Source organism: Rutidosis leptorrhynchoides, chromosome 4 (genome assembly GCF_046630445.1).
Source record: "Rutidosis leptorrhynchoides isolate AG116_Rl617_1_P2 chromosome 4, CSIRO_AGI_Rlap_v1, whole genome shotgun sequence".
Lineage (NCBI taxonomy): Eukaryota > Viridiplantae > Streptophyta > Magnoliopsida > Asterales > Asteraceae > Rutidosis > Rutidosis leptorrhynchoides.
This window is the reverse complement of record NC_092336.1, coordinates 2,215,919-2,288,007: the sequence shown is the minus strand read 5'-3', so window position 1 is coordinate 2,288,007 and position 72,089 is coordinate 2,215,919.

Below are 72,089 nucleotides of genomic sequence, written 5' to 3'. Positions count from 1 at the left end.
GTCTATGAATCATCATCTTTCATTAAAAATTTAGCATGACTTACTGTAATATAATCACGTTGGCCTGACATCATTATATTATAGTAACTCATGCTTCAATTCCCAACACTACCTCAAATCATTCAAAATTTAAACTTGTATGTTATAGAAATATAGAAACTAAAACAGTTTCCTTTATTATGTAACACATAAAGTGCGAAGTGATAAATAATTTCGGACAAGAGTAGTTATGAATGTATCTTCAGAAATATGGAGGATATTTATAACGAAAGATACGATGATATCTTAGAATTTTCTAAGATCAAATGATAACGAGAAAAATTCTTCTGTAAGGATTTAGAATGCGTAAGGAGATCTTTTGTGATTTTCATCAGAAATCGAATCATCTAGATTCTTTGATTACAGGTTTAATCCTTGTGATTTATCCACGGTCTCCTTCATGGTTTGCTCAATCCGTTTTTCAGCACCAAATTTTCTATCGAGCGTTCCCAATACCCCATTCTTTATCATCAAACTCCTGGCCATTTAGGCCATCTACAATTTTGCTGTTTCCTCTGCATTTAATGTAGCCATATTTGAATCGTCGGTTATCAATCTGAGATAGTTTCAAGAAATTTTGTTTTTAGATGATTGAACGCTGATTGTGATCGTCAAGATTCAAAGGATGTTTTAAAAAATTTTGAATTTGAAGTGTTTAAGCGTAAGATGCATTCATCAATGGATCTAACAGTTGACGAAGAAATGTTTGTGATTTTCAAAAGTAAGGAATGGTAAGTTCGGTGGTTTGATGTGATAATTCATCATAGAATACGAATGAATATAATTCATGAATGTAGTGATCTTTAAGAAGATAACACTTGCTAAAGTTTTACTTAAATTCCGATATGTCAAAATCAGAATATGTATTTGAATTTGTATGAAAATGGTTGTTCTTTAGTGAACGGATACATATGTGGATGTAAGTAGTATAGTTAATGACTGTTGAATCAGAATTGAAGAATGTACGGTGTAACATATTAATGTGAGATATAAATATTTCTCGGGTATTACCTACCCGTTAAAATATTTTCACCGTCAACAGTTTATACAACAGAATATTTAATTACAATCTTTATGAAAATATACGTACATATATATTTTCTTTCAGATGTAATCATGGATTTAATGAGTTAATATAATATTAAACTCATTTGATTTACGGTTGAAATGAGAATTAATAATCTCCAAAACCTTAGAGATTTAATAATTGTCGCGAAATATTTCGCTAATGAAGTTATGAATCAATACTTCATCGTTCATTGTTATTGATATATCTCGGTATATGATGTTGGTGCTCGTGGATTTCTTGTGAAATTCACAAGGCACGAATAATGTTTTCTAGAAAGTTTTGAGTACATCGAAAATGGAAGTGTAAAATCAAACATGTATTTGAATAATACACTTGATTTATTATGAAAATGGAGTTTAGTGTGCTGAAGCAGTGATTAACGATTGTTAAGTCATTAACGAAGGATGTACATCATAGCATATTAGTGATATGAATTAACCGAGTAGTATTTACTAGTTAAGATTCACACGTAATAGCTTAGTACGAAAATATTTATTATTGTTCCAAACCATATATATATAAAGTATACATATATAATTCTTCAGGAAGAATGAGTCAATACATCTTAACTCATTATTACTAATATTCCTTGGTATCTATGGGGCGTATGATGTTAATGTTTGAGGTACTGAGTGTGATGTTGAGGCGTGGAATGCAGATGTTGTTGGTGGTGAAGCTGATGCTGTTGGCGGTGATGCTGATGGTACTGGTGGTGCTGGTTATGCTGCTGGTGCTGCTGCTGGTGCTCGTAGGTTTTGCACCATATTTTCCAAAGCCACTACTCGAGCGCGAAGCTCGTTGACTTCTTCTATTATTATGGGATGATTGGCAGTTCGGACAAGGGGATGAATAAGATCTGAAATTCTAGATATTATATATTCGTGACGGGATATCCTGGAAATGAGGGTGAAAATAGTGTTCCGAACGGGTTCGCCGGTAAGTGCTTCAGGTTCTTCGCCAATAGGGAAATGTGGTGGGTGAAAAGGATCACCTTCTTCACTTCTCCATTGATTAAGTAGACTACGAACCCACCCCCAATTCATCCAGAAAAGGTGATGACTAATTGGTTGGTTCATTCCGGTTACACTGCCATTAGAGCTTGAGGAGTTCAAGGAATCAAGTGAGAAATCCATATTATCTGATCGGAATAAGGGTTTTTGTTATAAGATGAGTGTTGAATATTGAATGATATATTTGTCTTCTTGATATACGTATATATAGCAAAAAGATTTCCGTAATTTACGGAGGAAATTTAGAAAAAGTGTTAGACAAAGTTTATTAAGATAGATATGATAAGATATAATAAGATATGATGTGTCTATACTCCAATAATAGCAGTATGACGTGTCGAGATCATAAAATGATAAGTAGATAATCTTTCAATTAAAGACTTTCAATTCGTAATGGCCTATTCAGGTCTACGGCTTGAGCTATATGATCCTTTAAATCGATAATCCAAACCCTTCTATTCTAGAGTTTCGTAGACGCCATCCGTCAAGAAAATTCAATGATAAAAAAATAACGAGAAATCAAAGATTTAAAAGTAATGAATATGAGTAGTGATGACATTATAATGTCTTTGAGATAACTCAATGACATTTTCCGGTTCACAAACCGATGCATAAAGGCATAAAGCATATAGGTACGTGATATAACAAGGAGGTTATATACGTTTGAGTATGAATAGTAACAAATATAGGAGTTTTAAAAATCATGGATAACATTTCATGTAATACATATGTAATACACAAAACTATGATAGATGACATAGGAATGTCGAGAACGGTGTCGCATTTAAATGTGGTGGCGGAATTGAATAGTACTTAGGAGAATGAGCAGAGTTCTTAGATTGGCTCAGCATTCTAAGATAAGTAAAGTTTCTAAAGAATAGTGTAGCATTTAACAGTTAAAGGCAACAATTAAAGGCACTATAGTCAAAGGAAGTTGTAGTCCTACATTGCTAAGGTAACTAATTGTATAAGGCACACATAAGATGCAATCCTGGTTCTCTACAACAACCTGCTCTGATACCAATCTGTCACACCCTCAAAATGGACCAGGGGTAATTGTGACCAATCATATCATAACACAGTTGTATAAGTGAGAACGACTCTAAATGAGACGTTTTATTTATTAAATAAACAGCGGAAGCATTATTCAAAGTTTTACATCATAAGAGTACAGTAAATGGAAAATGTCTTAAACAAAATGATAAATATGAATGATAGACTCCATGCAAGCAGCAAAGCATACATCAATCATCTAGTAGCAAGTAGCAGCTAGCTCAATCGTCACCTGAGACAAAACACGCTTAAAGTGTCAACCAAAAAGGTTGAGTGAAATTCATAGGTTTATAAATAATATCCAAAGTTTTAGACCACAAGATTTAGTTTAAAGTTGATTGATATAGAAATATCAATCTAAAAGTGTTGCTGCATTTTGTAATATCGCTACTAAACAAGTTTACCCTATGACACCTTGTACTGTCAGTGTCGTGGAATCATTATTATGTAACCAAAGACCAACGGTCGAATGGTTAGAGACGTTACTCTCAATAAGCCTACTCACAATAATTAAGTTTGCATTTAAACGTAGCAATTGACAATATTACGGTAGGGATTTAGCATGAATTAAAGCATGACAGCATAGTTAACAATTTAGTACTTGTGTCTAAGCGTAAAACAGTTATAAAGCAAGCATGTGTCTCACCCCAAAAGTTATAAAACAGTTATGAAACAGTAAAAAGTGGGGCAATGAAGTTCATCTTAGTAGCACACGAAAGAATTGAACGGAAGGACGTGACCGAGATCTCAACCTAGAGATAGAACGTATGATCAGACATTGCCTAACAGACAATAGTATATAGTACTATATTGATAGTAATGGTTCACTAAAGAATTTCCATTTTCGGAAGGTTACTATTTATGGAAAGTTTCCACTTATAGTAATTTTCCAATTTTAGAAAGTTCGGGTTAATCTTTAGCAAGACGTTGTATAACTTTACTCAAACTTCGTTGCTATCAAATAAGTCTGGAATGACCAGATGTAACCGGGGGCCCAGGACTGTTGACTAGAATCTAAGTCATGACATTCGAGATCCACAAGCTTACCAATAAATGGCAACCTAGACATCATTCACTTACGACCGTGAGTAGCGATGAAGTTCACATGAATTACACATTATCTTTGATTAACCTTCACTTTAGGTGTATACACACAGCGAATTATTAATGTACTTAATAATTATATATGTGATAATATAACCTAAGTTTTATTTAATATTTAGTTATTATACCTTAGTATGTCTTATATATATTAAATATAATTATCTTTAAATAAATACCTAAATTACTTCAAAAATAATAGTGTTTTATTAATCGAACATTATTCAAAAATGTCTAAATAATAAATTAAATATCTAAAAATTACATACATAATTTTTATAGTCTTAGTTAATCATATAGATTAGTAGAAAAATTTAAGAAAATGTTTTTATTATATTTTTGTATTTATTTTTGTTTTTACCCTTAATGTATTCACAAAACAATTTTAATTCTACATAATTACTAAATAAACCCAAATAATTATTTTTATAATTTTTATAAGTTTCTATCAGTCTAATAACCTGTAGAAAAATATTTAAAAAAAATATTTTTATTATTTTATATTTATTCTTAATTTACCTTCGAATTACATAATAATAGAGTTTAATTATATAATAAATACCAATTCGACCCAAGTAATTATTTTTATAATTTTTTTCAGATCTATATAAGTTTTAAAAACTCAGAAAAAATTATATATATTTTATTTTTGGTTAAAAGTATTTATTACGAATTTTACATTTTTTTTACGTTTAAACACTACATAATTCGTATTTAATTATAAATAATATTCCATAAATTATAAAAATTATTTTTATGCATCATAACACTTATAATACTAATTATAACATATAAACATAATTAATTTTGAATTTTACAAAGAATATACAATAAATATGAATATAAATGACAATATTGAAAAAAATTAATAAAAATAGAAAGTAACTCAAATTTTCTTCAAGGTTTTGAGAGAATAACTTAAGTTTTTGTGTTTGGCAAGAAAAAATGAATGAGGAGCCATGTATTTATAGGTAAAAAATGGTTGGTGAAAAGAAAAAAAAATAATAAAATAAAGGTGCCAATTTTGACAAAATAATAAAAACATGTTAGAAATGTTTTTAATAAGTTTTTGTTTTTGAAAATATTTAGTCAAAATTCATGGGCTCATTATTTAATTTATAAAAAAAATCTTATTTCTTTTTATTTTTATTTTTTTTATAAGCTAAAAATATATATAATGATTAAAATAATTTATCATTTAATTAATAATTATGTTACATATAGGTTTAAATATAATACGCATTAATATTAACTAAAGTTATTTTATATAATTAGTGTAAACTTTAGTTAACAGAACGTGTCGACTAAAAATAAATATTTGATCAACGTCGAATTTAATTATATATTACGTATGGATAACAACCCTATAGTCAAATTAGTCAATTCATGCATGGAAATATGAGGGTTGTTATAATTATAAACGATTCACAACAGTTGATTACATCGCGAGGTACTTGACCTTTATATGATACATTTTACAAACATTGCATTCGTTTTTGAAAAGACAATCTTTCATTACATTGAAAGTTGACGGCATGCATACCATTTTATAATATATCTAACTATAATTGACTTAATAATAATCTTGATGAACTCAACAACTCGAATGCAACGTCTTTTGAAATATGTCATGAATGACTCCAAGTAATATCTTTAAAATGAGCAATTTCACAGCGGAAGACTTCTTTCATGCCTGAGAATAAACATGCTTTAAAGTGTCAACCAAAAGGTTGGTGAGTTCATAGGTTTATCATAAAACAATAAAATTCATCATTTTGATAGACCACAAGATTTAAATGCTGCATGGTACAAATGGGCCCGAATCCTATACCCACCTGTAATGTACATGCGATATCTTTTAAATACAGTACACCTTTCTCGTGTACGAAATCAACTTTTAATAAATCTTAGTAACCGTACACATATCTCGTGCACAAAATATAATACACATAACCTTTGTATAAAAATGATTCTCGTGATACATAACATTCATATCAATTGGTGGCAATTATCATGTCCACATAATTCAATGGTGGCAATTATCTGAAGGTATTTTGTATGCCCGAGAGACATATTAAATTAATGTGGCTAATATGTTATGATCCAAGTCGGGTCATACCCAATAACAAGCTAACCGACACCTTATATGTATTTATCTTAACAATTGGATCGTTAAATAAATACGCGACACTTGAACTTTGGAAAATTGGTTTTCTAAAATATTATCACTTGAGTCAAGTTATTTGGTTAATTTATTTCTTAAGGAATTATTTATTTATGGGTTTAAATAAATACTTTTGTGTTATAACTTGTATATGATTTATAAAAGCACAAGTATCATATCAAATCAAGGTTTTATAACATGTTTTATAAAATGAACCAATTTTAAATAAAAGGAACATGGGGTGGCGGTTTTAATGGACCAAGAAAAGACCACCCATGCTCAATTTTGTGCTTTTCAATAGACACATTCCTTAAGGCATGCAAGTATTATCTTTAACCAAGTAAGTTTGACTCATTTTCTCTCAAGAACTAGTTTTAAACTCTCTTTCTCTCTTCCCTTTGGTGCTGGCCGAATTATTCAACAAAAGGAGAGGGGTTTTGAGCTTGTTAATTAGTTCATCTAGTGTCAAAAATCCTAACCAAGAAAGGGGTGGTGTTGGTAGTTAAAAGCTTGTGGGTATAGCTCTCTTGAGGCTTCAAGTTAGAAGCAATTTCTTCATCATCTTCAACATCATCTTGTTAGAAATCTAAACCCTCAATTAATTTGAGGAGGTACATTTCTTATCCTCTCTTGTTATTTGTAAGTATATATTCACAACTTGATCCTATTGGGATTTAGCTTTAATTGGCTTAAAGTTTAACAAGTAAAATTTGATAATTACACGCTTCCGTTTATTAAGATTCTTAAAAGGTTTTAAGACTTCTCAAACTTGTTAAATCCCAACAATGGTATCTAGAGCCGAAGTTGTTGAAATATGCTTCGAGATGGTTATTAAACCCACTATAATTTTGCATTCTATGAACATGCATGAAGTAGAATGTAAAATTTTCGGTTTTGGGTGGTTTGTCATTTTGGCCAAAATCACAAGTGATTTTGGCCAAAATGACAAACCACCCAAAACCGAAAATTTTACATTCTACTTCATGCATGTTCATAGAATGCAAAATTATAGTGGGTTTAATAACCATCTCGAAGCATATTTCAACAACTTCGGCTCTAGATACCATGTATAACCACTTGTGATTCTGCATTATGTTGTGACGATCGCTCCAAATCCATATGGACGAACACGTCATTCATTGATTTCATTGCGAGGCATTTGACCTCTATATGATACATTTTGTAAACATTGCAATCTTTTGAAAAGGCACACCATAAATGAATATTTAAATCAAAGGTTTTCGACATCTGATGATTTCTACATATAGACAATCACCATAAATAATAGTTTACAACAGTACTTTCGTTGACAATGCAGTCAAAATAAGATACATGGTGATGATTTGGTGAATGCAACTTTTCCTTGAAAAATATGTCATGTAAGACTCCATGCACATAGCTTGTCTAACATATAAGCAAACAGCGGAAGACTTCTATAAAACCTGAGAATAAACATGCTAACAAGTGTCAACACAAAGGTTGGTGAGTTCATAGTTTTAATATTTCGTATAATCTGTATATAAAGGTGGATCACAAGATTTCAGTTGTTTCATCCAGAAACGTTTATCAAAATATTCTACGAAATTGAGCACCCTGGTAACTAAACTTAACGTATATATAATTTATACCCTTTGTATAATCATCTTAATAATACACGCAAACCAACGTGTACGCTTCTCAAATAGCATACGTCCGTTAAAAGGCTAGTGCTCTAGCTCGGACGGGGATATCAAGCCCTATGGATCCATATACTACTACTCGCGCCCACCAGTTCTTATAACCGGCAGTTACTAGTTACCAAAGCTAAGGGATTTTCGGTTCAAACTCAATATAGAATTTAGTATGTACTTGTGTCCATTGTTTTTAAAATAAAGTGCATGTATTCTCAGCCCAAAAATATATATTGCAAAATCATTTAAAAAGGGAGCAAATGAAACTCACGCATATAAATATTGTATATCGGTTAATAAAGCATTTGCATGTATTCTCAGCCCAAAAATGTAGAGAGTAAAAGGGATCTTATGAAACTCACGCATATAAATATTGTAAATCAGTTAATAAAGCATTTGCATGTATTCTCAGCCCAAAATGTATAGAGAAAAAGGGATCATATGAAACTCACGCATATAAATATTGTAAATCAGTTAATAAAGCATTTGCATGTATTCTCAGCCCAAAATGTATAGAGAAAAAGGGATCATATGAAACTCACTGTTTAATATTGATATACAATATTGTAGAAAAGCACGTAGACGCATCGGAGATGATAAACACGAGGTTTGATTCACAAAAATACCCTCGAACATTACCCATAATTTTCTTGGCAATAACCCATATTTTCCTTAGCTCTAGCTCGCTTGGAAACACGTTTTGAAAATTACTTGGACAGCACTCCGTCGTAATATTTTATGTACATTATTATTTTTGTATCGCAAAAATAATAACACTAATAATAAAAATAATAAGATTAATAATAATCTTATTAATAATAATAATAATAATAATAATAATAATAATAATAATAATAATAATAATAATAATAATAATAAATAATATTACGGAGTATATCTATATTTGTGTATGTGTGTGATTATCTCGAGCCAAAAACTGCAATTTATAGCAATCATACCTGAAAAAGTACCCCATGCGATCGCATGGGGTTTAGCCTCCTTGGCCATGCGATCGCATGGCTGGAGGATCCAGCTCATAAACCTTTGTCTCGTTGTTTGTCGACGTATTATATATATTAATATAATACGTAAATCAAATTTTAAAAAGTCGTATTTATTAAATACTTCAGGGGTATTCTATGTAACTTATAATTAATAATTTCTATCATGTCGTTTTTATGTGAATAGTAAATGAATTAATTTAAATTCAACTATTTAAGCTACACGTTGTACGTTGTGCTTTACAAATTGTACATTATTAATTTAACTTCGTTTCTTAAAAAAAATACAAAAATTATATCATAAAAATAAAATGACTTAATACGTAAAAATTTTAATTTGAAATAGCATCGTTTAATAGTAAATTTTTAATCATTTCGTATATAAATATTATTCGCATGATTCCGTATATATCGAAAACTCTTATATTTATTAAAATATGTATATAATACATGTTATAACGTTCGTGAATCGTTGTACAAACAGGATGGTCAACCGTTATATAAAAAAAATCATTTTCAAAAGTTTTAAAACTTGTCAAAATTCATTGCTTATCATGTCGGAAACATTAAATCATAAAAAGATTAAGTTTAAATTTGGTCAGAAATTTCCGGGTCATCACAGTACCTACCCGTTAAAGAAATTTCGTCCCGAAATTTGAGTGAGGTCGTCATGGCTAACAATAAAAATGTTTTAATGACGAATATGAATTGATAATAAAGTTTTATCTATGTTTGAATAATATGGATAAAATAATCCAATTACTCGAAGCGTATGAGAGAAGTTATCGTAATAGAATGAAATGGAGAATAGAGATTCGTCTTATCTCTTGACGTAGTAACGATTGATTTCCGGAATTTAAGGAATAGAAAATCTTCATAATCTAAATAAGATTTGATTCTTCGGAATTTGCAGAAATTAGGATTTTCTTTGATTAAATGCGTAATCTGCCACGATTGCTATGTCTGATATTTCGCTATAAATTGACCTCTTCCGTTTCATTATTTTCACCACTCCTATATCTTCTTCCTCATTTCATATTTTCAAAAGATTGTGAAATGCTTCATCCAGTTCTGATTCTTGATATACTCCTAACTTTCATATCTGTCATTCTTCTTTTTCATCTACCGCCAGAGGAAGTTATTTTCTTCTACCATTACCTTGGGGTTATAGTGTTTTTCATTCTCCCGTGTCTTTATATTGCTATACGCATTGATATACATGGTTTGTAATTTCGGGATTGTTATCGGGCTTTATATTCTCCATTATATTTCGGAGCTTCATGCTTTCGTTTTCTCTTCCCGACCTTAAGTTAAGCGAATAATGGTCCAGAATTCGTAGCTATTCATTTCGGAATGAACATAGTTAATGTTCTAAGAAAGAAATTGTAATGGCACGATATTGATTTGTCAAATTATCAGAATATCTGGAAAAGACCGAATCATCAAGAAAAATATTTTCTTGATCTGTTTAGAGGTTAAATAGAATGAAAGAGTTATGTAACATGGTTCATGATGAGGGTATGATCTGAGAACCTTTATCACGTTCCATTAGAAACTCAGCATGACTTACTGTAATATAATCACGTTGATCAAGTGTCATTATATTATACTAACTCATGCTTCAGCTCCCAACACCACTTTCAAAATATTCATATTTTAAACTTGAAAGTTTCAGAATTTAGAAGCTAAAATAGTTTCTTTTATGATATAACACAGATATCGCAAGGAGAAAATTGATTTCCGATACGAATGATTATGAAATTATCTCCAGAAATATGGAGGATATTTATAATGAAAGATTCGATGATATCTTAGAATTTCTAATATTAGAGGATGATGAAGAATATTGTCCGTAAGGGTTTAGATTCGGAAGCAAGGTATTCGTTAATGGCTTCAGCAGATACTGAATCATTTGGATTCTTTGAAGGCAGGTTTATTCTTTGTGATTTATCCACAGCCTCCTTCATACTTTGCTCAATCCGTTTTCCAGTTCCAAACCTTCTATTTTTCTCAGCTTTACCACCATACTATTCTTTATCATCAAACTTTTGACTGTTAAGGTCGTTTACAGTTTTTGCTATTTCATCAGCATTTTTCCAAAATTCGGAGAACTAGTTTCGCAGTTTGGGGTATTTTTCAGAAACTTCACATTCGAAGTATGTAAGTCTATAAGATAGACATTATATGTATATATATAACTGTTGGCGTAGAATTGCTGCAAAATTCGAAATACTGATTGCTAATTCCCGGTAGTTGGTATAGCAATTATTGTTACAAGATGTAGGTGAGTACATGATGGGGTTTCAATGAGTATAATGATTTTTTGGAAGGTCACAGATCAATGAAGTTGTTGGTAAATTTACTGCTAATGTGGTGGAACATGAAAGGTTCCCCAGTAACAAGAACGTATATGTCAAGGTTATAATAAGGTTAATCTAAAAAGTCGAAGTTGACTGGTTGAAAGTGTGGTAAAACTGGATACTTTGAAAATGGATTGCAATATTATTTTCAGTAATAACAATGCTAAAGGATCTTTCATATTTTTGAAGTCAAAGTATAGCTTTGAAAGATGTAGAGATCTAAGAATGATTTCACCGGTTCAGAGTTATGACTTGGTTTCTGATCTGTCAATATCAGAATATGTAATTGAATTTGTATGAAAACGATTGTATATCGTTGTGAGCATTGTTAATAATTTTTGAATCAAAGTTGAAGAATGTACAGTGTAACATATTAATTGTGAACTTATATATTTCCCGAGTATTACCTACCCGTTAAAGATTTCACAAGTAATATTTTGTACAAAAGAATTTTTATTACCGTCTTTATGAAAATATATGTATGTATATTTTCTTCAGATGTAACACAAATTTAATGAGTTAATATCATATTAAGCTCATTTTATTTTTGGCTGGATTACAAATGAATAATCTCTAAAACATTAAAAATTTCATAATCTTCGTGGAGTATTTTACTAATGTAATCAATACTTCGTTATTCAGTTTTATTGATATTTCCTCAGTGAATCATGTTGGTGCTTATGGAACCCTTGCTAACTTCGCAAGGTACAAATGATATTTTCTGGAAAGTTTCGAGTATATCGAAAATGAAAATGTAAAATCAATTATGTAATTGAATAATACACTTGGTTTATTATGAAATGGAATTCATTGGGTTGAAACAGAGATTGTAGTTAACAATGGTTAAGTTGTTAAGGAAGGATGTACATCATTGCATATTAGTAACATGAACTAACCGAGTAGTACCTACCAGTTAAGTTTCACACGTAATAGCTTAGTACGAAAAGATTTATTTGATTTCAAAATTCATATATACTAAATATACATAAAATTTCTTCAGGAAAAATGAGTTAGTACTTCATCGGTTATTGTTGCTGGTATTTCTTGTTAACTACTGTGCGTATGATGTTGATGCTCGTGGAACAGATTGTGAAGTTGAGGTTTGTGATGCGGATGTTGGTGGTGGTGGTACTGGTACTGTTGGTGTGGTTGTCGATGGTACTGTTGATGCCGGTGATGATGTTGGTGCTTGTAACCTTTGCACCGTATTCTCCAAAGCCACTACCCGAGCGCGAAGCTCGTTGACTTCTTCTACTACACCGGAATGATTGGTGGTTCGGACGAGCGGATGAATAAGATCCAGAATTTAAGAGAGTATATGATCATGACGAGATATTCTGGAGATGAGAGAGAAAATGGTGTCTCGAACAGGTTCGCCGGTAAGTGCTTCAGGTTCTTCACCAAGAGGGCAATGTGGTGGATGGAAGGGATCACCTTCTTCTTGTCTCCAATGACTAAGTAGACTACGAACCCATCCCTAATTCATCCAGAATAAATGATGGCTAATTGGTTGATCCATTCCGGTTACACTGTCTTCGGAGTTCAGGTGAATATCCATATCGGAATAGTTGTAGGAGTTTAAGGAATTTGAACTTGATACGTGATCCATCTTGTATAATTAGAGGGATGATTTTTGATATGAAATAGATTATAGAATTTAGATTGATACTCTTCAACACATAATTTACATATGTATATATAAAAATACCAAAATCCCGTAAATTACGGAGAAATTTTCGGAAGATGTCAGAAAAAGTTTACAGTAACAGATATGCTAAGATGTGAATTTTTGTCTATACACTATTTATGCAATAAATGCAGGAAAACGTGTCTAGACTTTAAGAATGATAAGCATGTAATTTCCGACAATAAATAATAAGCAAAACTTTTAACATGCAGACACGGTCGAAGTCCAGACTTACTAATGCATCTTAACAACTATCAGTTAGACACACTCATGGAAGACCTGGTTCGCTAGGACCAACGCTCTGATACCAACTGTGACGATCGCTCCAAATCCATATGGACGAACACGTCATTCATTGATTTCATTGCGAGGCATTTGACCTCTATATGATACGTTTTGTAAACATTGCAATCTTTTGAAAAGGCACACCATAAATGAATATTTAAATCAAAGGTTTTCGACATCTGATGATTTCTACATATAGACAATCACCATAAATAATAGTTTACAACAGTACTTTCGTTGACAATGCAGTCAAAATAAGATACATGGTGATGATTTGGTGAATGCAACTTTTCCTTGAAAAATATGTCATGTAAGACTCCATGCACATAGCTTGTCTAACATATAAGCAAACAGCGGAAGACTTCTATAAAACCTGAGAATAAACATGCTAACAAGTGTCAACACAAAGGTTGGTGAGTTCATAGTTTTAATATTTCGTATAATCTGTATATAAAGGTGGATCACAAGATTTCAGTTGTTTCATCCAGAAACGTTTATCAAAATATTCTACGAAATTGAGCACCCTGGTAACTAAACTGAACGTATATATAATTTATACCCTTTGTATAATCATCTTAATAATACACGCAAACCAATGTGTACGCTTCTCAAATAGCATACGTCCGTTAAAAGGCTAGTGCTCTAGCTCGGACGGGGATATCAAGCCCTTTGGATCCATATACTACTACTCGCGCCCACCAGTTCTTATAACCGGCAGTTACTAGTTACCAAAGCTAAGGGATTTTCGGTTCAAACTCAGTATAGAATTTAGTATGTACTTGTGTCCATTGTTTTTAAAATAAAGTGCATGTATTCTCAGCCCAAAAATATATGTTGCAAAATCATTTAAAAAGGGAGCAAATGAAACTCACGCATATAAATATTGTATATCGGTTAATAAAGCATTTGCATGTATTCTCAGCCCAAAAATGTAGAGAGTAAAAGGGATCTTATGAAACTCACGCATATAAATATTGTAAATCAGTTAATAAAGCATTTGCATGTATTCTCAGCCCAAAATGTATAGAGAAAAAGGGATCATATGAAACTCACGCATATAAATATTGTAAATCAGTTAATAAAGCATTTGCATGTATTCTCAGCCCAAAATGTATAGAGAAAAAGGGATCATATGAAACTCACTGTTTAATATTGATATACAATATTGTAGAAAAGCACGTAGACGCATCGGAGATGATAAACACGAGGTTTGATTCACAAAAATACCCTCGAACATTACCCATAATTTTCTTGGCAATAACCCATATTTTCCTTAGCTCTAGCTCGCTTGGAAACACGTTTTGAAAATTACTTGGACAGCACTCCGTCGTAATATTTTATGTACATTATTATTTTTGTATCGCAAAAATAATAACACTAATAATAAAAATAATAAGATTAATAATAATCTTATTAATAATAATAATAATAATAATAATAATAATAATAATAATAATAATAATAATAATAATAAATAATATTACGGAGTATATCTATATTTGTGTATGTGTGTGATTATCTCGAGCCAAAAACTGCAATTTATAGCAATCATACCTGAAAAAGTACCCCATGCGATCGCATGGGGTTTAGCCTCCTTGGCCATGCGATCGCATGGCTGGAGGATCCAGCTCATAAACCTTTGTCTCGTTGTTTGTCGACGTATTATATATATTAATATAATACGTAAATCAAATTTTAAAAAGTCGTATTTATTAAATACTTCAGGGGTATTCTATGTAACTTATAATTAATAATTTCTATCATGTCGTTTTCATGTAAATAGTAAATGAATTAATTTAAATTCAACTATTTAAGCTACACGTTGTACGTTGTGCTTTACAAATTGTACATTATTAATTTAACTTCGTTTCTTAAAAAAAATACAAAAATTATATCATAAAAATAAAATGACTTAATACGTAAAAATTTTAATTTGAAATAGCATCGTTTAATAGTAAATTTTTAATCATTTCGTATATAAATATTATTCGCATGATTCCGTATATATCGAAAACTCTTATATTTATTAAAATATGTATATAATACATGTTATAACGTTCGTGAATCGTTGTACAAACAGGATGGTCAACCGTTATATAAAAAAAATCATTTTCAAAAGTTTTAAAACTTGTCAAAATTCATTGCTTATCATGTCGGAAACATTAAATCATAAAAAGATTAAGTTTAAATTTGGTCAGAAATTTCCGGGTCATCACATATGTACTGCCAATCACTTGTGATTCTGTACTGCAAATCACTTGTGATTCTGTACTTCCAATCACTTGTGATTCTGTGTTGCCGATCACTTGTGATTCTGTATTGCCAATCACTTGTGATTCTGTGTTGCAGATCACTTGTGATTCTGTGTTTCTGATCACTTGTGATTCTGTATTGCCAATCACTTGTGATTCTGTGTTGCAGATCACTTGTGATTCTGTGTTTCCAATCACTTGTGATTCTGTATTGCCTATCACTTATGTTGATGATGTTCACAATCTAAGCCTTGACCTTGTGTTTGGTTGCATGCATGGTTGATTGATATTTATTCAATTGGTTTGTAATAATATTTATTCATTTGGCATGTAATAATTCATTTGGTTATGTAATTTATTTTATATTTGGTATGTAAAATAGATTAGGTTGTAATTTCATTTTTTAGACAAAATGTATTAGGATATATTTTGTAAAATGATGAAGAATGATGAAGACTTGAAGAACACATGAAGAAGCATTTGGATGCAAGGCTAAGTGGGAGATTTGAAATCTCCTACTTTGTGTTATAACCCCTTATCCGGTGGCATTTGTTTTCGGCTAAACAAATGTCTACCAAAATGGCTTGATTGTGAACATATTTGTTTTGCATGCGTGGTTGTTTATTGTATGGTTGTATGCTACAAGTTAATCACACAAGTTAACAACAAGCAAAATGGCAATTTAATTGGTTAAATTAAAAATGGCTAAAAGGACATTAATAAAAGGTTATTAAGATCATGATTAGGATCATATATATAAAATGGTTTATAGACATGAAAATGGATTTCAAATGAACCATACACTAAATGCATGTTAGTGTATGGCATAAAAGTTTTCTCAAACTAGAATTAATGAAAACTTAAAATCCCTTAACTAAAACAAGGTAAACAAGTTTAACGCCATCCTTTTGTGGTAACACTTGAACATAGTAGGGAACTCATAATGGGATAAAGGTCACCTAACCATTATGAACTAACTAATATGCTTAAGGTAAAATTCGCATGCTTGTGGGATAAAGGTCACCTAACCACTTGTATGTTAATTTTACATGTTTGCACAAGTAGGACGACTTGATTTAGGAATCATGAACTTAGGGTCACCGAAGCATGAGGAACAAATAGGCGTTGATGGGATAAATATGCCATGCAAAAGGATTGCATGATCCCATAACTTAGAAGTTGCAAAAGGATTGCAATTGTCACATAAATGACTACCTAGCTAAATCAAATGACGGGATAAAGGTCACCTAACCGAAATTTGATTTACCGTTGGATTCTAAGATTTAATAAAACAATTAAAAATAAAAGGGTATTGTTTATTAAATTTAAAATCGATACTTAAAAGAACTTTGTTGAATTTTGTAGATGGCCGCCAATAACAACAACAACATGCAAAATGCACCACTTAACCTAAACAACCTATCGTTAAGGTCTCTCCTCGAGAAAGACAAACTCAACCATACGAACTTTATGGATTGGTTCCGTAATCTTAGGATTGTCCTCAAACTTGAGGATAAAGCGTATGTGTTGGAGGACCCTATTCCCGACCAACCGGATGAGGAAGATCTAGAGGGCATGGCTTATTATGACAAGTATTGCGCCGATTCGGTGCAAGTCGCTTGCCTAATGCTTGGGACTATGATACCCGAACTCCAAAAGGATTTCGAACATCATAGTGCATATGACATGATTACGCAATTGAAGGAGATGTTCCTTCAACAAGCACGTGTCGAGCGCTTCGAAACGGTTCGAGCGCTACATGTATGTCATATGGATGACACCCAATCCGTCTCATCTTATGTTCTCAAAATGAAAAGCCTCATTGATCGCGCTAACCGTCTCAATCTCAACATATCCAATGAGCTAGCCACCGATCTTATCCTAAACTCCTTGTCAAAGAGGTTTGACCAATTTGTAATTAATTACAATATGAATGGGATGGATAAGACCATTGGTGAGCTTCATGGCATGTTAAGGACGGCCGAAACTAGCATGGGTAAAAGGACTTCACCCGTGCTAGTGATCAATGATGGTGGGTCCAAAGGTAACAACACCTCTAAGCCTAAGGCGGCTAAGAGGAAAGGACCCGCCCATCAAGGCAAGGGAAAGGGAAAGATGGCTACCCCAACCAAAAACAAGAATAAGAAACAAAAGGTTTCCGGACAAGCAAACCCCAAGGAAGACCCATGTTTCGGTTGCGGTGAAATGGGTAACTGGAAACGAAACTGCCCGGTCTACCTTAAGGAGTTGAAGGAAAAGAGGGATGCGGGGCAATCCTCAGGTAATATATATATGGTATATATAGAGCTTAGTATTACTTCTTCTAATACATGGGTATTAGACACTGGATGTGGAACTCACATTTGCAATTCATTGCAGGGGTTCAAAGGAAGTAGCAAGCAAATGGGAACATCAAGTCTCTACATGAGTAATGGAGCCAAAGTGCAAGTGAAGGCTCAAGGAGACTTTATGTTAAAGCTTCCAAGTGGTTTGGAACTTATTTTGAAAGATGTTTTGCATGCACCCGATTTATGTCGAAACATTATTTCCGTTTCCCGTTTGAAACAATGTGGTTTTAATCTTAATTTTGTTAATGATGATATCCATGTTTATTTAGATAATGTATTCTATTTCAAGGCTTCGCCTTCAAATGGAATTTATGAATTGGTTCATGATGACACATCATCTAGTAGCTCAATGTACCATACAAGCACCAAGAAACTCAAAAGGGATTTGAGTGATTCCTACTTATGGCATTGTCGCCTTGGTCACATAAACAAGAACCGAATGCATACACTTCAAAAGAATGGATTTTTGAAATCAAATGAAATGGATTCGTTTGATGTATGTGAGTCTTGTTTACAAGGCAAGATGACTAAAGCACCTTTCAAAGGGACCTATGAAAGGGCTAAAGACTTATTAGGAATAATACATTCGGATGTGTGTGGACCCTTTAAGCCCATGACAAGGAATGGTGAAAGATACTTTGTTACATTCATTGATGACTTTAGTCGTTTCGGATATGTCTACTTATTAAGACACAAGGACAAAACGTTTGAAGCATTCAAAGAATATCAAAACGAAGTACAAAATCAACTCAATAAGACAATTAAGGTACTTCGTACCGATAGAGGAGGTGAATACCTAAGCGATGCTTTCCAAGATCATCTTAGGAGTTGTGGAATCATCTCACAACTTACTCCACCCGGAACACCCCAACTTAATGGAGTTTCCGAAAGGAGGAACCGAACCCTAATGGATATGGTTCGATCTATGATGGCAAGAAGCTCGTTACCTCTATCATTTTGGGGTTATTGTCTAAGCTCCGCGGCTCGTATTTTAAATATGGCCCCAACCAAGAAAGTGGAACGAACTCCTCATGAGATGTGGTTTGGAAAACCTCCTTCTCTATCATACTTGAAAGTATGGGGATGTGAAGCTTATCCTAAGCGCCATGTTGCTAATAAGTTACATGCTCGATCCACAAAGTGTATTTTCATAGGATATCCCAAGGATGATATGGGATACTATTTCTATGATCCGACCGAGCAAAATGTATTTGTTGCTCGAAAGGCGAAATTCCTTGAAACCAAATTCCTTATGGAAGGTGATGGTGAAAGGAAAATAGATCTTGTAGAGGTTCAAGATCAAGCCGATAATACACAAATGGTTGACACTAGCACTCAACATGAGGATGTTGAAAATAATCATGTGGATGATCAAAGTATACAGAGCGTTCGTAGATCTAGTAGGATTAGTAATCCTCCTGAGAGATATGGTTTTCTCGTGGATGGTTGCTATACGGTTGATTTGGATGAACCGACAAACTACGAAGATGCTTTATCAAGGATTGATAAAGACAAAAGGCAGGAAGCCATGAACGCCGAGATGCAATCCATGTATGAAAACCAAGTTTGGGAACTTGTTGTGCAACCTCCTAGCTCCAAGCTAGTTGATTGCAAATGGCTTTTCAAGAAGAAAACCGACATACATGGAAACTTGGATACATACAAAGCTATACTTGTAGCAAAAAGTTTCACTCAAACTCAAGGGGTTGACTATGATGAAACTTTCTTGCCTGTGGCAATACTAAAGTCTATTAGGATATTGTTTGCCATTGCTGCTCATTATGATTACGAAATATGGCAAATGGATGTCAAACCGCTTTCCTAAATGGATATCTTGAGGAAGATGTCTATATGGTACAGCCCGAAGGTTTTGTTGATCCGAAAAATCCTAAAAAGGTATGCAAGTTAAAGAAATCAATCTACGGATTGAAACAAGCATCTAGAATGTGGAATCATCGTTTTAACGAAGAGGCAAAGAAATTTGGCTTCATTAAAAATGGTGATGAAGCTTGTGTATACAAGAAAGCTAGTGGGAGCTCTGTTATGTTCCTTGTGCTATATGTGGATGATATATTATTATTTGGGAATGATATTACCACAATGCAAGAAGTCAAAACTTGGCTAAAGAGTTGCTTCTCCATTAAGGATCTTGGAGAAGCACAATACATATTGGGGATAGGGATCTATAGGAATAGATCCAAGAGATTGATAGGTTTAAGTCAAAGTACATACATTGATAAAATCTTGAAAAGGTTCAAGATGGAAAACTCTAAGAAAGGTTTGGTACCTATTCAAAGAGGAACCGTTCTCAGTTCATCTCAGTGTCCCACCACAAAAGATGAACAAGAGAGGATGAAAAATGTCCCATACGCATCTGCTATTGGGTCAATCATGTATGCAATGATATGTACTAGACCGGATGTGTCATGCGCTCTAAGCTTGACAAGTAGATACCAGAATAACCCAGGAAACAATCATTGGATTGCTGTTAAAAGTATATTGAAATACCTTAGGAGAACTAAGGATATATTTCTAATATATGGGTCTGGTGAGGAGGAACTCGCTGTAAAAGGTTACGTAGACGCGAGTTTCCAAACTGATCGAGATGATTCTCGATCACAATCTGGTTATGTCTTCATGTTAAATGGAGGTGCGGTCTCTTGGAAGAGTTCAAAACAGGATGTTGTTGCATTATCCACTACAGAGTCGGAGTACATTGCCGCCTCATTGGCAGTGCAGGAAGCTGCATGGATGAAGAAATTCATCGACGACTTAGGAGTAGTCCCTTCCATTCAGGACCCTCTTGAGATCTTTTGTGACAACGAGGGTGCGATTGCTCAAATCAAAGAACCTCGTGCTCACCAAAAGACCCGTCACATTGAGCGGAGATTCAACTACATAAGGGATGAAGTTGAAAAGGGAAAGATATGTATTCGCAAAGTTCACACAGATCTTAATATAGCGGATCCTCTCACGAAGCTCTTACATGGAGAAAAACATACTGGACATGTTTGTGCATTAGGGCTTCGATATTCTAGTGATTGGTCATGATCTGTTTTAAGTATTGTAACGGAACGAAATTGTTCAAACTCATTAATATAATTATGGTATTAATTTATTTTGAGTTATGTTCCTATTTTGCATATTTTATCCATGAATAAGTAATTATTCTAAATTCCGTAGTCGATCACAGTTGTGGGAACAAGTGTGAGGTTTAGACTATTATGAACTTGGATTGGTATACATTCACGGGTTGAATGTGGGGCAAGGTTGCAACCAAGGTTCATAGATATTTGTGGGATACAAATATTGGAAGACCCGCTCTCAAGATTTACTAAATGGAGCCTTTGTGGTTGATCACATGTAATCTTGAGTAAAGGAGAATATCATTGTATCCTTTGACCTGAGATACATATTGGGTTCAGATATTCACCGAATATCGTGCCTTGATTCTTTCCTCCGCTATTCTGAGAAGGTAGCTCATAAGGGAGGCTTCAGGTATGGTACGAAGTGTAGTGTCTAGGACGTATGTAGTCAAGATGGAATTTGTCCCTCTTATTCGTTGAGAGTCAGATGTCTAAGGCCTGATAAAGTTAAATCTATAAGAGGGTGATCAAACAGGGTTTTTGGTGGTCAGATTTATCCTAACCATGAGAAGGATAAGTTTCGTACAATGGGGGGGCACAATGCAAATTAGCTTTTAAGACTAATGAATCTAATCCCCAGATGGATGATCTCCGTAAAGATTAATAGCATCTATGTTTGACCGCGGTCAACATACATATGCCATAACAAATTGAGGTGTGCAAACTCATGGTTCACCGATGATATTTGGACACGATATAATTTTGTTCTAAAACTTATGCTATTTTATGAATTATATTGTGTAAAACTATTTTTGGACAATTGGCTTCAAGTTCCATGATACTACAATCATGGGGGCGAATAGCTTGCTAATCGCCGACTGAGACTTCGGTTTTCAGTTACCCTCAACCGGAATTTGAGGTTAAAACCGGAAAACGTGTCTAGTGTAAAAACTAGCATGACATTTTATAAAATCATAAAACGTTTTCACAAGGTCCAATTTTTTCTAAGGATCCAAATTTTTAAACCCTAATCACGAGTTTCATGTTTGTTTCTGTTGTCAGAATTTCATTTCGTGTGGTGTGCGTGTGATCCAATAAATATTGTGTAGTGTTTCCAATGTGTTTCATAAACCGTGTGTTTTCGATTCGTGTGGTGTGCGTTTGAAAAAAAAAATCGAAAAAAAAGAGAAAAAAATCGAAAAAAAAAAAGAGAGAAAAAAAAAAGAGAAAAAAAAAAGAGAAAAAAAATCGAAAAAAAAAAAATAATAGTGTGTGGATTGATTTGATATGTTTGATTCTTGTAAGTTTAGTATTGCTTGAGGACAAGCAACGTTCAAGTGTGGGGTATTTTGATATTGCTCATAATGAACATATATTTAGTCGCAATATCAATCCTAAATAATAGGTTGTTATATATATTTGTGTTGTATTTCTATTGTAATTATATAAATAGATAAAAGTGAAGACGGAATGCGAAAATGAAGATTAAATCAAGAAAATAGTCAAAATGCTCATTGTACAAGTTATACTCCGAAAAAGTGCAAGTTCGTGAAGCATGAGTAAAAATTGTCGGCAACCAAGTTAGTGATTTCCATACAAACTTGCACAATGGATTAAACTATATATTTAAAGTTAGGCAAAGATGGGCTTTTCTTAATTAATAGAGGATTCAAGTAGCATAAAAGAATAAAAAATAAAATACGAAAAGGAAAGACACTATGGAATTAAGAGATTGTGATTGTGGAAGTTTGATCATTGGAGGTTGCAAATCTACTTATTGGTGTTAAAATAATTAAAGTTAAAGTCCAATACTGAATTTAAGAAATCGGGTTGCGATGATCGATTGGAGGAAGTATATTATATTGAAAGTTGGTAGATAAAGATCAAGATCATAATATACAGAGTATATTACCTAGCACCTTTCATGGAATAATAAATTATAAATAGTAGGTAAAGAATGATAGATCTATATTTTAATAAAAAGTTGGAAGCAAGTAAGAAATGGGTTAGTCAAATTGATACCTTTAAGGAGTATTAATAAGGGGAGACGTTCGCAGAGGTGAGGGGACAGAGAGAAAGGCATAGTACCAAGTAGTCAACACAAGAGTTCCAAGAAAAGTCAGTTCACAATTCATATTTCCAAAAAATTCCATCCAACACAGAACACAACACAAATACATTTCACAAAAGAGGGTACGCACCACAAAATCAGGGAAATACTACAAAATTATTAGTCTTTTATTTTATCAAGTACTCTGTACTAGTATTATTTTCAGTACCAAGTGCAATATTTAGGATAGTTTTTGTATCAAAGGGTGTATTGTTCGTGATTAAGGGTATTATTGGACGCGTGAAAGGGTGTTGTTATTGTAATTTTTCTACCGTTTGAAGTTAATGAAAGTGAAGAATTTTTAGTAAGTATATTCCGTTAAAATTATCGTTATCAATTTTTATCGTTATTATTATGTTTGTATATTTTTATTTTTATGTTTTCCTTAGTATAATGAGTAGCTAATTTCCCTAGTGTTTGCTTAGATGTAGAACCCCTAGTGAAATGGATTGTTATCATTTGCAAAATAAAAATGTAACTTAAGTGTTTTTAATATTGAGCCTAATTAAATGAACCATTATTATGTAATTGGATATTTAACCCCTGTCACTTAATTTATGAGATAAAAAATAACGAAAGTTATTTTTATTTATATAAATTAAGCTTCAACATTAAAAGTGATTTAGACGAGTTTTATGAATAATTTACTAACACTAAATTAGGAATAAAGTTCGGTGGTTTGGGTAATATCACTAGTCACATAAAAGTGAAATTGTAAAAAGGGAAACCGTTATGATTTGGGTTTTGGCGAAGGTCAAAACTGGGTTGGGTCTCAATTTAAACACTTAGGGACTAGTAACTAACTAAATAAAATCCGGTGAAAATTAGATTTAATTCAGTTAGTCAAAACTTTATATTTATTCGAAAGGAAAATATAAGTTTATTACTAAACATTTTAATACGAGCTTAAACTTAAAACAATCCATGGATCTAGGGGTGACACATTTAAGTAAACACTCCTATTTTTATATATTGTAAAATCATTATTATCATTATTATTTACGTATTATTATTATTCACTAAAAAAAAATATCACTCCGTATAATTAAACATATCACTCCGTATAATTAACATATCATGTAATTTAGGGTTTCATATATTTTAGGTTAAAATTTAGGGTTTCATATAATTTAGGTCAAAATTAGGGTTTTGAATAGAATATTATTATAATTAGGTTATTAATTTATATTAGGTTATAATTAGGTTATAATTAGTTTAGAATGTTTTAATCTTATAATTAGTATTAATATAATTTAAAATTAGTAATTAGCTTATAATTAGTTAATTATTATAATTCCTATTAGTTTATATTAATTTTAATTAAAACATGTCATTTAGTTAATTTAAATAAATTTATATTATAATTGCTCAAAACAAAATTCTAATCATATAGTTTTATTAAAAGTTATTGTTTTAATTAATTATCATTTAGTAATAAAATTGTTGAATCATAATTAGTATAATTTCATTTAGTTCCTTTTTAAGTTAAATCTTGTAATCTTGTAATTTTATTTATGAAGTAAATTAGTTAAGTTATTTTCCATTATTGTTATATTATAAATTCCTAATACAAAACCCCCTTTAAATTAGTTTAACATCAAAGACTATTAAAAACCATTAAACACTCCATCTCCCTGTGGAACGAATCAGATTTACCTATAAAACTAAACTACGCGGATAGGACCAGTTGCCTATATATGTGTGAAATCAACCCGAATTCATTAAAACACCATATATACAAGAAATCTATTCGTGTAACAAAATAACTCAAATCCGTTCATAAATAAAGGTCTCGATCCCACAGCTGTCACCAAAGTAAGAAATGGGTTAGTCAAATTGATACCTTTAAGGAGTATTAATAAGGGGAGACGTTCGCAGAGGTAAGGGGACAGAGAGAAAGGCATAGTACCAAGTAGTCAACACAAGAGTTCCAAGAAAAGTCAGTTCACAATTCATATTTCCAAAAAATTCCATCCAACACAGAACACAACACAAATACATTTCACAAAAGAGGGTACGCACCACAAAATCAGGGAAATACTACAAAATTATTAGTCTTTTATTTTATCAAGTACTCTGTACTAGTATTATTTTCAGTACCAAGTGCAATATTTAGGATAGTTTTTGTATCAAAGGGTGTATTGTTCGTGATTAAGGGTATTATTGTACGCGTGAAAGGGTGTTGTTATTGTAATTTTTCTACCGTTTGAAGTTAATGAAAGTGAAGAATTTTTAGTAAGTATATTCCGTTAAAATTATCGTTATCAATTTTTATCGTTATTATTATGTTTGTATATTTTTATTTTTATGTTTTCCTTAGTATAATGAGTAGCTAATTTCCCTATTGTTTGCTTAGATGTAGAACCCCTAGTGAAATGGATTGTTATCATTTGTAAAATAAAAATGTAACTTAAGTGTTTTTAATATTGAGCCTAATTAAATGAACCATTATTATGTAATTGGATATTTAACCCCTGTCACTTAATTTATGAGATAAAAAATAACGAAAGTTATTTTTATTTATATAAATTAAGCTTCAACATTAAAAGTGATTTAGACGAGTTTTATGAATAATTTACTAACACTAAATTAGGAATAAAGTTCGGTGGTTTGGGTAATATCACTAGTCACATAAAAGTGAAATTGTAAAAAGGGAAACCGTTATGATTTGGGTTTTGGCGAAGGTCAAAACTGGGTTGGGTCTCAATTTAAACACTTAGGGACTAGTAACTAACTAAATAAAATCCGGTGAAAATTAGATTTAATTCAGTTAGTCAAAACTTTATATTTATTCGAAAGGAAAATATAAGTTTATTACTAAACATTTTAATACGAGCTTAAACTTAAAACAATCCATGGATCTAGGGGTGACACATTTAAGTAAACACTCCTATTTTTATATATTGTAAAATCATTATTATCATTATTATTTACGTATTATTATTATTCACTAAAAAAAAATATCACTCCGTATAATTAAACATATCACTCCGTATAATTAACATATCATGTAATTTAGGGTTTCATATATTTTAGGTTAAAATTTAGGGTTTCATATATTTTAGGTTAAAATTTAGGGTTTCATATAATTTAGGTCAAAATTAGGGTTTTGAATAGAATATTATTATAATTAGGTTATTAATTTATATTAGGTTATAATTAGGTTATAATTAGTTTAGAATGTTTTAATCTTATAATTAGTATTAATATAATTTAAAATTAGTAATTAGCTTATAATTAGTTAATTATTATAATTCCTATTAGTTTATATTAATTTTAATTAAAACATGTCATTTAGTTAATTTAAATAAATTTATATTATAATTGCTCAAAACAAAATTCTAATCATATAGTTTTATTAAAAGTTATTGTTTTAATTAATTATCATTTAGTAATAAAATTGTTGAATCATAATTAGTATAATTTCATTTAGTTCCTTTTTAAGTTAAATCTTGTAATCTTGTAATTTTATTTATGAAGTAAATTAGTTAAGTTATTTTCCATTATTGTTATATTATAAATTCCTAATACAAAACCCCCTTTAAATTAGTTTAACATCAAAGACTATTAAAAACCATTAAACACTCCATCTCCCCGTGGAACGAATCAGATTTACCTATAAAACTAAACTACGCGGATAGGACCAGTTGCCTATATATGTGTGAAATCAACCCAAATTCATTAAAACACCATATATACAAGAAATCAATTCGTGTAACAAAATAACTCAAATCCGTTCATAAATAAAGGTCTCGATCCCGCACATCAACTTTTTGGCGCCGCTGCCGGAGAGTTGGCAGTTAAATAAATAGATAATTTTTCTGATTCGTAGTAGTAGTTGGATTTGTACGTGGACCGGGTTGTTGGATCACCAATTTTATTGGTCAATAGAAGGATCCTGCCCCTCTGCTGCATCTTTTGGCTATTCAAAACGTGGGCAAAATCAGAAGGAAAATCTGTTTGTTTAAGGGTTTTTATCATTGTTTTTATGTTATTCGATCCTCTCGAGGAAATTCATTTCCAAGAAAGTTCAAAGTTTATGAATAAATCCTTTAGTTCTTTGTACAATTTTCCAAATTGTATGATCCGTTCAATCCTAAACTCGTTAAACTTAATCCGGAACCTCAAAGAATTAATAAAAGTCAAAAACAACAAAAAGAAGTACTAGTAATTTTAAAACACCGAAAAACACTAAAAAAGAAACAAGTAAGTAACACTAGAAAAGCTTTTGGTGTTATGATCTCATAATAGAAATTAATGTATGAACTTACGTTCCTCCAACGCTAAATTAACTCCTTCACATCCTGAGCCCGAAAGAAAATTCCACGAACGCTTAAGAGCTCAAGAAGTAGAATCTCTTGCTAAAAATTTAGAGTCACTTTCCTTAGAATCCCACTCTGAACCAATAATTCAACCAATCATAGAGCCGGTTATTAAAGAAGAAGAAGAAGAAATGGCTGATACAAATCAAACGATGGAAGCATTAATGAAGGCCACAAGAAAAGGTCAAGGCCACGCAATCATCCAACCCACAATGAGTGATGGCTTTGAAATAAAAGGTCAATTTTTACACATGGTGACTAATACATGTCAATTCGGTGGAGCCCCAAATGAGGATGCTAACGAGCATCTTCGTAAGTTTGTAAGCATTTGCAAGCTTTTCAAAATCAAAGATGTCACCGATGAAGTTGCATGTTTAAAAATCTTTCCATGGTCCTTAAAAGATGATGCAAGAGATTGGCTAGACTCATTACCAGAAGGTTATATTGAAAACTGGAATGATATGATGGATAAATTTTTGTCAGAATTCTTTCCTGCTTCAAAAGCAGCAAAATTACAAAGTGACATAAATCACTTTAAACAAAAGCCTAATGAAACTCTTTATGAAGCTTGGACCTGATTCAATAAAATGCTTCGAATATGTCCTCAACACGGGTTGAATACATTCCAAAAGGTCCAGATATTCTATAAAGGAGTCAATGTGGCAACTAGAAAAGATATAGATGTTGCAGCCGGAGGTTCGATCATGAAGAAAACACCTGAAGACGCTCACACAATCATTGCTGATTTAGCTTCCCATTCCCATAATTGGCATCAAGAAATAGAATTCTCTAGATCATCAAATGTTGCTAGTATTGAAAGCAATGATGAAATTGCTTCTTTAAAAGTTCAAATAGCAAATCAAGCAAGGCAAATTGAGAAAGTAACCAAGGAAATGCATGCTATCAGAGTAGGATGTGAACTATGCCAAGGTCCCCATCTTACTAGAGATTGTGATCAAAGTACAATGGAAGAGCAAGCAAATTTCTTAGGTTACTTACGAAAAGGTGAAATGAACTTCAGTGATTTTCCAGCTATAGAAGCAAACAACCGAAAATATCCTCCTATAAACAGCTATCAAGTAGGAGGACCTTCAGGATCAAATAATAATAACTATCAAAATAATAATAACTATCAAGGAGGAAATCCAGGTTACCAAAATAACCGGAATTTCCCAAATCAAAATCAAAGAAATCCGCCACCAGGTTATAATAACCGAAATCAACCTCAACGAAATTATCAAAATAATTTCCAACACAATCAACCACAACCACTAGCACTTATGCAACCACAACCATTAGCAATTATGCAACCTCAACCTGAGAGAAAATCTGGTTTAGAAGATCTCTTAAGAGATTTTATGGTTAAGCACGAGCAAAATGCAGAGCTCCAAACTCAGCAAATCCGAAATCAACAAGCAACAATACAAAATTTAGAAAGAGATGTTGGAAGGATATCCCAGTTACTCGCAGAGAGACCGCCAGGTACTCTTCCCTCAAATACTCAAGTGAATCCCAACAACAACCAAACAAGGAACGAGCATGTAAATGCTATAACTACTAGAAGTGGTTTAACTACTAAACCGGAGACTCTAAAGGCCCCGGAAGTTCCTTTATCTCCTTCTGTTTTACAAATACCGGCTGATGAAAATGAGCAAGTTGACAAAGAACAAGAGAAAGATGATCCACCTGAGGTCATACCAAAGAAAAGTGAAGAACCAACAGTAAAGGTGCATAAGGAACCCATTCCATACCCAAAAGCATTAAAAAAGACAGACTCGCGAGGCGATATGAGAAATTTGCGGACATGATTAAGCAAATTAGCATTAACATGCCACTCGCGGAGGTTCTTAGGGATATGCCCAATTACGGGAAGTTTTTAAAGGATCTCATATCCTCGAAGGGTAAATACCACGACGTTTCTGCCACATTCCTCCATGAGGAATGTTCGGCCATCTTAAAGAAACAAAATGTACCTCCAAAATTAGGAGACCCTGGTAGTTTTATCATACCATGTATGATGGGTGATTCGGTAGTGTACGATGCACTAGCCGACCTAGGTGCAAGTGTTAACTTAATGCCTTACTCGTTATATTTAAAACTTGATTTAGGAGACTTAAAACCAACCCGAATGGGTATTCGATTAGCAAACCAATCATTTGATACTCCCATAGGTATAGCCGAGGATATACTTATAAAAGTTGGCTCACTTATCTTTCCCGTCGACTTTGTTATTCTAGAAATGCAAGAGGACACAAAAGTTCCTATCATTTTAGGACGTCCTTTCCTAAACACTGCAGATGCTATCATTAATGTCCAAAAAGAACAATTGAGTCTAGGTGTGGAAAACGAGAGAATAATTTGTCACATTGACAAAGCCATGAAAAGACCCACTTCTACCGATGACTCTTGTTTTCAAATTGATGTTATAGATCTTTGTGTCGAGAATGAATTGAAGGAGCTACTTGAAATTGATATCCCGGGGTTAGCCCCGGTAAGTGAGAATGAATACTTCAATATTGATAAAGATTTTGATGAGTTGATGAAGGTGGTCACGGATGACGAGACCATAATAGAAAAAATTCCCAAGGAAGAGGAATCGTTTGAGGAAATCAAAAATGAAGATAGATTTCGTATAAAAAATTCCTTAGAAGAACCACCCGTACTAGAGCTTAAAGAGCTACCCAAACACTTGGAGTATGCTTATCTCGAAGGTACATCTCAATTACCAGTAATTATTGCTTCACATCTTTCAGATAATGAGAAGGATAAGCTAATTTCTGTATTAAAAACCCATAAAAAGGCTATAGCCTGGAAAACAACCGACATTCCGGGAATAAACCCGTCTTATTGTACACATAAAATTCTCCTTGAGAATGACTACAAACCCGTAGTACAAAGACAACGCAGGCTAAATCCCAACATGAAAGAGGTTGTTAAAAAGGAGGTCGTCAAGCTTCTTGACGCCGGGTTAATCTACCCCATCTCCGATAGTCCATGGGTTAGTCCAGTACAAGTAGTACCCAAAAAAGGGGGTACAACCGTTATATTAAATGAAAAGGACGAACTCGTCCCAACTAGAACAGTTACCGGCTGAAGAGTCTGTATTGATTACAGACGTCTAAATGATGCCACTAGAAAGGATCATTTCCCGTTACCTTTTATTGATCAAATGCTTGAACGATTAGCGGGAAAAGAATATTATTGCTTTCTAGACGGTTTCTCCGGTTACTTCCAAATTCCAATTGATCCCAACGACCAAGAAAAGACCACATTCACTTGTCCTTTCGGTACCTTTGCCTATCGCCGCATGCCGTTTGGTTTATGCAATGCACCCGGAACCTTTCAAAGGTGCATGATGGCAATCTTTGATGATATGGTAGAGGATTGTATGGAAGTCTTCATGGATGACTTTTCCGTATTTGGAGACTCCTTTGAATCGTGTCTTTTCAACCTTGAACGTATGCTTATCCGATGTGAGAAAGCAAACTTGGTCCTAAATTGGGAAAAATGCCACTTCATGGTGAAAGAGGGCATTGTACTTGGTCACAAAATATCTCGTGTGGGAATAGAGGTAGATAAAGCTAAAATTGAAGTTATCTCTAAGCTACCTAAACCATCAAATGTTAAAGCCATTAGAAGCTTTCTTGGTCACGCAGGATTCTATAGGCGATTTATCAAAGATTTTTCTAAAATCGCCCGCCCATTGACCAAGCTTCTTGAAAAGGATGCTCCATTTGACTTTGACACTAATTGCGAGAATGCATTCTCGATTCTTAAGTCAAAACTCACACAAGCTCCCATTATGGTATCTCCAGATTGGAGTATGCCATTTGAGCTAATGTGTGACGCAAGCGACTATGCTTTAGGTGCTGTTTTAGGACAACATCCCGATAATCATTTTCTTCCGATTTATTATGCAAGTAAAACTCTAACAGGAGCCCAAATTAATTATACCACCACGGAAAAAGAACTCCTAGCGGTTGTTTATGCATTCGATAAATTTCGGTCATATTTGGTGTTGTCCAAGACCATTGTTTACACGGACCATTCGGCACTTAGGTATTTATTCTCGAAACTAGATGCAAAACATCGTCTCATACGTTGGGTTCTTTTACTTCAAGAATTTGACATTGAGATACATGACAAGAAAGGAGCTGAGAATCTAGCTGCCGATCATTTATCCCGACTTGAAAACCCCGAATTAGATAAACTTGATGATACAATCATCAAAGATACATTTTCTGACGAATCTCTAATGAGGGTTGAAAAAGAATCTGAAATCCCATGGTTTACCCATTTTGCAAACTATCTTGCTTCAGACATTCTACAAAAAGGACTTACTTATCAGCAAAAGAAGAAATTCTTTGCAGATTTGAAGTCATATTTCTGGGAATACCCAGACCTATTTCGTGTTGGTGCGGATCAAATAATTCGCCGTTGTGTGTACGGACAAGAAGCTCAACAAATTCTTGAGCATTGCCATCAAGGGCCAACCGGTGGTCATTTCGGACCAAACCACACTGCAAGAAAAATCCTTGAATCGGGCTTTTATTGGTCCACGATCTTTAAAGATGCCCATGATTTCGTTCGGACTTGTAACGCATGCCAACGAACGGGTAACATCGCGAAAAAGGATGAGATGCCTCAAACCGGCATCCAAGTTTGTGAAATCTTTGACATTTGGGGAATCGATTTCATGGGACCCTTTCCAAGTTCACATAAGTGCAAGTACATACTAGTAGCCGTTGATTATGTATCCAAGTGGGCTGAAGCAAAAGCTTTGCCTACAAATGATGCTAGGGTGGTGGTAAACTTCTTGAAAAATCTCTTCTCACGCTTTGGAATCCCAAAAGCACTCATATCCGACCGAGGAACACATTTTACCAACAACCTTCTTGAAAAGGTATTGAAGAAGTATGGCGTAACTCATCGTTTCTCTACTCCGTACCACCCGCAAACAAGTGGTCAAGTGGAGAACACGAATCGTGCCTTAAAACGCATACTTGAGAAGACGGTTAATAACAACCCTAAAATCTGGCAACGCAAGTTAGATGATGCGTTGTGGGCTTTTAGGACTGCATATAAAACACCAATAGGTACCACACCATTTAGACTTGTATACGGTAAAGCATGTCATCTACCTGTTGAAGTTGAACACAAGGCATACTGGGCTATGAAAGAATGTAATACTGACCTTGTACAAGCCGGAGAAAATAGGTTATTACAACTTAACGAACTAGATGAATTAAGATTACAAGCCTACGAAAATTCTAAAACATATAAAGAAAAAACTAAAGTATGGCACGATGCACGATTAAAAAAGAAAGAATTTGAACAAGGGGATAAAGTATTGGTATTCCAATCATGTTTCAAGTTTTCACCTGGTAAACTTAGATCCCGATGGACTGGGCCATATATAATAAAACAGGTTTTTCCATCTGGATATGCAGAGTTGTATGGTAGAGACGGTGGAACTTTCAGAGTGAACGGACACAGACTCAAGTTATACTTTGAAGAAATCAATACTACGGAAAGAGACGAAATCACCTTCTACCCTAAGGACAAATAAATTCAGGGTAACTCTAAGGTTTTAAACTCCATTCTCGATTTTTATTCTTATCTTTAAGAGTGGGGTTAGATTGGTCTTTCCCTAGCAGACCCTAAAGAACTAGTCTTCTCCCTCCATTCTACCTTTTTAATTTCTTTTTGTTTTTATTGTGTAATTTCAAGATGCGCAGTCAGTATATCTACAACCATTTCATTTTAAAGTGCGATAAGATTTTACCGAGGGATGTGGTGTTAGATATTAAGAAAAGATGCGATAAGGCGAGGAAAGAAGAAAGACAGAAACTAAATGAGACAAACTATGCAAGAGGAAAATCTAAATCAGCTAAAAGGCGTCGAGCACGTCATTTGGGTAACTGTGTGAAATGTGGAAAACCGACTCACTCCGGAGATTGCCCAAAGAACCAAACGGACTCTAATTACGAGTACGTAACCTTATGCCGAGAAGGGCCTTTAAAATGTGCAGAAGAAAACCTCTTAAACCAGCGAGGTTACGCCTACGAAGCAATGGGGAGCGAAATAATGCGACTCCACTACGAGGTGAGCCAACGAGGATTCACTCTTTAAATCTTTTTCTCGCCAATTGTGTGTTTGTGCATTTTTTGTGTGTAATGTTTTGGTGTGTTTGGTTTGTTTTTGTTTGTTGTATGTTCTATTAAAACGGTCTACCATTTAAAAGTGATGAACCTTGAGTTCAATATGTTTTCATTAAAAACGATAAATGTTAAGTGTTACAACTGAATTATCGTTTTTCAAATTGCACGAAATTTCTTGTTGGATTCATAAGATATCTGTTAAATAGTAAACCACGAAAACAAAATAAAAATTTAAAAAAAATCCTTTCTACTAAATTGAAGGTGAAACGCCTTGAGTTTAACTTGTTTCTTTGAAAATGAAAATGTTAGGTGTCACAACTGAATTATCATTCTTCAAAATTGCACAGAATTATTTTTTGTTAAATTCTAAAAGTCTATAGTAGATTGAAAAAAATATACCTTTTTATCAATAACCGTAAAAATATATAACTTGTAAATCTTTGTCGTGGATAATGATAGGTTTGACGACCGAATTTATCTCTACCTAGTCGATAGGAAACAAAGTTTTAAGTTTGAAAATTAGTTGATTTAAGGGTATACAACAAAAATAGAGTGTATTTTAATTCATTTAATTTTTATTTTTCATGTACTTGTTTTTAAAATTAAAAACGTTAATCTTTTTAACACAAAAATAGAGTGTTTTATTTTATTTTAATTTTGTTTTCGAAAAAGATTTAAAACTTTAACTTTTAATGGATTGAATTTTATAAATTGAAATTAAAAATTTATAAACGGATTAAGATCAGGTATAACAACCGAATTTCCGTTCCAAATATAAATTTATAAAAGATATTTTAAAATCAATTGATTATAAGTTTTAAAATAAAAAAAATATTAGCGGTGTGTTTTAATATTCTCTTTTGCTTTTATTTGTATATACAGAAATTTTAAGTGTGGGGTAAAATTTTTGTACTCTTGAAGTACAACCCCATATTTTGTATGTTTTTAAAATGGTTTTGATAGGTACAGAAGAAAATGCAATTAGACGAAACGAAACATCAAATTACATTGTGATACAAAAATTGGATACAATCATAGGTAAAACAATTTAAGAAAATCCAAATCGGTTAACAAAGGAAGTTCCAAATATTCTACACTTTTTGTCCTCTCAAATTTATAAATTATTATCTGATTTTATGTAATGAGGGCATTACATAATCTTAAGTGTGGGGTGGGAATATATAAATTCTCGAGAACTTATAAGTTATTGGTTTTTATGAAAAATTTGAAAATTTGGAAACAAATATATCTAATCAATTTTTAAGGTAACTACGAGCAATTAAAGATCAGGTGTATAAACCGGAATTGTTGTCTCCATACAGTAAAAATACATAAGTATATTTGTTTAAAACGTATAAAAGAAAAAGAAAAAAACATTTATAACAAGAATTTATAAATCCTTATGTTAAGAACCATTTATCACAAGTTTCTTTGAAGTTTATTGCAGATATCATTGCTAAGGAATGTATAAACCTGAATATTCCATTATCACGAGTAATAGAGGATGAATCAAGTCCATCCCATAAGGAAGTAAAGTCTTCCAAATTGACACACTTGCTAACTTATGTTAGAAGATGTAGTCCAGAACAGCTGTAGGTTGACGAAAAATCTTGAAAAGTCATCCCTAAAATCGGCTGGAAATCCACCTAACCTCAGCATCAAACAGGGTTTTTGGTGGTCAGATTTATCCTAACCATGAGAAGGATAAGTTTCGTACAATGGGGGGGCACAATGCAAATTAGCTTTTAAGACTAATGAATCTAATCCCCAGATGGATGATCTCCGTAAAGATTAATAGCATCTATGTTTGACCGCGGTCAACATACATATGCCATAACAAATTGAGGTGTGCAAACTCATGGTTCACCGATGATATTTGGACACGATATAATTTTGTTCTAAAACTTATGCTATTTTATGAATTATATTGTGTAAAACTATTTTTGGACAATTGGCTTCAAGTTCCATGATACTACAATCATGGGGGCGAATAGCTTGCTAATCGCCGACTGAGACTTCGGTTTTCAGTTACCCTCAACCGGAATTTGAGGTTAAAACCGGAAAACGTGTCTAGTGTAAAAACTAGCATGACATTTTATAAAATCATAAAACGTTTTCACAAGGTCCAATTTTTCCTAAGGATCCAAATTTTTAAACCCTAATCACGAGTTTCATGTTTGTTTCTGTTGTCAGAATTTCATTTCGTGTGGTGTGCGTGTGATCCAATAAATATTGTGTAGTGTTTCCAATGTGTTTCATAAACCGTGTGTTTTCGATTCGTGTGGTGTGCGTTTGAAAAAAAAATCGAAAAAAAAAGAGAAAAAAAAAAGAGAAAAAAATCGAAAAAAAAAAAAGAGAAAAAAAAAGAGAAAAAAAAAAGAGAAAAAAAATCGAAAAAAAAAAATAATAGTGTGTGGATTGATTTGATATGTTTGATTCTTGTAAGTTTAGTATTGCTTGAGGACAAGCAACGTTCAAGTGTGGGGTATTTTGATATTGCTCATAATGAACATATATTTAGTCGCAATATTAATCCTAAATAATAGGTTGTTATATATATTTGTGTTGTATTTCTATTGTAATTATATAAATAGATAAAAGTGAAGACGGAATGCGAAAATGAAGATTAAATCAAGAAAATAGTCAAAATGCTCATTGTACAAGTTATACTCCGAAAAAGTGCAAGTTCGTGAAGCATGAGTAAAAATTATCGGCAACCAAGTTAGTGATTTCCATACAAACTTGCACAATGGATTAAACTATATATTTAAATTTAGGCAAAGATGGGCTTTTCTTAATTAATAGAGGATTCAAGTAGCATAAAAGAATAAAAAAATAAAATACGAAAAGGAAAGACACTATGGAATTAAGAGATTGTGATTGTGGAAGTTTGATCATTGGAGGTTGCAAATCTACTTATTGGTGTTAAAATAATTAAAGTTAAAGTCCAATACTGAATTTAAGAAATCGGGTTGCGATGATCGATTGGAGGAAGTATATTATATTGAAAGTTGGTAGATAAAGATCAAGATCATAATATACAGAGTATATTACCTAGCACCTTTCATGGAATAATAAATTATAAATAGTAGGTAAAGAATGATAGATCTATATTTTAATAAAAAGTTGGAAGCAAGTAAGAAATGGGTTAGTCAAATTGATACCTTTAAGGAGTATTAATAAGGGGAGACGTTCGCAGAGGTGAGGGGACAGAGAGAAAGGCATAGTACCAAGTAGTCAACACAAGAGTTCCAAGAAAAGTCAGTTCACAATTCATATTTCCAAAAAATTCCATCCAACACAGAACACAACACAAATACATTTCACAAAAGAGGGTACGCACCACAAAATCAGGGAAATACTACAAAATTATTAGTCTTTTATTTTATCAAGTACTCTGTACTAGTATTATTTTCAGTACCAAGTGCAATATTTAGGATAGTTTTTGTATCAAAGGGTGTATTGTTCGTGATTAAGGGTATTATTGGACGCGTGAAAGGGTGTTGTTATTGTAATTTTTCTACCGTTTGAAGTTAATGAAAGTGAAGAATTTTTAGTAAGTATATTCCGTTAAAATTATCGTTATCAATTTTTATCGTTATTATTATGTTTGTATATTTTTATTTTTATGTTTTCCTTAGTATAATGAGTAGCTAATTTCCCTAGTGTTTGCTTAGATGTAGAACCCCTAGTGAAATGGATTGTTATCATTTGCAAAATAAAAATGTAACTTAAGTGTTTTTAATATTGAGCCTAATTAAATGAACCATTATTATGTAATTGGATATTTAACCCCTGTCACTTAATTTATGAGATAAAAAATAACGAAAGTTATTTTTATTTATATAAATTAAGCTTCAACATTAAAAGTGATTTAGACGAGTTTTATGAATAATTTACTAACACTAAATTAGGAATAAAGTTCGGTGGTTTGGGTAATATCACTAGTCACATAAAAGTGAAATTGTAAAAAGGGAAACCGTTATGATTTGGGTTTTGGCGAAGGTCAAAACTGGGTTGGGTCTCAATTTAAACACTTAGGGACTAGTAACTAACTAAATAAAATCCGGTGAAAATTAGATTTAATTCAGTTAGTCAAAACTTTATATTTATTCGAAAGGAAAATATAAGTTTATTACTAAACATTTTAATACGAGCTTAAACTTAAAACAATCCATGGATCTAGGGGTGACACATTTAAGTAAACACTCCTATTTTTATATATTGTAAAATCATTATTATCATTATTATTTACGTATTATTATTATTCACTAAAAAAAAATATCACTCCGTATAATTAAACATATCACTCCGTATAATTAACATATCATGTAATTTAGGGTTTCATATATTTTAGGTTAAAATTTAGGGTTTCATATATTTTAGGTTAAAATTTAGGGTTTCATATAATTTAGGTCAAAATTAGGGTTTTGAATAGAATATTATTATAATTAGGTTATTAATTTATATTAGGTTATAATTAGGTTATAATTAGTTTAGAATGTTTTAATCTTATAATTAGTATTAATATAATTTAAAATTAGTAATTAGCTTATAATTAGTTAATTATTATAATTCCTATTAGTTTATATTAATTTTAATTAAAACATGTCATTTAGTTAATTTAAATAAATTTATATTATAATTGCTCAAAACAAAATTCTAATCATATAGTTTTATTAAAAGTTATTGTTTTAATTAATTATCATTTAGTAATAAAATTGTTGAATCATAATTAGTATAATTTCATTTAGTTCCTTTTTAAGTTAAATCTTGTAATCTTGTAATTTTATTTATGAAGTAAATTAGTTAAGTTATTTTCCATTATTGTTATATTATAAATTCCTAATACAAAACCCCCTTTAAATTAGTTTAACATCAAAGACTATTAAAAACCATTAAACACTCCATCTCCCTGTGGAACGAATCAGATTTACCTATAAAACTAAACTACGCGGATAGGACCAGTTGCCTATATATGTGTGAAATCAACCCGAATTCATTAAAACACCATATATACAAGAAATCTATTCGTGTAACAAAATAACTCAAATCCGTTCATAAATAAAGGTCTCGATCCCGCACATCAACAAGTATCATATCAAATCAAGGTTTTATAACATGTTTTATAAAATGAACCAATTTTAAATAAAAGGAACATGGGGTGGCGGTTTTAATGGACCAAGAAAAGACCACCCATGCTCAATTTTGTGCTTTTCAATAGACACATTCCTTAAGGCATGCAAGTATTATCTTTAACCAAGTAAGTTTGACTCATTTTCTCTCAAGAACTAGTTTTAAACTCTCTTTCTCTCTTCCCTTTGGTGCTGGCCGAATTATTCAACAAAAGGAGAGGGGTTTTGAGCTTGTTAATTAGTTCATCTAGTGTCAAAAATCCTAACCAAGAAAGGGGTGGTGTTGGTAGTTAAAAGCTTGTGGGTATAGCTCTCTTGAGGCTTCAAGTTAGAAGCAATTTCTTCATCATCTTCAACATCATCTTGTTAGAAATCTAAACCCTCAATTAATTTGAGGAGGTACATTTCTTATCCTCTCTTGTTATTTGTAAGTATATATTCACAACTTGATCCTATTGGGATTTAGCTTTAATTGGCATAAAGTTTAACAAGTAAAATTTGATAATTACACGCTTCCGTTTATTAAGATTCTTAAAAGGTTTTAAGACTTCTCAAACTTGTTAAATCCCAACATTATCATGTCCACATAATTCAATGGTGACAATTATCATGTCCACATAATTCAACGGTGGCAATTATCATGTCCACATAATTCAATGGTGGCAATTATCATGTCCACATAATTCAATGGTGGCAATTATCATGTCCACATAATTCAACGGTGGCAATTATCATGTCCATATAATTCAACAATAATCCGCAGAACTTCTGTCTGCATAATAATTCATTCGAGGAATGTTTTTCTTGTGTCTATCTCGTCAAACATTTATAAAAGCATTTCATGTATTCGCAGTTCAAAATATATTTCAAAAGCATTTAATAAAGCAGTTGTAAAAAACAGCGCATGTTATTCTCAGTCCCAAAAATATAAAGAGTAAAAGGGAATCAAATGAACTCACCTATTGTATTTTGTAGTAAAAATACATATGACGACATTGAACAAATGTAGGGTTGGCCTTGGATTCACGAACCTATATCATTTGTATATTTATTAATATACATAACCGTACTCGATCAAATTTTTATATATATAACTTTATTAGTTATATTATTTTTATGTTAAATATATATATATATATAATATATATATATATATATATATATATATATATATATATATATATATATATATATATATATATATATATATATATATATATATGTTTCATTTATTCATTTTGTTATATAAAAATATTAATTTCTGTTATGTTATATGTATTAAATGTATATTTATATATAAATATCATTTGGTTGTTTAAGTAGTATTTTAACAATACTAAGATAATATTTTAGGTGATAACAATAATAATAATGATAGTACTAATAATAATGATAATAGTATTAATAATTCTATAAATGATAATACTATAAATCATGTTATTAGTCTTAGTATTAATATAAAGTAATTTTAATTATAATAACAACAACAACAACAACAATAATAATAATAATAATAGTAATAATAATAATAATAATAATAATAATAATAATAATAATAATAATAATAATAATAATAATAATAATAATAATAATAATAATAATAATAATAATAATAATATAAGATAGCTACCTCAAAATAAGCTTTCTAAAAAAAAATTGACATAGCCCGGGCTCGATCCCGCGACTTATTGCTCACCCTAACACACGCCCAGCCATTACTCTGTCTATGCTTTTTTAATTTAGTTCACAGACTAATTCTTTTAACCAGACATTTTCTGTATTCTTCTTCTTTTTCTAAAAAAAAAATGCCACAACCGGGACTCGAACACGCGACCTCCCGCTTAACCATTTTCCTCCTAAACCTATGAACCATCAAGCTGCTTTTAATTTAACTTGCCCGTTTATTTATTTATTAAGTACGAAACTGTGTATCATCATTCTCACCTATTCGTTATTATTATCATGTTTTAATCTCATCAACTTGTTATTCATCATCAATATTTCGATCACCTATATTGAATCGTCCTAGTATCATATCATCATTGAATCATCATCATCTTATCAAATCACGTTTCATCATTTTTGTTCAACTCGCTAACTTGTTGTAACATCTTAATTAAGATTGGGTTTCGGCTAAAATAGGAAACCAAAACATCTCAGCCCATATAACCCCTTTAACAGCCCAATATGTTAACCAACTAAATAACATCGACTAGCTGTTGAGAATTTTCGTCATCCGAATAATATTAAACAGAAACGAGGTATCATTGGTTATTTATTATTATCCTATCCTCATCCACGTTATAGTACCATCATCAATTCATCTTTATATGTCATCTTGCCATCATGTAATTAATTACTTTACTAAATCAAGTGGCCTATATACTTAGAAGGTGTCGACCCATATGAAAAGTGGAATGTAATCCAATAATGTAAGTAAATATAAAACCGCAATAAAGGAAAGAAGGATAGAGTCTCACTAGTATTCTGTGAAAGTTTGCTTCCCCTTTTTCTTTTAATAGTCAAGTGGGGGCTCTTTGTTATGCAAATGTTGACCAAATGAGCTAAACAAACACACCAACTTAATTCCACTCATCACCCATTATTCCTTCTTTATTAAACACCTTTACATTGATTATTCACTTAGTTAACTCTAGTGAGTTATAGAATTAGAAGGTGGTCGTGTTATGTTCGAGAAAAGAGAAAAAAATGGAGCAGAAACAGATTATGAAACAAAGTGGGTTTCGGTTGCAAGATTTTGAATAGAGAATGAAAGGATGAGAAAAGAAAAGGTGGTGGTGATGTGGTTGTAGGTTTGAATGATGATGGGTTGAAGATGGTAATAGGAATCAAATAGCCGCTGCAATATTAGCTCAACAAAGGTGGGTTTTGAAGTTAAATGAAAGTGGTGTGGTGCTTGCAAACAGAAACGCGAAAACGGTATTGTGGGTTTGTGATGGTGTTAAGGTGTCGGTTTGATTGAGTTGCAAAACCAACAAAAATGAAGGTGATCGTGATTGTTTACATGATGGAGGTAAGGTGGTTATCTTGGTGTTTGTTCACGTATAAAATAGCAAGAGTAAAGAGAGGGATATAGGAGATAGAGGTGACCGGTTGGTGATGGTTGCTATGATGATGGGGATCCGGTGGTTCATGAGTTTGAAGATGGAAGTGATGGTGGTTAGTTTGATATCTTTTCTGTTTAAATTGGAAGATAGAATTGATAATTGATAATGATTGAGGAAAGGTCAATTGAGTTCTTAATAATGTGAGAATGATCAGTTGATTTAAGACAGATTATTCGAGCTTAGGAAGAGTTCAGAGGAAAAAAATAAAAATACAAAAAGTTGATCACGATGGTTAACAGATTGGGGAAAAATTTGTTTCTTGAATTCGATTTGTAACCTGATAAGGGACAAACACAAAAATCACATACAGTACGATAGATATGTTAAATGGATTTGATCCAGTTCTTTGATTCTATATGTGTATAATTAATTAGTAAATATAAATATATATTAGTAATAATAATATAATAATACTAATAATAATAATAACAGAATTAATAATAATCTTAGTATTAATATCAAAGTAATATTAATATGAATCTGCATCATAATAAATTAATAATGAGTATAATTTTATATAAAAATGATAATTATAATATTATTAATGATACTGATAATAATAAAAATAATGGTCTTTAATGATAGCGATAATAATAATAATAACATCTAATAATAATACAAGTAATAATTAAGATAAACAAGTTACATGTATCAAATTTCATAAAAGTAATAATATTATAATACAAATAATAATATTAATTTTAATATAATAATAATGAGAGTAATAATAATAATAATATTGATATCACTATATCTAAACTTGTAATTATATTTAATATGTTAATATTACATATGTCATTTAATATTTATGTATATAATCATATATTCTGAGCATTTAATATTTATACATTTTATATATGTTATAACATACATACATCATTAATTATGTATAGATTCATATATATATAGATTTGTAATAATAGTAACTTATCTACTCTATTTATTAATTTACATTTTTAATTCCAAATGATTAAGTAAATTTCAAAATATTATTTACACTTATATTTATATTTATATTTATATTTATATACGTGTTTAAATATTCATTTACTCATAATTGTTCGTGAATCGTCGGAAATGGTCAAAGGTTAAATGAATGTATAACAACAGTTCAAAATTTTTGAGATTCAATTAAATAGACTTTGCTTATCAAGTCGAAGTTATTTGAAGATAAAGTTTAAATTTGATCGGATATTTTCGGGTCGTCACAGAGGACCGGTTGTGCTCACCCGATGGTTTGAGCAAACGGAAGCCGTCTTTAGCATAAGCGGTTGTCGGGACCAAGACAAGGTGAAGTACTCCACCTACACTTTCGCCGGTGTCGCGCTCACTTGGTGGAACACCTATGTACAATCGGTGGGTACCGATGAAGCCCACGCCCTCTCTTGGGCCGATTTAAGGGAAAATATGATCATCGAATACTTCCCTCGTGAAGAAACCCGAAGGCTCGAACAAGAGCTAAGAACTTTAAAGGCGGTCGGAAATGATCTCAAGGCCTACAATCAACGATTTTCCGAACTAGCCTTGATGTGCCCAAACCTTGTGAACCCCGAATCTTTAAGGGTTGAACTTTACATGGATGGTCTTCCAAAGAGCATCAAACACGGAGTAATGTCATCCAAACCCACTAATCATCAAGAAGCTTTGAACATGGCCCGTAAATTGATAGAAATGGTGGACGAAATTGTAGTGCCGGTACCTAAAGCCTAGGATAAGTCGGGTAACAACAAAAGAAAATGGGAAGCCCCCAATCAAGCAACAACAACTTTGCCAAGAAGCCTTTCACCTCCGACGGTAAGAAGGGTTATGCCGGAAACCTACCTCTTTGCAACAAATGCAACAAGCATCACTTTGGTGAATGTGGCAAGCTAATTTGTCATCGGTGCCAAGGAGTTGGTCATAAGGCCAACGAATGTAAAGGTGCCGCCCCGTCGCTCGAAAGGGGCCCAATGCACCAAAGACGGTCACTTGTTACGAATGTGGGCAAACGGGTCATTATAGAAATGCATGCCCAAAGAAGAAAGATAACCCCAATACGCGCGGCCGAGCTTTCAACATTAACACCGAGGAAGCCCGAGATGACAATGAACTAGTCACGGGTATGTTTCTTCTCAACAATTCTTATGTTTCTTGCTTATTCGATTCGGGTGCCGATAAGAGTTTTGTATCCAAGACTTTGACTCATTCTTTTAGCACTCCACCACTTCCACTAGATACCACTTATACCATTGAAGTGGCCAACGGGAAACTATTGAGTGCCGATAAATATTATCGGGGGTGTGCGTTAAACTTATTGGGTAAGGAATTTGAAATAGACTTGATACCCATGGAACTAGGGAGCTTCGATGTAATAATTGGTATGAATTGGTTAGCAAAAACAAAATATCACATCCTTTGTGATCTTAACGCAATCTAAATTCCTATCGAGAATGGTGAACCTTTGATTGTTTATGGCGATAAGAGTTGCACCGGACTCAACCTCGTCTTGTGCCTTAAAGTTAGAAAACTACTTCGTAAGGGTTGTTTTGCGATCCTTGCCCACGTTAAGAAAGTCGAGTCCGATGAGAAGCATATCAACGATGTGCCAATTGTTCGTGAATTTTCCAATGTATTTCCCGACGAATTACCGGGTCTCCCACCTCATCGACCGGTAGAATTCCAAATCGATCTTATTTCGGGAGCCGCACCCGTAGCACGTGCACCGTATAGACTTGCTCCCTCTGAAATACAAGAATTGCAAAGTCAAATCCAAGAACTACTTGACCGTGGTTTTATCCAACCTAGCCATTCACCATGGGGCGCTCCGATTTTGTTCGTTAAGAAGAAAGATGGATCCCTACGAATGTGCATTGATTATCGTGAACTAAACAAATTGACGGTTAAGAACCGATATCCTTTTCCTAGCATCTATGACCTCTTTGATCAACTACAAGGATCTCGTGTATATTCGAAAATCGATCTCCGCTCGGGTTATCATCAATTAAGGGTTAAGGGGGAAGATGTTTTCAAAACCGCTTTCCGGACTCGTTATGGTAGTTATGAATTTCTTGTTATGCCATTTGGTCTCACTAACGCACCGGCGGTGTTCATGGACCTTATGAACCGCGTGTACAAACCGTATCTCGATAAATTCGTTATTGTGTTCATCAATGACATCTTGGTCTATTCTAAAAGAGAAGAAGAGCACGAACAACATCTCCGACTTGTGCTTGAACTCTTGAGACAAGAACGACTCTATGCCAAATTCTCCAAGTGTGAATTTTGGTTGAAGGAAGTTCAATTTCTTGGTCATGTTGTAAGTGATCAAGGTATTAAAGTCGATCCCAGGAAAATCGAAGCCATTAGTAAATGGGAGACTCCTACTCCTCCTACTCACATTCGTCAATTCTTAGGTCTCGCCGGGTACTATCGTAGATTCATCGAAAACTTCTCCTTTGTTGCACGTCCTCTAACCGCGTTAACTCACAAGGGAAAGAAATTCATTTGGGCGACTGAGCAAGAATCCGTGTTTCAAATCTTGAAGACAAAGCTAACCACCGCTCCTATCTTGTCACTTCCCGAAGGCAATGATGATTTTATTGTATATTGCGATGCCTCGAAACATGGTTTTGGGTGTGTATTGATGCAACGAAAGAAAGTCATTGCTTATGCCTCTCGACAATTGAAAATTCATGAACGAAACTACACGACACATGATCTCGAACTCGGAGCCGTTGTCTTTGCGATCACAAAAGCCTCCAACACATCTTCGATCAAAAACAACTAAACATGAGACAATGATGGTGGATTGAAACTTTAAACGATTATGATTGTGAGCTTCGTTACCATCCCAGGAAGGCAAACGTAGTAGCCGATGCCTTAACTCGAAAAGAAAGAACGGTGCCTCTTCGAGTCCGAGCTTTAAACATCACCATTCACACCAATCTCAATAGTCAAATTCGTGTAGCCCAAGACGAGGCTCTCAAGGATGAAAACATTTCTCTCGAACACTTGAACGTCCTCACCTCTCGATTCGAAGTTAAAGAAACCGGACTCCGATACTTCGCCGGAAGAATTTGGGTACCTAGTTATGGGGACCTACGAAGCCTTATTTTGGATGAAGCCCATAAGTCAAGGTATTCGATTCACCCCGGTGCCAATAAGATGTACCACGGCCTTAAGGAACAATATTGGTGGCCGAACATTAAAAGGGACGTCGCTACTTACGTTGGAAAATGCCTAACTTGCTCCAAAGTCAAAGCCGAACATCAAAGACCGTCCGGACTACTTCAACAACCCGAAATCCCACAATGGAAGTGGGAAAGGATAACGATGGATTTTATCACCAAACTACCAAAGACGGTTGGCGGTTATGATACTATTTGGGTTATTGTTGACCGTCTCACCAAATTCGCGCACTTCCTGGCCATGAAGGAAACCGACAACATGGAGAAACTTGCACAACTTTACATTAAAGAAATCGTAGCCCGTCACGGTGTACCCTTATCGATTATTTCCGACCGAGATGGCCGTTTTGTTTCTAGATTTTGGCGTACCATACAAGAAGCGTTGGGAACGCGTTTAGACATGAGCACCGTATACCATCCGCAAACAGACGAACAAAGTGAACGCACAATTCAAACCTTGGAAGACATGCTACGAGCTTGCGTTATCGACTTCGGAAAAGCTTGGGACAAGCACTTGCCTCTCGCCGAATTCTCCTACAACAATAGTTACCACACGAGTATTAACGCCGCACCATTCGAAGCATTATATGGCTGAAAATCTCGTTCACCTCTTTATTGGGCCGAAGTAGGCGACACACAAATCACCAGACCCGAACTCATTCATGAAACAACCGAGAAGATCGTTCAAATCCGAAATAGACTTAGGACGGCCCGAAGTCGTCAAAAGAGCTATACCGACAAAAGACGCAACGACCTCAAATTTCAAGTCGGTGACCGCGTAATGTTTCGGGAAACGCGGGAAGCTAAATCTGCGGTATATTGGTCCTTTTAAAATCTTGGAGCGTGTTGGAACCGTTGCTTATCGTTTAGATCTTCTGCCTCAACTGAGCTCCGTTCATCCTACTTTCCATGTATCAAACTTGAAGAAGTGCTTTGCCGAACCCGAACTCGTCATTCCTATCGAGGAGCTTACTATTGATGACAAACTTCATTTTGCGGAGGAACCAGTTGAAATTGTGGACACCTCCGTCAAGACGCTAAAACAAAGCCGAATCCCGATTGTCAAGGTCCTTTGGAACGCCAAAAGAGGACCCGATTTTACTTGGGAAAGGCAAGATCAAATGCAAAGAAAATACCCTCATTTATTTGTGGACTCGGAAACGCAAGATCCCGAGGAAGAAATAACGACTACTACACCTACTTAAATTTCGGGACGAAATTTCTTTTAAGGAGTAGGTAATGTAACATCCCGCCTTTTCCCGTTTACTTTCTGTTTAATTATTCTAAAGTCCGTTATATAATTATAACACCTTCCGTTAATACGCGTTTCTAAATTATCTCGTTTAGGTAATTCACGCACCCGCAACCGAACTCGAGGGACTAGTTTCGCCAGTTGATCAAAGATGTGACTAGATGGACTAGTCAACATCCACCTCCTTTCATTATCCATTTCATTTCCATTTTCTTTAATACTTTCACATTTTTCTCTCAAATCCCAAAACAAAGAATCATCATCTACTTCAAATCGAGCAAGCATCAATCCAAACAAATTACATATTCGGAATCCTTGCATCTTCCTCATCAAATCCATACCGATTACATCTCATTTGGGTAACTTTCTAAAAATACTAGATTTTGTGTTTTTGATGTTTTTGACTTATAAAAAGTGTTAATTGGTATCTATGGCTCAAGTCTAGCATGATTATGTGATTTGTATGCTCGATCTTGTTATTTTAAGCAACTAGTATGAACTTGAATTTTGGTGTGTTTGATTTGGTGATTTGGTTGCTTGAATGTTGTTAAATATTATAAGTTCATGTTTTAATTGTGTTACTAGTATCACTAGCTTCAATTTGATGTGTAGGTTGCTTTAGAAAACTTCATAAACTTATTTATTGATTTTGGTGATGTTGGTTAGGGTTTGATAGACCTAAATGTGAAAATTTGATGTATTTAATGCCATGAATTGTTGTTGGTAAGTGGTTAGTTGGATTGTATGCTTGATTACCTACGAAATGGCGTATGATATGTATGCATTTAATTCACGAATCATAAAAATGCATTTATGAACTTGAAGGTATTAATGGTGGACATTTAATGAGCATTCAACTTGGTTTTAATTTTTGTAAATAATGTTTTTTATTAATGAAAGGTGTTTAGTTGTTCTCCTCGTTAGATTACCTTTCCAACGACATAAGATACGCGCTTTAAGTATTTACGGTTCATAAATTAGACTAGTTTGAAGTTTGGCTCGTTTTAACACTTGAAGGCTACCCAGAATTGCTGATCAGATACTCACCGCGGCGCGGGCTTCCAGGCCGCGGCGCAGCTTAACACAGACACAGATGGTCTTGGACCATCAAAAGTCTCGACCCTCAAAGCCTGCTTTAACCCGCGGCGCGGGTGATATTACCGCGGCGCGGCTTATAGCGTGGACAGATGGCTGTTTAAATTTTACAATTTCATGAAAATTCTAACTATGCTACGCACCTCCGATCACCATGTAACCTGTTCTAACATGTTTATATATGATTAAAAACCTCAGAAAAATAGCTCGGGACCTGACCCGAACGTGTTGACTTTTTCGTTGACTTTGACCCGACCAAAGTTGACTTTTAATCAAAATTAACCAAATATTTGTGCAATCGTTCTAACATGCTTTCATACTTATATCGTGCATGAAACTTGACAACGTGATTCACATGCTATACAAACGAGTCGTAACGAGTCATAGGACTAATTGAACATCTTTGACCAATCGTGGTTCCCATTATTGATACAACCTACTTGTTTAGGTCGAGACTAACATTCTTTCTTGCACACGTTACTTTGTGAAGTACTTATTCATACGTGCACTCAAGGTGAGATCTTAGTTCCACTTTTACTCTTTTAAACTTATATTTGGGAAGAGAAAACTTAAACGTTTCATTTTACAAAGTGAACACAAGTACGAAAACAAACATTCTACATATGAGTTAGAACAAAAATCCTCAATTCGATTATCATTAGTTACACTTGCAGGGTGTAAACGAGAACTTATATTGTATGGCCATATGGGTTTAACAAACCCTCATTCGGACGGTTCGCTACCGTTATTCAGATGAAATATATTTTCGAGAAACAGTGTATGTTCTAATACTATTGTGATGGGGTTCTATGGATGAAAAGTTAAGCCTTAATAATTGGGTGCTCGTGATAACAAATTTTAGAATGGTTTACTATTATTTCAATGATATAAATCTTGTGGTTCATTTGTACTTACTTACTTAAACCTATGATTTCACCAACATTTTCGTTGACAGATTTCTATGTTTTTCTCAGGTCCTTGAACGTTTTGTGATACATGCTTCCGCTCATTACTTTTGATACTTGCTTGGATGTCGAGTATACATGCATACGTGGAGTGTCTTTGACTTAACTTGATTTGTGTCGCATAGGTTTCAGTTGTACTTAAAACGTTGTAACATGTTTGGTCGTCGAGCCTACTTTGTAAACCTTAAAACATCTTTATAATTGAAATGAATGCGACATATTTTGGTCAAACATTGTTTTAAAGACTTATGACCACGTAACGGGACCTAAGTAGACGGTGCCATCAATGACGATTTTGTCGGGTCGCTACAATTAGTATATAGGGATAGATGAATATTCAAATGAAATCAATTTTTAAGTTGAGATCCTAGGGATCAATCAGAGTGCAACACATGGTGCGATAATTACATGTGATTAGAAAAGAAAAATTCAAAAAAAAAAAATTCAAAATTCTTTTATTTTCGAAAAAAATTCAATTTTTTTTTCCAATCATATGTGATTGGATTTGACATGCAGTAAATCACATGTGATTCTGCATGTCAATCACATGTAATTGTAAAACCCAATCACATGTGATTCTGCATTTCAAATTCAATCACATGTGATTGAAAAAAATTCAGTAAAATGACGAATAATGACGAATTTCAGTAAGTTTGTGCTAAAACCTTCAAACGCCAAGTTAAACTTGATCAAATCCCCGAATTAAAGTCTGAAATTTTGAAGATATGATCACGAAACGCTAACAAACTTGATCAAATCACCGAAATAAAGTCTGTTTCTGGTTGAAATTTTTTAAAAAAAATTGAATTTTTTTTAAATCACATGTGATTGGAATTGATATGCCGAATCACATGTGATTAAGTTTTACAATCACATATGATTGGTTTTACAATTAGATGTGATTGGATTTGAAATTCTAAATTTAATAAAAAAAATTCAAAAAAATTTTTTTTCAAATAAATATATAATTTTTTTAAATTTTTTTGTTTTCAATCACATGTGATTGTCGCGTCACATGTTGCGCTCTGATTGGTCCGTTGGATTTCAAGCAAATTATTGGATTCAAGGGATTACAACTCTATAGGGATAATGCTAAAAAATAAAATAAGAACTACCGTAATGACGCCACAATAAAATAATAATTAGATAATGCATAATTACATTATATTATATTATTATACCTATATACTAAAACACACCCGAATTTTTGTCGTTCCAGCTGTTTCGGATTGTCGTTTTGAGTTTGCGTTCACACTGCAATCGGTCCCTCAACTTCGACTCAATTTACGCAACGACCCTTCAAGTTTACACTTTTTCAGGGGTATAAAGTGTAAATATATACTTTTATTAAAATAAAAGAAACTAATTCTATCCGAATTTATAATGGGCCCTATATTTTCGCTCGGTGCGAGTTAAATTTTTCGGAGACCACCGTTCAACTTGAAAAAATCTGACAAACCCAACGGGACTAACTATATGCGAAACGGACACTTCTCAAAAAACGCAAAACACCTCGGGCTATCTTCAATACATATACATACACTTATAGTAAACAACCCAAACTACCTACATCATATCGATTATGCTTCCATTTTTTACACAATCTTCTTGACGTTAAAAATGCATATGCCATTAGGTATATAGGTACTAACGATGTGTATCCAAAAACACCCGTAGCAAAGCGTTTTTATTTTCGTAAATACATAACGCTACGTTAACTATGATTATGTAACCCGAAAGGCACCGAGACATCGCGCGAGCCACTTTTATAGTTTAGTACAATTGAATAAACCCCCCCCCCCACTCATTAAAACTAACTTTCATTAACACAAAATATACTATTAACAAACAAAATGTACTACGGAGTACTATACTTCGCATAAGTTATCATTTAAAGACAACTCTTAAGTATATATTTGGTCAAATTGCTGATAGTTGGTAATTGCTGATAGTTGGTAGCTTCTAACTGGTAGCTGTTAACATATTATATGTATTCAGGTGTTTGACATAAATAGTTAAAATAAAAGGCAAAAGACAAAAAAACAATTAACTATTATTCAAACGCTAGTTCAATTAACTTTTAGCTTTTAGTGTATTCACTTCATCCAAAAACTTTAAGCTCTTTTAATCAAATCAAGTTTTTATTTATTTATTAAATATGAGTTTTTTCATAAAAACTAAAAACTCTATAAAAGTCTCGTACCAAACATAGCCCAAGGGAGTGTTTACTTTTAGCTAATGGGGATTAATTTTCCAGAATGCTTATTCGATCGTAAACTAGCATGGCCGTCTCAACAACTTTGAAGGTCCTGAGCGAAAATAAAAATGGACCCTTATACAGCTTAAATTCTTTTAATACGTATAAAAAGATAATGCTAAGTACAAAAAGATAGACCCTTATTCTCAAATATTTGTCATCTAACTATATATATATATATATATATATATATATATATATATATATATATATATATATATATATATATATATATATATATATTTTCTTTTGAACATCAGAGGAAGAAATATATGAAAAACACTAACAAGGAGCTAGGCAAAAGTACAAAAAAATTGAATGAACAAAAATAAAGAATTACAAGGAAGTCATAGGGTTTTCTAACCAAACTTTCCAATTTACTCGTTTTTTGATCTAGCATTCAACCAGGTGAAAGAGTGAGCATTAATGCTATCAAGAATTTGGATCTTGCGAAAAGATTTGTCTCTAATGGTATTGCTGTTCCTATAGTTCCAAATGCACCATAAGGAAGTGAGAGTAACGACAACAATGTTCGTACATGTTGTATTAGGGATATATAAGAAACTAGAGGTGTATATTATTTTTTCGTTTTCAAATGGGTTGAAGGTTCAATTTCTGAAACACCACGATTCTCAAATTCTTGCGAATAATATACTAAGTGAAATATTAGTTTTTGAGATATCAATACTTGATTTTGATTTTTTCTTGTCTGAAAAAAAAAATCGTTCTTGTCTTATCCCAATTATGATTTCGTGTAAACCCGGGGCTTGTGAGGGGCGAAATACTTAATTAGGAAAGTGTTTCACGATTAAAGATTTAATCCGGAATTATCAATTCACAACCCTTGATATAACACCTGTTGCGCGTCTAAAACAAGGAATGGTACCTCCCCAGTTGTGACCATGAATAACATTAATAAGCTTTGCCCAACTTGAATCACGATTAGTAATAAACCTCCAACGCCATTTGTAAATAGGTGTAAAACTATAAATATGCTATATAAATTCACTTTTTCCCCAACGTAGGCTACATACCCCAAAAATACCAGTATAGGCTATATACTTTCAAAAAGTGTTCTAATGTTGGCTACTGGTGACCGGCACCTGCTGAACCGTTAAACTTAATTATCTAACACTTTTTTTTGCGTTTTATATGACTACAAATAGGTCATATCATTTTAGTGTTGTTCCAATGTAGGCTATATAAAAAAACGATTTGTTCCAATGTATCACCAATGTTATTCTCCACAAAGATGCTACATCATCGTTGAGTTTTTATCCGGTCAATAAATTTTGTCTGTTCATATTGGTACACTTTTTGAAAGTATATAGCCTACACTAATATTTTATGAGTATATAACCTATATTGTAACAAAAGTGAAAGTGTATAACCTATTTAGAGAATACGGAGGCTTAGGAGTTGCCAACATGAAGACTCTAAACAAAAATAACATGTAGTTAAGAAATTACGAACAACATCAAAAATATCTTGCTTACATACCTCTCAAAAATGTTTCACCAATTTGAAAGTAAACCCATCGGGTCGAGGAAATTTGTCGCTTCCGCAAGACCATACAACATCTTTTATCTCTTTTTCAGGAAAATCAGCATTTAAACTAGAAGAGTTAGCCTCGGACAACTTCTTCACGTGGGTATTTGTAACAACTTTTGGAAAGTTCGGGATGTGTAGATGACTCTTCATTTAAGACTCGCCTAAATCCGATATACGGTTTAGGATTTATAGTCTTCCAAAGTTCACTACGCCTTCGTAACGACGTGCTGAAATTTCTGACCTACTCGTGCTTTGACCCTCGCCACGGTCAAACGACATCGAGTTAGGATCTGAATTTCGGATAGCAATAAGAGGACTCACAAACGGAGCCTTGGCCTTTGGCCGTGCATCATTTCAGTTTGTGTAGAGATCGTAGCGGCTGTTCGAATTCAGCTTTTCATTTAGACCTCTATTCTTGTTGAAAACTTACTTTATTTTTCACATATGATGATAATGATGATACTTAAGACTTAACTTACTTACTTTTAAACTTTTTGGGACGATTTACTAACTTAGTAACCATTTACTTAGGTTGAGGACCTTTTGGACCGACTTACTACTTGCTTACACTTTCGTATCGACTTTACCGTACAACCACTGTGAGTTATAGCCCCCTTTTTACTTTAACTATTTTTGGGACTGAGAATACATGCGCTTTTTATGTTTCACAAACTAGACACGGGTACTTTAACTTTATTTATGTGTGGGTGACATAACGGCACAAATTTTTCCCTTAGCTCGGTAACGTTTAGTCATTGGTTTATGAACCGGTGAACGCGAATCTTAGATATGGATCCATATGGTTTGACATCCCCACTCGGGCTAGTCGTGCTAGCATTTAACGGGTGTTTAATACTTCGTCTATTTTAACGCACTCGCCAAGTGTACTTTTAGGGGGTGATATATATATTTCTTTGTTAAGTTAGTTACCAAGTGCCCACGGTTAAGCATATATTTTTCATGCTGTATTGAATACAAAATCTCGTGGTCTACATTACATATATATGTGGTTAAGCATATATTTCTTTTGAAAGCTTGATGAGTGCCGGTTGACCCGAGTCCGTGTTGACCAATAAAGATAGGGGTACCCAGTCCCCTAGCTTTGGCGCACCCACCTTAACCCTAAACATGGAATTGACGATATTGTATTTGGAATTGACGAAAAATAGGTGTTTTGGGGGGCATGGAGGTGGAAGAAGGATAGCCATCGTGCGGTTGACTAAAGGATCATACTTATCGGGGCATATGCTTATTACACGAAGGAATCCTTGGCGAACGGTAACTTTGATGATTTTTCATGACCCATTCTCATTATGGGTACATTTTGTGAGCTTTATGGTGATTTGAGCTTGTGGCATATATTTTGAGTCACCTTTTATGTATTTTGGTGAATTTGATCATATTGTGAATAGTGTTGAGGTTTGATTTTGTTGAGTTAATGGTTATCCCGCGGATCCTACATATTTGGTCAAGGTCAAGGAGGTCAAAGTTTGAGTTGGCGAAAATTTGATTCTTGGTGATTGATGTTGGATGACCTTCGAGAAGATGGAGTTGACTTTGACCGGAGAATGGTTGATTTGGGTAGATTTAGGCTTGAAGTGTGATTGTGTTGGTATTTTTGGATTGAAGACTTGAAGATGTGCTAGTTGAAAATATTATTTGATGTTGATGATGTTATTGCTTGAAGGTTTGAGTTTGAGAAGATTGAAGATCGTTTTTGATTATTGATTGAAGAGTTTGACCAAGTCTCAAGTTCAAGTGATGATTTGAAGAATGGAAAGTGCTTTGAGGTAATACTTTGCATATTGGCCATATTTATTTGAAATACAAGATTCGTTTGATCTTTATTGGATTTGAGCTTGAGACTACTAGTTTGGGTATTGATGATTGAGTTAGAGTGCTTGATCCTATATTGCTTGAGGACAAGCAATGCTTAAGTGTGGGGGATTTGATATCGCTCGAATTACACATGTTTATCCTCACGATATCTTTCTCCATTTGTTCATTTTGAGGGATTTATCGATCTTAAGTGATAGTATGTTGGTTAGAAGATGGTTCAAGGCAAAAATAGTCCAAAAGTATAAATTTATACAAAATATTCAATACTTGAGTCTAAGAAATGAACCAAGTGAAGTTTTGGAGTGAAAATGAAGTTCCAGGGTCAAAAGCGACGCTCCTAAGGTCAAAAGCGCCGCTCCTATATGCTAAAACGAGAGTAAAAATGATCAGTAACCATAAGCGGCGCTCTCAGCCTCAAAAGCGGCGCTTTCAGGACAAAAGCGGTGCTCCTGCCCTATTGCGGCGCACCCAAAAGCAGCGCTCCAGACCCTATAGCGGCGCTCCTGACGCTGATTCAGCCAAAAAAAATTAGCCGACCTATAAAAGCATATTTGGGGTTTTTGAGTGAGAGAGCTGGTTTCTTTAGGCCGTTTTGGAGCCCTAAAAGAGTTCCAATCATGATTCCATGAAGATTAAAGCCTAATTTCATGTTCCAAGTCAAAGATTAGTGAAGCTAGATGCAAGATCTACATCATCCATCTCCATTTTTGTAATCTCTTTCCTTTTTAACACTAGTTCTTCTCCAATTTACTTGTAATGATGAATGCTTTAGTTTTAATTGATTTTGTTCTTGTTTATCTTATGATTATAGCTTAAATCTTCTTCTCTTTGTCATTTTGGGTTGTAATCTTCACTTTACTTTACTCATTTTGCAATAATTAGTTGTAATCTTTGTTTATCTTCATTTATCTTTGAATCTATTGCTTGTAATCACACAAGATGATGTTTATTTATGTTTTTATGATTATTTCTAGTGTAATCTTTGCTATGAGTTGCTAAACCACTTGTGTTTACTTATCTATGAATCTTTAATGCATAAGATGTGCCATTAATCTATTGAATGAGGTTGTTTTGAATGAAAATACATGAGCTAGTGTTATTGAGTTAGCTATGAGGTCCATTGCTATGTTTGTTATTGGTTTTACTTTGATTACATAGGTTGAGTAGCTCTCTAAGTGATTTGAGAAGTGAATCAACTTGTGCTTCAACACCTTTGGTGATCTAGACAACTAGAATTAGGGATTTCAAGTGATTGTGTTTCTAGTCTAAGTTGGTTTTCAATTGACCTTTGTTCATCATAGTGGTGTTTAACTATCTTAGGTGACTTTGATGGTTAAAGGGTTTTAAGTGATTTCAACCTGAGCATAATCTCAATAATCAACTCATACGTTACTTGATCTTATGATACTAAGCATATGTGAATTTGCAAGGTATAATTGGATTAAGCACATTTACTAGTTCAAACAACTTAAGTGATAACAAATTGGGTAAAACAAGGGCCATCCAAGCATAGAGAGGATTAGATAAGTGAACACTCTTTATCATATTGATTTATTCTCATTTCTTAATAACTTGCTTGCTAGTTAAGTTTTGGTTTGTTTATTGCAAAGTTTAGTTGTTAGTTAAGATCTCTTGCAACCCTCCCCCCCCCCCCCCAAATCAAACAAACCCCTAAGATAAATATTAGTTTCAAATACATCAACTTACACTGCTCTCACGGGACGAACTTGATAAGAATACTTGCATTAAGTGCTATAATAACCGGGTTTTAAGTGCTCGATAGATTGTGCGTGCTTTTTGTAATATTTGCATCTTGTATAAATTTAGAGAGTTATGTTTGGTATATCCACGCACCATCAGTAACTAAGACGTTTATGCTTCCGCTGTAATAGACTTGCTGTGTTATACTTCCGCTGTACTCTGCATTGTTAGAGATGTTTCCTAGTCATGGACTTTTTATTTTGCATTCACCACTTATGTTATATTCGAACCATGGTTTTATAATGACCTAAGTGTCATGTACTATCGTTAATGCTTTCTATTCGTAGAAGCACGTTACTTTTGCAAAACATTTGTCGTTGGGAAAACGTTATCTTTTTATGAATGCAAAACCTTGTTTTAAAACAGCATATAGTGTTATACCGTGTAATGGACCTGTTGTTGATGATCCGTACCATAGAGGTTTTTGGACGGGGCATCACATTTGGTATCAGAGCATTGGTTATAGGGAATGAGTCTGCATTAGTGTGTCTTGACCGAGTCGATTAGGATTCACTAATAGGACTAGTCTACAACTTGATCGTTTACTTGTTTCTGAGGAACTGCTGCATACTACTACTGCTATATGTTATTGCCGCATGCTACTGTTTATTCCCACTATTGCATGCTACTACTATCTGCCTTTGATTGCATGATACTGCTGTATGATACTGTTATTGTCATGCTATGTACTGTTGTAGATGATCTAGGATGTTGTTGTAATTATACCTGATTACATGCTTGCTATATGTCTTACTGACATGGAAAAATTCATTTTTCCTTGTTCAGATGTCGGACATACCGCCTATGATTATTGACTTGGAGAGTGATTCGGACTCGTCTGCTACTTCGCCAACTATTGTTGTTGACTCACCTATCCCGTCACCACTACCCTCCGACGACTCTATTGACTCGTCTTCTGGGGATAGTAGTCACTCGCCTGACCTGATGGTCATCTCTGACAGTGATGAGGATCCCGAGGAGATCCCAGCTCCACCCATCCCTAGTTTCCCGGGGCCACAGTATCATTCCAATGGTACCGTGATCCCTGGAATAAACGGGGGCCGTCCATTTCTTAACGAACATGGACATTGGGTCAGATACACCGCCGACGAGCGGGTTGTGTCGGTTCCACCTGGCAGACATCGGATCATGACCACCGGCCGGACATATTCTCCCACACGAGATGCACCTGCACCACCCTCATACGACTCAGACAGTTCATCATCAGACGAGACCAGTGAGGAGGATCCGAGGAGGATTCTGAGGAGGTCCCCGAGGAGGAGCCTGTACCGCCACCCTCTACCCCGCCGAAGAAGCGTTACCACTATGACGGTACCGTTATTCCCGGGATAAATGGGGGCAATCCGTTCGTGAACGCGCATGGACAGTTGGTTAGGATCACCGCTCGTAAGCGGGTTGTGCCGATACCTCCTGAACCATTTATGCGTAAGGTCGCCCGTAATGTGCCATCTACTTCTAGTGCTACATCTGCACCACCTGCACCACCTGCACCACCTGCCCCACCGGCACCTCCCACCATTGAGGAGCTGATGAGGGAAGTGCGTGCCCTACGTGCCCGGGTGACTGAGCTCGACCAGGTGTCCCACCTGATGGACGCCATTTATCCTCCATCTCCATAGGACTTATGTATTAGATTTCATTATGTATTTCCATTAGTAGTTTCATGATTTCATTCGTGTATTGTACGAAAAATTATGGAGTTGTATGACTTTTTCTTATTATGTATGGAACCTAATGTTGTTTGATTAATTGTACGACGTTTTCTTTATGATATTGTATGATGGTTTTATGATATCTGTTACTAGTTGCCATACTTAGTTAGCATGTATTGTGTTGATTGAATAATTGATTACCATATACTATGATATTATTAATTATTGAATAATGGATTTTGACTTAAGTCGAAATTTTTGTCTGGAAGATCAATGGCAGCAAGGAGAGGTCCAATAGAAATGCCCACTGCAACGCAAATTGAGGAAATGGTGGCTGCTCGAGTGGCCGTAGATATGGAGAATGCCAGCCCGGCGCAAGCTCTGATGGCTAACCAAAATGTTCGGAATGAGTGCACTTACAAAGAATTTATGAGTTGCAAGCCACAGACCTTCAGTGGAACTGAAGGACCAGTTGGGTTAACAAGATGGTTGGAAAAGTTAGAATCGGTATTTCGGGTTAGCAACTGCTCCGACGCGAACATGACTAAGTACGCATCATGCACGCTGTTGGATGGCGCCTTGACATGGTGGAATACGTTCGCCCAGGCTCAGGGAATTGATGAAGCATATGCAACACCATGGGAGGAGTTCAAGAGGGCTATGATAGAGGAATACTGCCCCAGAATCGAAATTCAGAAGATGGAGACGGAATTTTGGGGATTGAAGGTCTCAGGAACTGACCTTGATGGTTATGATCGGAGATTCTTAGAGTTAGCCTTAATGTGCCCTACAATGGTTACTCGTGAGTACAAATGGTTGAAGCAGTATCTGTGGGGACTTCCCAAAGACATTCAGGGGAATGTCAGTTCTTCAAACCCAGGGACTGTCCAGGAAGCTATGCGAATGGCGCACACCTTGATGGATCAAGTTATCCTCCAAGAGCCAGAGAAGGTGAAATCAGAGTCTGGAGCAAGTAATGGGAAACGCAAATGGGATGGAAACAAAGGTAAAAGTATTGATCAGAATCCGGTCAAGAGGCATGAGAACTTTAGGGGAAACAATGAAGGGAGGAACCCTAACTACAAAGGTAACCTTCCTCAGTGCAAGAGATGCTATAAGCATCATACTGGGTACTGCAATGTGGTGTGTAAGAAATATACGAGGACGGGACACATCGGCAAGGATTGTAGGATCAACACTCCAACTGTGAAAGCGAATCCGAATGCGCCAAGGAAATGCTTCGAGTGCGGCCAACAGGGTCATTTTAAGAACGAATGTCCTAACAAGAAGAAGGATGGGGGGCCTGCACGTGGAAGAGTCTTTAACATGAACGTCAAAGATGCCCGTGAGGATCCTGACTTGGTTACAGGTACATTCACTGTCAATAAACTATTAGCTTCTGTCTTGTTTGTTACTGGTTCTGATAGGAGTTATATGTATAGACATTTTTGCTCTAAGTTAGATTGGTCATTAGTTCTTTTGGATGAGAAATATCTTGTTGAAGTGGCTAATGGGAAATTTGAGAAAGCTGATCAAATTTGTCGCGGAAGTATAATAAACTTAGCTCGTGTGGATTTTAAGATTGACTTGATACCCATTAAGTTGGGGAGCTTTGACGTGATAGTCGGCATGGACTGGCTGTCTAAAGTAAAAATAGAAGTTGTCTGTAGAGAGAAGATTATTCGTATACCTCGCGAGAATGGTGTGCCATTAATAGTTTACGGGGAGAGATGTAGCCCAAAGCTGAACCTTATTAGTTGTATGAAGTGTGAAGACCAGTCCTAATCCATCCAGACGAAGTCCATATCGATTACAAACGATTCACAACAGTTGATTACATCGCGAGGTAATTAACCTCTATATGATAAATTTTACAAACATTGCATTCGTTTTTAAAAGAAAAACTTTCGTTACATCGACAGTTGACAGGCATGTAAAGCATTTCATAATATATCCAAATATAATTGACTTAATAATAATCTTGATGAACTCAACGACTCGAATGCAACATCTTTTGAAATATGTCATGAATGACTCCAAGTAATATCTCTAATATGAGCAAATGCACAGCGGAAGATTTCTTTCGTACCTGAGAATAAACATGCTTTAAAGTGTCAACCAAAAGGTTGGTGAGTTCATTAGTTTATCATAAAGAATCATTTCATAATTTTAATAGACTACAAGATTTCATACTTCCATTTCTCATAATCATACGTCCCATGCATAGAGACAAAAATATCATTCATATGGATTGAACACCTGGTAACCGACATTCACAATATGCATATAAGAATATCCCCATCATTCCGGGATCCTCCTTCGGACATGATATAAATTTCGAAGTACTAAAGCATCCGGTACTTTGGATGGGGCTTGTTGGGCCCGATAGATCTATCTTTAGAGTTCGCGTCAATTAGGGTTTCTGTTCCCTAATTCTTAGATTACCAGACTATATAAAAAGGGCATATTCGATTAGATAATCCAACCATAGAATGTAGTTTCGATCACTTGTGTCCATTTCGTAAAACATTTATAAAAGCAGCGCATGCATTCTCAGTCCCAAAAATATATATTGCGAAAGCATTTAAAAAGGGAGTAATGAAAACTCACCTAATGTATTTTGTAGTAAAAATACATATGTCGTCATAGAACAAACGTAGGGTTGGCCTCGGATTCACGAACCTATATTATTCATATATATATTAAAAAATATAATGGTAATCAAACAATTTATATATTATATCTTATATATTTAATCTGTATATATATTTAAAATAATTAATGTTTATATAGTTTATATATATATATATATATATATATATATATATATATATATATATATATATATATATATATATATATATATTAAAAATCAATAATGTTATATGTAAATCTTTATATAGTTAATTTTAATATATATAATTATATGTAATATTATAGTAGTCGTAATAAATATATTCTTATGTAGAAAATATCTATTTGTAATAATAATATTGTTAATATGAAAATAGTAATAATGATAATAATAATAATAATAATACTATTGATAATAATAATAATGATAATTTTAGTAATAATGATAATCTTACTAAAATGATAATCCTTAATATTAATGATACTTTTAATAAAAATGATAATGATAATAATAATAATAATAGTAATAATAACAACTAATACATCTATATTAATACTTTTTACTAACAATGATAATTAAGGATGATATTATTAATAATAATACTTATCTTAATAATAACAATGATAATAATAAAATAACACTACCTTTAAAAGAAGCTTTAAAAGAAATAATGCATGGCCAAGATTTGAACCCATGACCTCTCACTCACTCAAACACTCCCAAACCACTTGCTCTACTCATTTTTTCTGAATAAATCCCGAGTTTATATTATGTAATCTATATAATCGTCAGTCCCTCTTCTTCTTCTCTTTTTTTTTTAAAAAAATGCCATGGCCAAGGGTTAATCCCTCGACCTCTTGAATAAGCAAGCTCACCCCTAACCAATACTCTATCTGTTTCATTTCTGACTTACTTCACGGACAAAAATATATAACCCGAAAATCTATCAGTGCTTTCTTCTTCATTTAAATCAACGTAATCACTCATCATCGATGTCATTATCGTGTACCCTCATCGATTCAGAAGTATTATTAACAACACGATCATCATTATCAACATCGATTATCATCATAAATCATGATCATCATCTTAATCACTTCTATCATCATTTATCATAATCATCATCCAATCATCATTAAACTATTATCATCATCTTATGTTATCATTATCCTATACCATTAACGCTTAACATCATCGACCCACATCATAATCATCATTCTTAACACCTATCAATCATCATCACCGTGTTCATTTATTACCAATCTTCAAGCACATCACATAACCATCATCATAAGCAATATATATTATCCCTCTTCGTTTATTCACCATAGCAGCCCAAAAAAAAAAAAAAATTCAATGGATTTTGGCCAAAATAATATAAGCTAGTCACTTAGTACGTGAAATCAAGCGACGTTCATAAAGTTTGTGGAATCAATTTTACCAACTTGGAACGGTTCTAGGATTATAGAAAGAAACATGTAGCCCCACTTATTTATTTAATAAATTCCATAAGTTATCATTCTATTAACAATTTGGCCAACTCATTTGATTCCTTTTATCCCACCGAAACAGACAAAATACACATATATTATTAACAACCTCTTATTAAATTATGCCATGGTGAGTGGGGTTACAAGTTGAGTATGTCGGCCAAAGGATCGAGAGACTCTGTACCCTTTTTTCTTTTTAAAAGTTGACAATAGTAATCATAAGGGGAAATTAGTGGTGGTAAGTTTTAAACTAATATAAATATAATAGAAGTGGGAAAACGAGTTGTAGGTGTTATTTGAGTCGATGGTTTCAGTTTACGAATGCTTGAACAGAAAAACAATTGCATCGTTTACCAGGTACAATAGTTGTATAGTTGTTGTTTGATTGAATTTGAAGCAGGAGAAGTGGAAGAGAAGCTCAATTGCGTTTGGTTGCAACAGATCTCAAAACATGGATATAGAAATATAATATCGAATGAGTGAGGTAACTTTCTTACCTTCTTCGATCCGCAGCAAAAGTTGCAGCAAGGAGATGCATAGCAGTAGCAACCGTTTGAAGGTTTATGTGTGTGGTTTGTAAGTGACGATCAAAGGTTATTGTTATGGTTACGATGATAAATGTTTGTTCGAGTAGAAGGAAAAGTAACAGCGAGCAAAAAGCTATCGTGCATGGTTGTTTTACATGGATTGTTTTAGTTTGGTCATAATCGAACAAGAGGAAGAAAGTGTGGTCGTGGAGGTGTCGATCAAGAAGCATAAGAGAATGGTGGTTAATGGTTATGTTTGATTGAAAAAGGAGACAACAAAAAAAATAAATAAATAACAACGAGTAAGAGAACATAAGGTGGTGGTGGTTGTTTTGTGATTGTATATGGTGATAGTTCTAATGGGGTTTCGATGATGAAGTGGTTGGTGATCAAAGTAAAAACAAAACAACACAGTAAATGAATTTGAGTAACTTCAATGTACTCTGCATTCGTTTATAATCACTAGAATCTTTCTCAAGGACAGAAATATAATAAAAATATGAAAAGGGAGAAAATGACATTCAACAGATTTTGTAATCTGTCTCCTTGAGTTTTTTTTTTTATCGATTAGTTAGAAGGAATATACATTGAAATTGATGTGTAACAACTGACTTCGTATACATATATATTCTTATGATTCAGTATTGTTAGTTGATATCTATAAATATATTAATAATTTTCATAATACTAATAAATAATAATTTTACTAATAATAAATGATAAAAATAATAATATGATAATATTAATAATAATAACAATGACATCTTTAATAACAATAATATGTTTAACAATAATTAATACTAATGATATATAAATATAACAACAATATTTTAACTTGTAAGTAAATTTTATCAATTTAGGAATATCTACAAATCATATAACATATTATGTAATAATTTCTATTGAATCATTTTTGTTTATAAATTTTATATATGTTTTAATATACCTATAATAATAATTATACACAAAAATTATACATATTTATATATAGATTCATTTTAAATTACATCATATTTATTTTGTAACTTATTTTACATATTTCATTTTAATGTTTAAATTATTTTTATAAATTCAAATTACTATATATATTTACATTCATATATATATATATATATATATATATATATATATATATATATATATATATATATATATATATATATATATATATATATATATATATATATATATATATATATATATATATGTATGTATTCATATGTATATATATATTTACATATTTATTTACACACAATTGTCCGTGAATCGTCGGGAACAGTCGAAGGTCAATTGAATATATGAAACAGTTCAAATTTTTGAGACTCAACCTAATAGACTTTACTTATCGTATCGAAATCAATAAAGATTAAGTTTAATTTTGGTTGGAAATTCCCGGGTCATCACAGTACCTACCCGTTAAAGAAATTTCGTCCCGAAATTTGAGTGAGGTGGTCATGGCTAACAATAAAAATGTTTTCATGACGAATATGAGTCGATAACTTGAGTTTTATCATCATTGAGTAATATGGATAAAAATAATTTGATTATTCGAAGAGTACGAATGAAGCTATCACCAAAGAGTGAAATAGGAAAGTAAAGATTAATCTTAACTTTTGACAGAGTCAGGGTTGAATTTAGAAAATAAGGTGCGTCTTAGCTTTCGACATTGCCTTGGTTGGATTTCAGAATTCAAGGGATTTAAATAAAATCTTGAATATCTATAAGATCTGATTCTTCGGGATTTATGGAAATTAAGATCTCTTTAATTAAATACGGTGATCTGCCCCGCTTACTACGTCTGATATTTCCATTATAAATTAAGCTCTTCCGTTCCATTATTCTCACCGTTCCTATACTTTCTTTCTTAGTTCATACATAAAAAAGATTGTGAAGATGCTTAATACTGTTCTCCTTCTTGATACTTTCTTAATTATCATTTCTGTCATTCTTCTTTTCAATCTTCCACCAGAAGAATATGTTTACTTCTACTATTACCTTGGGATGATACTATTCTTAATTATACCGTGTCTTTATATTGCTATTCGTATTAATATCCACGGTTTGTAATTTCGGTGTTGTCATTGGGCTTTATACTTTCTCTTATATTTTGGAGTTCTTTGCCCTTTTATTATCTTCTCGACCTCTATTAAAGCGAGTAACGGTCCAGAATTCATAGGTATGAAATTTTGAAATGAACATAGTTAATGTTCTAAGAAAGAAATGGTAATAGCACGATCTTGATTAGTCAAATTACCAGAATATCCGGAAAAGATAGAACTATCAAGAAAATATGTTCTTGATATGTTTATATATCAAATAAAATATAAGAGTCATGTAACATGGCACATGATGACGTTATAATCTGTGAATCATCATGTCCCATTTAGAAACTCAGCATGACTTAAGGTAATATAATCACGTTGATCAAGTGTCATTATATTATACTAACTCATGCATCAGTTCCCAACATTACTTCAATGACATTCATATTTTAAGCTTGAAATTTTAGAAAGTATAGAAACTAACAGTTTCTATATGATGTAATACTGATAACACGAAGAGATTAATAATTTTAGATAAGAATAGTTATAAAAATATCTCCAGAAATATGGAGGATATTTATAATGAAAGATTCGATAATATTTCGGAATATCTAAGATCAGATGATGATAGAAACTATTTTCTGCAAGGGTTTAGAGTAAGGAGCAAGATATTCACTAAAGACTTTAGCAGACATTGAATCATTTGGATTCTTTGAAGTTAAACTTATTCTTTGTGATTTGTCCATGGCTTTCTTCATAGTTTCGCATAATCTGCTTTTCGGTACTAAATTTTCTATTGAATGTTTCCAATATAATGATACACATGAAGCACGAGTAGGTATATAATTTCGGACGAGAATATTTATCAAAATATCCTCAGAAATATCGAAGGTATTGTAGTGACCCGAACTTTTCCATGTTTATATATATTAATTGAGATTGATGTTTACATGATTAAATGTTTCCAACATGTTAAGCAATCAAACTTGTTAAGACTTGATTAATTGAAATAGGTTTCATATAGACAATTGACCACCCAAGTTGACCGGTGATTCACGAACGTTAAAACTTGTAAAAAAAAAACTATATGATGACATATATATGGTTATATATATAGTTAACATGATATTATGATAAGTAAACATATCATTAATTATATTAACAATGAACTACATATGTAAAAACAAGACTACTAACTTAATGATTTTGAAACGAGACATATATGTAACGTTTATCGTTGTAACGACATTTAATGTATATATATCATATTAAGAGATATTCGTACATCATAATATCATGATAATATAATAATTTAAAATCTCTTTTGATATTATAAACATTGGGTTAACAACATTTAACAAGAGCGTTAACCTAAAGGTTTCAAAACAACACATACATGTAACGACTAACGATGACTTAACGACTCAGTTAAAATGTATATACATGTAGTGTTTTAATATGTATTTATACACTTTTGAAAGACTTCAATACACTTATCAAAATACTTCTACTTAACAAAAATGCTTACAATTACATTCTCGTTCAGTTTCATCAACAATTCTACTCGTATGCACCCGTATTCGTACTCGTACAATACACAGCTTTTAGATGTATGTACTATTGGTATATACACTCCAATGATCAGCTCTTAGCAGCCCATGTGAGTCACCTAACACATGTGGGAACCATCATTTGGCAACTAGCATGAAATATCTCATAAGATTACAAAAATATGAGTAATCATTCATGACTTATTTACATGAAAACAAAATTACATATCCTTTATATCTAATCCATACACCAACGACCAAAAACACCTACAAACACTTTCATTCTTCAATTTTCTTCATCTAATTGAACTCTCTCAAGTTCTATCTTCAAGTTCTAAGTGTTCTTCATAAATTCCAAAAGTTCTAGTTTCATAAAATCAAGAATACTTTCAAGTTTGCTAGCTCACTTCCAATCTTGTAAGGTGATCATCCAACCTCAAGAAATCTTTGTTTCTTACAGTAGGTTATCATTCTAATACAAGGTAATAATCATATTCAAACTTTGGTTCAATTTCTATAACTATAACAATCTTATTTCAAGTGATGATCTTACTTGAACTTGTTTTCGTGTCATGATTTTGCTTCAAGAACTTTGAGCCATCCAAGGATCCATTGAAGCTAGATCCATTTTTCTCTTTTCCAGTAGGTTCATCCAAGGAACTTAAGGTAGTAATGATGTTCATAACATCATTCGATTCATACATATAAAGCTATCTTATTCGAAGGTTTAAACTTGTAATCACTAGAACATAGTTTAGTTAATTCTAAACTTGTTCGCAAACAAAAGTTAATCCTTCTAACTTGACTTTTAAAATCAACTAAACACATGTTCTATATCTATATGATATGCTAACTTAATGATTTAAAACCTGGAAACACGAAAACACCGTAAAACCGGATTTACGCCGTCGTAGTAACACCGCGGGCTGTTTTGGGTTAGTTAATTAAAAACTATGATAAACTTTGATTTAAAAGTTGTTATTTTGAGAAAATAATTTTTATTATGAACATGAAACTATATCCAAAAATTATGGTTAAACTCAAAGTGGAAGTATGTTTTCTAAAATGGTCATCTAGACGTCGTTCTTTCGACTGAAATGACTACCTTTACAAAAACGACTTGTAACTTATTTTTCCGACTAGAAACCTATACTTTTTTGGTTTAGATTCATAAAATAGAGTTCAATATGAAACCATAGCAATTTGATTCACTCAAAACGGATTTAAAATGAAGAAGTTATGGGTAAAACAAGATTGGATAATTTTTCTCATTTTAGCTACGTGAAAATTGGTAACAAATCTATTCCAACCATAACTTAATCAACTTGTATTATATATTATGTAATCTTGAGATACCATAGACACGTATACAATGTTTCGACCTATCATGTCGACACATCTATATATATTTCGGAACAACCATAGACACTCTATATGTGAATGTTGGAGTTAGCTATACAGGGTTGAGGTTGATTCCAAAATATATATAGTTTGAGTTGTGATCAATACTGAGATACGTATACACTGGGTCGTGGATTGATTCAAGATAATATTTATCGATTTATTTCTGTACATCTAACTGTGGACAACTAGTTGTAGGTTACTAACGAGGACAGCTGACTTAATAAACTTAAAACATCAAAATATATTAAAAGTGTTGTAAATATATTTTGAACATACTTTGATATATATGTATATATTGTTATAGGTTCGTGAATCAACCAGTGGCCAAGTCTTACTTCCCGACGAAGTAAAAATCTGTGAAAGTGAGTTATAGTCCCACTTTTAAAATCTAATATTTTTGGGATGAGAATACATGCAGGTTTTATAAATGATTTACAAAATAGACACAAGTACGTGAAACTACATTCTATGGTTGAATTATCGAAATCGAATATGCCCCTTTTTATTAAGTCTGGTAATCTAAGAATTAGGGAACAGACACCCTAATTGACGCGAATCCTAAAGATAGATCTATTGGGCCTAACAAACCCCATCCAAAGTACCGGATGCTTTAGTACTTCGAAATTTATATCATATCCGAAGGGTGTCCCGGAATGATGGGGATATTCTTATATATGCATCTTGTTATTGTCGGTTACCAGGTGTTCACCATATGAATGATTTTTATCTCTATGTATGGGATGTGTATTGAAATATGAAATCTTGTGGTCTATTGTTACGATTTGATATATATAGGTTAAACCTATAACTCACCAACATTTTTGTTGACGTTTTAAGCATGTTTATTCTCAGGTGATTATTAAGAGCTTCCGCTGTCGCATACTTAAATAAGGACAAGATTTGGAGTCCATGCTTGTATGATATTGTGTAAAAACTGCATTCAAGAAACTTATTTTGTTGTAACATATTTGTATTGTAAACCATTATGTAATGGTCGTGTGTAAACAGGATATTTTAGATTATCATTATTTGATAATCTACGTAAAGCTTTTTAAACCTTTATTGATGAAATAAAGGTTATGGTTTGTTTAAAAATGAATGCAGTCTTTGAAAAACGTCTCATATAGAGGTCAAAACCTCGCAACGAAATCAATTAATATGGAACGTTTTTAATCAATAAGAACGGGACATTTCAGTTGGTATCAGAGCGTTGGTCTTAGAGAACCAGAAAATTTGCATTAGTGTGTCTTATCGAGTTTGTTAGGATGCATTAGTGAGTCTGGACTTCGACCGTGTTTTCTTTAAAAATGATTGCTTAACATTTTTGTTGGAAACTATATATTTTTAACATATGAATATTATGTGATATATTAATCTCTTAACGTGTTTGATATTATGTGATAGATGTCTACCTCTAGAACAAGTCCCATTGACTCACCTAATAATAATGAAGAGTCAAATGTAAATTGGAATGATTTGTGGACTGATTCACAAGTTCCCGAAGAGGAACCGGAAGAAGAGTCGGAACCGGAAGAAGAATCGGAACCGGAAGAAGAATCGGAACCGGATGAAGAAATAGAACCGGTGGGGGAAATAATAAAACGGTTAAGTAAAAGAAAATCCTCAACCAACCGACCAAAGTTAATTATGGTCAATGGTGTTTCCGCCAAGGAAGCAAAATATTGGGAGGATTACCAATTCTCCGATGAATCGGATTCCGACGAGAATTCCGATGATGTTATAGAAATTACCCCAACTGAATTTAAAAAGGCAAAAGAAAATAATAAGGGAAAGGGCATAAAAATAGAGAAATCTAATTCCAACCCCGATGAACTTTATATGTATCGTCAACCCCCGAAGTCCTTAAGTTGTAACAATGACCCGGGAACCTCTAAACCACCAGGTTTTTCTAAACCAATGTGGACAACGACGGCTCGTATTAGGGGAACATCATATATCCCTAGAAACTTGGCAAAACGAACCAAAACCGAAGAAGAAGAAACGAGCGAGTCGGAATAAGATAGTTGTATTCGTGTGGTGTAATATATGGAATATAGTGTTCTTATGCTTTATGATATATGTAAAAATTGCTTGTATTAATAAGTATTTTTTTTATGAATCTAACTCTTGTCTATTTTACAGTTTAAAAACACAAAATGGATAGACAACCCAATATTTTAAGAGACCTACCCGGAGACATGATTGATGAAATCTTGTCTAGAGTCGGCCAAAATTCTTCGGCACAACTATTTAAGGCGAGATCAGTTTGTAAGACATTCGAAGAACGTTCCAAGAATGTCTTGGTTTATAAGAGACTTTCGTTTGAAAGATGGGGGATATCACATTGGGAAACCCATAAGTTACGATGTGTTTACTTTGACGCATATATTGCGGGGAACCCAAATGCTATTTTACGCAACGGGTTAATAAATTATTTTGACTCAATATATCCGAATATTGGACTTCGTGATTTAGAAAAAGCGGCTAACATGCAACATAAAGAAGCATGTTATGCTTACGGATTAGTAATGTTCGCTTCTCACCAAAGTGAGAACAAGAACATCGGGCTACAACTATTAAACAAAACGTTTCCACAAGTGACGGAGTCGGTAATTGGGGTAAGAAATGAGGTTTTTAGATTATTACGGGACTGTTGGACATTACGTAACCCTCGTCCCTTTGATGACGTTACAACACGCTGTCTTATCAACGGCCATAACGGTTATGTTGCACAAGACCAAGGATGGGAAGTAGTCCTAGTAAAACCAGAATGCATGACTTGTTTCTGGACGTATGAATTACGTGTCTTTATTGCCTTTGCTGAACGACTTGTGTACTAGCTAGAATTGTCTTCACAACTATCTTGTATCAAAGTTATTGTGTGCTATATTTCATGCTTTATGTAAAATAAGCGGTATTGTAAGTTTGTAAAATATTGTATAAAAGTTTGAACGCGAAATATTATTATAATCAGTTTTTCATATAGAATTGTAGTAGTTGAATTGTATATTAGCTACTAAGTATGAACTTAACGGGTAGGTACTACCCGAATTTAAACTTATAAAACGCTAATATGAAGAAAAAGCTTTTATAAATGAGTTCATATTATGCTACGAAATACTATTAACTACTCTTAATATTCTGTATGATTAACTTGTTCCATTTAACTATTTTGAAGGAAATGGCACCGACTACTCGACACACCGTGAATATGAATGAAGAGGAATTCCGTACTTTTCTAGCTTCAAACATAGCCGCAGTACAGGCTGCGCTACATACCAACAATAACCTTGGATCTAGCAGTACAGGAAATCGTGTAGGATGCACCTACAAAGAATTCACTGCCTGCAAACCTTTGGAATTTGATGGAACCGAAGGACCGATCGGATTGAAACGGTGGACCGAGAAGGTTGAATCGGTGTTTGCCATAAATAAGTGTACTGAAGAGGACAAAGTGAAGTACGCTACGCATACCTTCACAGGTTCTGCGTTAACATGGTGGAATACCTATCTAGAGCAAGTGGGACAAGATGATGCGTACGCACTACCGTGGTCAGCATTCAAGCACTTGATGAACGAGAAGTACCGTCCCAGAACCGAGGTCAATAAGCTCAAGACAGAACTTAGAGGGTTACGAACCCAAGGATTTGATATTACCACGTACGAAAGACGATTCACAGAATTGTGCCTATTGTGTCCGGGAGCATTCGAAGATGAGGAAGAGAAGATCGACGCGTTTGTGAAAGGATTACCGGAAAGAATCCAAGAAGATATAAGTTCACACGAGCCCGCCTCCATACAACAGGCATGTAGAATGGCTCACAAACTAGTGAACCAGATTGAAGAAAGAATTAAAGAACAGACTGCTGAAGAGGCCAATGTGAAGCAAGTCAAAAGAAAG